We start from the raw sequence: 72,089 nt of genomic DNA, 5'->3' as shown, positions 1-72,089 counted from the left end.
TAATTATTGTTACTGATGTTGGAATGAAATATAAATTTAAAACTAATTCAAAAATAAAAATTATTTTCGTGTTGGTGGGTCAATACTTTAACCTTTTGAGTTAACCAACCCTTGATGTCATAATTAAATAAAAATGTAAATAGATAACAAAATACAAAAACATTTATGTAATAATATAGAAATTTTGTAAAAAAACATTTTCACACTAATCTAATATTTTATATAAATCATATTAAAGAAAAATAAGTGTGATAAATAATAGTTGTTTTCATGGTGACAGGTTAGTAGCAATTCAACCTTTCGGGCCATATGTGCCAAGCCTTGATCCCCTAATTAAATAATAAAATTTAAGAAAAAGATAAAATACAAGATATGAAAAAAATACAGAAAAATTATAGAAACCATTTAGACACATCTCCTTTATTTTACATATTAAAAATTAAGCGCAATAAACAAGAATTGTTTTTTAACATTTTATTAATGATAGAAATAAAATACAAAATCTAAAACTAACCCAAAAGTGAAATTGTTTACGGACTTGATAGTAGATCAACAATTCAAACTTTTGGATCAAATTTGCCAACTTGTGAAGTCATAATTAAATAATAAAAATTTAGAAGATAAAAATATAAAAACATATAAATTATGTAGAAAACATTTGGACATATCTCTAATATTTTATATTAATCAACCATATTGAAGCAAAAATAAGTGTGACAAAAAAATACTTTTTTATTGATAATATTTACTATCGTCATTGTTATCATAAAAAGTTGCCACATGCAAAATTATTAGTGCCTTTAAAAAGAAAAAAAAAACTTTCTCTCAAAATGCTATACAATATATTAATGTTTTTGAACCGTCGTTAACCCAGACGGTCAGACCATTCAAATCGGAAACCGTTCAGGTGATCGGTTCCATTTTACCCCAAACCCGGTCTTTGGTCAAAATCATTGAATTAGTCAATGAACCGTTCAACTCGGAGAATGGTTTGTCGTTTATTACTTCTGACAAGTTTTGTCAGAACAAGAATGAAAAGAGAAGAATACCTCTCAGATCTGAGATCCACTGGAGAGAGATGTGTGAGACAGTAAAAGAGGTCTAAGAGATTTCACATTTAGAGATCTGGGAGAGCACTCTAGAATCTAGACAACAGATCTGCGAGAGAGAGAGAGAGAGAGAAAGAGAGAGAGAGAGAGAGAGAGATTTGAGACTGAGAAATCTCAAATCTACTTTCATCACCAATTTGCCACCACCGCCGCCGTTGTTGCCATTGTAGTTTGCCATCATCATTGCCGTCGCCATCACTATTGCCACTGTAAGTCATCATCGTCATTGTCATTGCAGCCTCCTCCTCCTCCTCCTCTTCTTCTTCTTCTTCTTCTTCTTCTTCTTCTTCTTCTTCTTCTTCTTCTAAACTCTTTCAGCTGACAGTTTTCTCAAATCTCTCTCATTCAAACCTTATTTTCTCTTATATAGTTATATTCATATGCATCTTACCCTAATATTTCAATCTAATGGGTAAGTTTTCAAATTGTTCGAACCGTTTAACCCAGACGGTCGAACCACTGACCCAAAAACCGATGGTCAGAACGGTTCCATTTCCGGGTCGGTTTTTAAAACCTTGCAATATATACAATATAAACTCTTGTGGATTTCAAGCTAAAGCCTCTTATTTATAAAGGATGGAGAGCAAGTGGCCATTGAGGACTTTTACCATTCATGGAAGTGATTCAAATTGTCCTTAGAAAGATAGAAGGCAAACTAAAAATAGAACTAGTGGTTATCCCTTCAAATGACCAAAAATCTAATAAAATAGTTGAGTATACTCAGTTGGTAATCACTTATCAAACATACGGATCAATCTTTTTTCTCCTTCAGTCGATTGATTCTTCCAATCAATTGACTAATATAAATTTTCAAACTCAACCTGTCAGAGGTAGTCAACTATGCATTTTTAAGTAGTCAACTACAACATAGTGTCAAGACATTTCATGCCACAACTATCAAGGGTAGTCAACTACTACTTGGTAGTGGAGTCGAATATCAAGGGTTGCCGAATACTTGCAACACAACATAGAAACCTTGGAAAATTTATCCAAAGGTTTAGGGATCCTTCCCTTGGCTTTCTAAAATATTTTTAAACATTTCAAAGGTAGTCAAATATGCATTTTTAGGTGGTCAACTACAACATAGTGTCAAGGCATTTCATGCCACAACTGTCAAGGGTAGGCAACCATACATGTTTGGATAGTCAACTACTACTTGGTAGTGGAGTCAAATATCAAGGGTTGTCGAATACTTGCAACACAACATAGAAACCTTGGAAAATTTATCCAAAGGTTTAGGGATCCTTCCCTTGGCTTTCTAAAGTGTTTTTAAACATTTCAAATCATGTTTTAAGTTTAAGAAATCCTAGGACGAAGCCTATTGTAGCAATTGGTCTCTAAGATTTATTTCACCAAGTCTAATCTTGTAGAGCATCTTTTATTGTGCATTTCAAGGAAATGACCACATCAAAACTGAAAAGATATGACACTTAGACCACGGACTTAATGCTTCTTTCTTCCTTGATGAATTGTTGTATTAAAGATGAGTGGAAATGGTGTTGATGAAGTTTGATTCATTTAGTTGAATGAAGTAATGCTTCTACTTCATGATGATGTACAAGCACTAAGGATTTTCAACACCCGCCTCAGCTCTTGTCAGATTGAGTATGGGTTCAACCCCTTGGGACCCCTAGCATTCACAATGTTACCCACTTCAATGAAACCCATTGTGAAAGTCAAAGAAATACTTAAGCACTATAAGGACATTTATGAGCAAGTCAAGTTGCAATTCAAGGCCTCCAACAAGGGTTCGGATGTAGTAGGCACGTTAGGTTATATTCACAATGAGTGACCACGTAATAGCTGTGTGACACATGTCCCAGTTAATGTGCCTCTCATTCAAACTTTTTTGCTCCATTAGACAGTAATTATCCATTATTTTATTATCTTTGTCAAAATAATTAAAAATAAAAAACAATGAAAAAAGAAAACGTAAATGAGCCCCAATTCCCAACACGTTTAGGTTTTACTTTTTTATTGTTTTTATTTTTAAGTATTTTGACAAAGATAATAAAATAATAGATAATTTTTGTCTAAGGGAACAAAAACGTTTGGATGAAAGGCACATTAACTGGAACATGTATCACATAGCTAGCTATTTCGTACTCACTCGTTGTTCTTACCTAACGTGCCTACTACATCTAGACCCCTCCAACAAGTACTAAAAGACTCGAGCCGAAAAGAGGGGAAAATTAACTCAAGGCCTCCAACAAGTACAAGGTATGGGTCATGCTAGCCCCAAAACATTTCTCAACCAATGGACTATGCAAGCTACAGAATTGGAAGATCAGCCCTTGTTGCATCCTAGAGAAAATCAACGACAATGCTCATTGTGTTGAACTACCTCATCCTTTCAAGACCTCAAGTGTTTAACGTCAAGCACTTATACCCCTATCACAACAGGAACTACAACTTTGATGTTCCCATCTTGAGGTTGAGTTCTTCCCAACCCGACTACTTGGTCATCAGCAATTCTAGATGGCTTGTTGCTTATGAATGAATGTAATTTAATTTGTTAATTAGAAACTCTTGAACTACTTATTTGTCCAATAGGGGACACAGGCTGAATTCTAATAACTACCCAACTTCACAGTGGGAATAAATTGTTTCCCAACTTCATCTAAATAAGCTAATTTTATGGGGCAGTGAAATTGTTCAACGTGAAGCCAAATATTTACCAAATTGGCAAATTCATGGAGTGTGTGGTTAATCTCATAAAGATTGGTTTTACAATTAAGCATAAAACTAGACCTCACCGTAGCATTTGCCAACTTTCTTTTGCCCCAAATAGCAACTTTAGAATTCAGGATCAACAGTTTTAATATCCAACGTTTAAAAATATTGGTATGCACAATATGCAAAAATTGCACCTCATGCACCTCATGCAATTCAAATGTCCTAACTCCTTGTATATGGTGCATCAATGACCCTGAAAACCAACACTTTTCTATACATTGTGATATTTTGAACCTTACTAAGGTTTAGACTCAAATCCTTGAAAGCATGACTAACAGATGAGAACGGAAAAGAAAATTAAGGTGATGTTTGGCATCGATGATAATTTCTCCTTGTCGATTATCCAGAAATCGATAATTTCTAGAATCAGAGATTTTTGAAAAATAATCAAAAAATCCGTTTGGTATCATTTATGCCATGTAAGCTGATTTTTGAGAAACTAGCTTTGAATCTGTTTGGTATTGATTTTCAAGAGCCAATTATTTTAGTATTAGAAGTAGTATTCAATGCCACGCTGGATTACATGTCATCCTCAAAAAATTGGAATTAGTTAAAAAGTAGAAAATCACTAGAAAAGATTATCCCTGAAAAGGGTTGATTTCAATAATCTATTTTTGGCTAATTTCCCAAAAATCGACATAATCAACCAACCAAACAAGAAAAAAAATCATTGATTCTTCAGATTCTGATGTGGATCCTACGTGGCGCCTATTTTTGAGAAATCATCATCGATGCCAAACATCACCTAAATGGATAAGCTCAACATTAATGTGCTTGGTAGAACGAGAGAAACTGGAAGTTACAAGTTCCTTAGTTAAGCTAGCTAGCTCTTGGTAAATTTGCGTCCTGGTGCTTAGGAAGAATATCTAGGAGTAGAGCACCATTTATAAGCAATTGGATGGTATTTACATGTAAGTTGAAGGAGTCCATATGAAGTTGATGGTAATGGTTTTGTGGGTGACATTGATTGTGAACAACTACATCATCATCCAACAAATGACAATCAAATGTTCAATTTATGAATGATGCTGCCATTATCACCACAGGGCCCGCGACTATTAGGGCACCCACAATACTCTGTCCCACAACTTTGGTGATGTTTGGTATGGCTTCTGTTTATTTGAAAAATGTTTGTATTTGATTTATCTTCCAAACCGAGAAAATGTGGTTGATAAACATTTTTCAGTGTTGTTTGACAAGTAGATGCCATTAGGTGCCACATAAGTATAACTGTAAATAAACACCTTGGTGTTGGGGGAAACATTAAAATGAAGCTTACCCTAATAATTGGCTTACACAAAAACCAAGACAAATGTTTATTTTATAAACAAGCTTACCGAATAGCATTTTGGGTCAAACGCCCACATGGCGATGAGCTAACACCGTTTTTCAAATAAATGAAAGCCATACTAAACACCATCTTTACCTTGGCCACTGGTCAAGAAGATTGTCAATCCTATGACCTAGGAGGGGAAGTAGTGGCAAGTGGCAACAGGCATGATCAACCCTAGCAATGAAATGATATCAATTCTCAAAGCATCCATTGAGCTTCACAAATGGCTCTGAAAGACGTGGGTTGCCTCAGCATGACATTCATTAGAGATCCAGTGGCAGAGATAAAGGATGTAGATGGCAAGTTGCTTCCTCTTGGAAAAGTTTTCTATACTCATGCCAACATCATATCCAGAGCTCACTTCCATGGCATGAGCACAAAGAGAGTTAGCAACATTCTACTGATGATGGTTGGGTGGTTTTGGATCATTCTTTGAACTATCTAGCCAACCATGAGGTTGTTTGATAGACCCTCCCTCTTCTGCAACTACTGCTACTAGGTGTTGGCATTGTCTTTGTCACCTTGGTAGCTCCAGACCTCTAGTAACCTTGTTCAAGGCATGGTAACCACTTATTTTTGTTTAGAATGGGTCAAAGCTAGGAATGGCAACGGGGTGGGTTTGGGGTGGGGCACCCCCTCCCCGTCCCCGGTGGCGGGGCATCCATTCCCCATTGGGAATGGGGAATCCCCGAATTTTCCCCACTCCAAGGTAATTATTTAAAAATTATCTATTTTTTGAACAATTTATACATAGGACATAGGAATTTGGGGGTATTTTAGGAATTGAATTATAATACTTTAGAGGTAATTCAAAAATAAAATTATGGGATCTTGGGATTTTAAGAATTTAGGGAAAACTTAGAGATATTTTAAATATCAATATTAAACATAGAGATATTTTACTAATTTACCTTTGGGTCCAGGGCGGATTCGGGGAATTATATATAAAACCTGTCCCCTCTCCGTCTCCGGTTTGGGGAAAATATTTTTTTCCCCATCCCCGCCCCGTCCTTATTTAGGGTCGGGGAAAACTCGCCCCATTCGGGCCAGGGTGGGGCGGGGCCCCAATTTTACGGGGGAAATTGCCATCCCTAGTCAAAGCAGCCACACTCTTGGATCCAAAAGAAGCCCCTGCTATATCTGTATCGACCATTTATGGATTCCCTGTGTTATAGAACTACCTTAGCTTACAAGCAAAGATGATTGCTGCACCAAAAAAGATGAATTTGGTATGACATGTTTGATGAGTTTTTGTAAGGCATTTGTACCAAACGATGTACGAGGAAAGAACCCAAAACAAATCTCAAATTACAAAGGTTTAGAAGATAGTTAAGCAAAGCCAACCATCCAATTATAAGTTGTTTCAAGTATTCTTCTCATAGCCTAATTTTCAACCAACTTGTCATTCATGATATGATATTCTTCTTAGGAGCTCCTTTGCAACTACTTTCTGCTACTATCGATACCAAGGTCGGTAGTAGTTTCAGTTTCGCATCACTGTAGTTTCGAGCATTTCGCTAAAGGAAGGTGGAGAGTGGCTGGATTCTAAATAGTGAAAATGTCCTCTACCCAAGAAGATGATCTACCTACTCAAAGGAACCGAAAAGCTGAGTTAGAAAAAAGATGCTCAAAAGGATTGTTTGCAAGAGTAGTAGCAGATAAACAAATGAATGCACATGCAATTTAACACAAAGTTAGAAATTTCTAGTCGAACAATAAGTATGAGGTGGAATGGTTAAGTGATGAGGTATTGTGGATTTTTTTTTTTTTTTCAAGAAGGAAAAGGATTTGGAAGCTTTCCTTAACCAAGAACCATGGCTCATTAAGGGTTATCCATTACTTCTACGCCGATGGTATCCTAGAGCTAATACTAAAACAATCCAGTTGGAGCTAGGCACTACAATCAGGATACTAGGGGTGCCGCCAAAGAAAAGGATTTGGGAGTGGGGAGCAAACTTAGTTAGCATTGCAAGGACTCCAATAAGGGATGATAATGAACAGCTAAAGGAGGAGGACTCTAAACCAATCTAGGACAAGATCTTCAGTATTAGGGTTAAAATCAATGTGGATTGGTCTCTAGTCAAAGGAAACTATGAAATAGATGAAGACGGAACTAGGAGACGGTATGTGTTCTAGTACGACTGTACGAGAAACTCCCGGTTTTCTATCTGAGATGTGAGGGAATAGGGCACGAAGAGGATACTTGCATAGTGTGTATAGTTGAACAAGAAATGGACGAGCTAACCGAAAGATTGGGGGCTCAAGAGATGAACAATGAGGGTGGAGAGGGTTTATATGGCCAAAACCTCTGTGCAGTAATGGACAGAGACTCCCTTAAGTTCATTAATAGGAAAGAGAAGAAAAGGGAGACAAAAGACTAGAGGAATTACATAAAGGAAGCTGGTCAAGCTGAATGCTATAGGAGACCACTATCGGAATTGGAGCACCAGTCCCAGAACTTGGACAAAAATGGAGTAGAAGAAATGGTTTCTCCGGAAAGGGTACAATCGTGATGGGAAGTCCAACGAATACACAACTAAGCTAGAAGGAAGCTATTTTCGGAAGAAAGGAACATGGAATCAGAAATTTGTAATCTGGTATCCGAGGAAAGGGAGTTCAAAGTAGTCTTCTCACCAGAGAAAGGTCACCGACGTTGGGATTAGGCTCAAAGATCCAGTGGATCAACAATGCTCTCTACGAGGCAAGAGGGACAGAGTGATTTCAGCCACTTCGTAGTATAGCTAGAACAAGTAAATGATGGTAAGGTTCTTTTCGAACAAGGCCAGGCTATGAACTAAGATTTGGAAGGTGAGATGGACTTTGAGGAATTAATAAGGAAAAATAGAGGAAAAGGACCTGTTAGAAAGGATTTTGGATTGTTTAAAGATGAAGTGTGGTTGGAGAGAAAAAAGAGATATTATGGCGTCATGATTCAGGAACTAATAGAAGATCAGGAGGACCAAATGGTTTTGAGGGGTGGACCAACCAAGCGGCCCAAATATTGGGACTAGGAGATTAATCTGTTAGACTAGGGCTCTAGCTTTTTGAAAGGCTTGGACCAGAAGGACGATGGTTGTTTAGTAGAAACTCAAAACAGTGATTTTAACATCGAAGATTTCCTGAATGATGACAATGATGTTGTAGACCTCACCGGGGACAAGCAAGCAATTGGAGAAGATACCAATGAAGGAATGAACATGGATCTGGACTCAGAGGAAGCAAAAAGGGAGTTTACTTAAAATCCAGATGAGGAGGTATTTTCAAACTTACTTTTAAATTTTAATAGTATCATCAATCTTTAGAATATGGAAGCAATGGCATTAACTGTTGTTTCATTATGCATATACAATCTTTCACTATTACTTTAGAGAGGAAAGAGAACTTTAAGCAAGGAAAGAAGGTAAAAAAGAAAAGTTGTTAAAGTTTAAGAAAAAAGAGCAAAGAGCCTCTCGGAAAAAAGTTTTTAAAAAATGCTTCAATAAAGTATTAATTCAAGATAGCCACAAAATTTTTTAACATTGTCTGAAAGTCCAAAAGAAAATAGGTAAGAAGGGTAGTCAGGTAGAAATGGCTATGGCCTCTAGTTACAGAATCCTGTCAGTGAATAAGCTCAAAAGTTTGAATTCGAATAGTATGGATACTCCTCAGTTTAATCTTCATTTCCAAAAATAAGTGGGTTCAGGGCCCTGTCCCGTATCAGGGCCTGGACCCTAAATGAAGCTAATGGGCTAGAACTATCAAGGTATTGGATCCACATTGACAATTCGTGCCCTTAAAGAGATCCTAACAAAAGAAAAACTTGATTCTTTTTCTAGCATAAACAAAAAGAAATTTGGTCAATTGTAGAAAAAGTTTGAAAGTTCCAAGAGAATGGAATTGTTGGGGTGTGGATTCTAGGGGGCTCAGTGGTGGTTTGGCCTTTTTTGGAAACAAGATCTTAAGGTTAAAGTGCTATTTGCATATTAAAACTTCATTCACACAAAAATAAGAGATGTTTCAGGAGCAGACTGGTGTTGCACCTTTGTTTATGGGGAGCCAAGGAAAGAGAAAAAGGGTGCTTTCTTGCTAAAAGGGAAAGCTTTAACCGAAAGAACAAAAGAACCTTGGCTTTGTGTAGGGGACCTAAATTTGATTTTTTTTTTTTTACCAAAATGAGAAAGAGGGAGGTAGATTGTTTATCCAAGCTCTACTGCAAAGAAACAGAGATTTTCTAGTAGATTGCAATTTACACATGGGGAGTAAAGGGCCTTGGTTTACCTGGCCTAATAAAAGAAAAGGAACTAATATTATCAAAGCCAAATTAGATAGAGCTCTATGTAATAAAAGCTGGAAAGACGGATTTGAGGAGGCTATAAGCAGTGTAATTTATTGCTTAGGTTATATCATTTTCCAATTATAGTTAACACTAGCAAAGTAACAATCTAGAGAAGAAGGCCTTTTAGATTTGAGGAAATGTGGCTAACACAGGAACTTTGTGAGTCAATAGTTAAAGAAAACTAGATGAGGAAAGTGAAGGGATCCCAACTAGGGATGGAAATTTTCCCCATCCCCAGTGGGGACCCGACTTCTCCGACCCGATGGGGTCGGGGATGGGGATTGTTTTCGTGGGGTGAGGACGGGGATGGGGATTAATAGGAATCCCCAATCGGGGTCAGGGTCGGGGATGGGGATTGAGGTCCCCAACCCCGATTATATATTTATATATATTTAAATGTTATTTATATTAAACGTATATTATTTATATATATATATATATATATCAAAACATATTTAAAACATTATTTATAATTTAAATTTTTTATTTATTTTAAGTAAATTTATTTTTCAAAAAATACTATTATCCAAAAAATTTTAGGGATTTGGGTCCCTAGGGGAACCCATCCCTATCGGGGATCGGGGATGGAGGACAAATTTTATCCCTAGCGGGGATCAAGGACGGGGATGGGAGTTAATTTCAAAATTAGGGGCGGGGACAAGGAATATGATCCCTGCCCCGAACCCGCCCCATTGCCATTCCTAATCCCAACAATTCCAATTGAGCCATAAAAACAAAGCAATAAAATTTTCTTTCATCAAACAAAACAAAGAAGTTTTTGGAAATATTAAAAAAAGAATTCAGGAGATAAGGGGCCAATTGGAGGAAGACTTAGCAAAATAACACATTGGGATGGACTACAACACCTGAAGGAGTTTGGAAGAAGAAATGGGAGACCTACTCAAAAAAGAGGAAATCATGTGGGCACAAAAGGCAAGAGTAAACTGCCTAGCTCATGGAGATAAAAACACAAATTTTTTTTATAGTCAATATGAAAAGAAGAATTAGGAACAAAATTGTAAGGTTCAAAGATGAATTTGGAAATTTGCAGGATGATGAAGAGAAAATAAATAAGATTTTTAAATCATCTTACCCTTTAGATATGGATAAATTCCTTGAGGGGATGGAAGCTAGGATTGATGAAAATGAGAAGAGAGGTTTAGAGAAGTTGACCTTGAAGAAGTGAAGGAAGCTTTGTTCCAAATGGCTCCTAATAAAGCCTAGGGACCTAATGGCCTCCCAAATTTTTTTACCAAAAGTTCTAAAATATAGTTGGACAAGATGTCGTTAAAGTTGTATAACATCTCTTTGAAAATGGACACATGTTAAAGGAACTGAACAACACACTCATAGCCTTGATACCAAAAGTTAAGAACCCAGAGACCCCGAGTCATTTCAGACCTATTACCCTTAGTAACTTAGTGTACAAAATAATTTCAAAAATCCTAGTTAATGTGCTGAAACCACTCCTTAACAAATTAGCAGGTGAGCAACATAGTTCCTTCACCCCAGGAAGGCTCATTCAGGATAATATTCTGGTGGCCCATGAGATGATTGATTTTATGAAAAAACAAAAGTAAAAAAGCTTGGATGGCAATGAAACTAAATATGAGCAAAGCCTATGATAGAGTTGAGTGGTCTTTTCTAGATAAAGTACTCCAAATAATGGGATTTGGGGAAAAGTGGGTAAACTGAGTTATGGAGTGTGTCACTTCTGTTTCTTACAAAATTCTTGTGAATGGGAGTCCGTGATTAGCCTTTGAACCACAAAGAGGAATCAGGCAAGGGGATCCCCTTTCCCCCTATTTATTCCTGCTCATGTCTGAAACATTTTCAAAGAAAATTTTAAGGCTTGTTGACCAAAAACAAATTACAGGTATTAAACTGAACAAAGAGTGCCCAAGGGTCTCACATCTCTTTTTTTGCAGATGATAGTTACCTGCTCACAAAAGCTGATCCTATGTAAGGGTAGGTCATTCTAGATACAATACAAGCCTATGAAAGAGCCTCTGGTCAAAAGGTAAACATTACAAATCTAAAGTTTTCTTTATTAACATTTACACTATAGACTTCAGAAATTTCTAACCAGAACGCTCAAAATGGAGAGGGTGGACCACCCCCTCCATTTATCTAGGTCTACCAACTAAAATAGGAAGGTCCAAGAGAGAGCTATTTTCGTAACTTATAGAAAGAACTGAAAGGAAAACCAACAAATGGTTTGACCTATTTTTATCACCAACAGGAAAAGAGGTTCTCTTAAAAGCAATTATAGCTGCAATTCTATCATATACCATGTCTTGCTTCCTTCTTCCAAAGTCTATTTGTATGGACTAGGGGAAAATACAAAGGAAATTTTGGTGGAACAGTTCAAACAATTCAAGGAATGAGTCAATTGGGAAAATTTAAGCAGAAACAAACTTAATGGTGGACTAGGTTTTAGAGACCCACACACTTTCAATTTAGCATTGTTAAGCAAGCAAGCATGGAGATTGTGCAAAGGTGAGGATACTTTATGGGCATGGGTAATCAGAGCTAAGTACTTGAAAAATAAAAGTTTTTTTTTATCTGAATCTCCCTAAAAGAGGTTCATGGGGTTGGCAAAGCCTCCTATCAACAAGAGGGATTCTTTTGCAGGGGTGTTGTTGGCTTCTTAATGCTGGTAATAAGACAAAAATCTGGGAGGACCCCTGGCTCCCTAAGTTACCGGGGTTTAGGATCGAAGGACCAAGACCAAATAACCCAAACCTCTTGCTAATCAAAGACCTAAAATCAGAAGATGGGAGAAGCTGGAATGAAGCTTTTATCAAGCAGACTTTCTTAAAGGTGTATGCTAAAAATATTTTAAGTATTCCTCTAGGAACTAGAAACTGTTCGAATAAACTGATGTGGATTATGACAAAAAAATGGGGTTTTCTCTGTCAAATCTGCCTATTTTGTGGCTAAGACACTGGAAGAAGAAAAAACAAAATGTCAGTCTCATCCAACTCATAGCCAAGGTTAGGAAAGAAGCAATGGAAACAAATTTGGGCGTTCAAGATTAACCCTAAAGTAAAATCCTTCATTTGGAAATGCTGCTGGAATGCTCTGCCTACAAAAGAAAATCTATTGAAGAGGGGAATTACAGACTCGAACATTTGCTCTGTTTGTAACTTGGCAGAGGAATCTAGTATGCATGCATTATTCCTTTGTGGCCATGAAAAATTTACCTGGTTTATTAGTTACTTAAACATTAAAACTGAAAACTTCAGCGTGATGGACAATTTTGCAGCTTAGTTCTGCTATTGGTTAGACTTTTGTGATAGCTTAGATCAAAGGAAAGAGATCTTGGGTTTTACTTGCAATCTATTATGGATGATTTAGAAAAACAAAAACAATTTCTTTTTTGAATGTATAGAACCTGATCCAAGATAGACCGTCTTGTACGTCCACAGGAGGATGAAGGAGAGGAATCTGATTTCCTCTCGAGATTGGCAGCCTTCTTCCCAATCAACTAATTCGAAAGGTCAACAGGTTTTTTTATCAGTCCCTAATACAAACCGCCTCAAAGTGAATTTGGATGGAAGTTTTTTGTGTATCGGAAAAGCTGGTTTTGGCGTGATTATCAGAATCCACAAGGGTTTGGCAGTAGCAGCTTCTTTTGGCCAAGTCCCTGTGTCTTTCCCAATTCAAGCGGAGGCCATGGCTTTTTGCAAGGACTGGAACTACTACAAAAGGTGAACTACCACAGAGCAATTTAGGAAAGCGATTGTGCAAACCATATCAACGCTCTTCAATCGAATTTCCAGTGAGAAAGCCCAGGATGTTGTCTTCATCTGCAAGGATCTTATGAATATGACTAAAGATATGAACTTGTCTCTTAACCTTGTAAATAGATCTGTAAACAATGCAGCCCATAGTTTAGCTAAAAGAGGGCTTAAAGAATCTGGTTTTTTCTGTTGGGAAGTGTCCTCTTTGGATAGAGGAGTTAGCTTCCCGGGACATGGCCGGTTCTTGTACCAGTTTGTAATTGCTGTTCTTGTGGTTTGGCATTAGTCTAATAGACTCGTCTTACTTTCTACCAAAAAAAAAAAAAAACGAAAAGGCATTAAAATATCAAACAAGAACTCGTACATCATGGTGGCCTCACAATTGAAAGTGTTGGACATCAGCTTTGACTGCTTACACATCATCAAGCACAACATTGCAGTAAAAAGTCATGGCAGCCGAAATTTCTTGCAAACCTGTTGCTTTCTACAAGCATTAGATCAACCTCACTATTAGATTAGACAAAGTTGAAAGACTTTTTTAACAAATACAAGTGGCACCAAAAAAAGAACTTGAGAAAACTTTTCGAATAATTAGTACACATGGCGGGGGTGAAAACTATGGTTAGCTAATCTTCATAATATAACTATTACAGAGGACTCTACTGTCCAGACAGAGCCTTCCCTCACTATGAAAAACAAAGGTAAGAAAAATGAAACTAAACCCAAATTAGCAACACGTTCCTAAGTTAAGAAAACATTCCCCGACAAGAGACGTAGAATACAACCTCAAGGCACAGGGCAGTAGCCATTCAAGTGCTATTTTAAGCATGTACAGTTGACCAGAATAGAACACTCGAAAGCACATACTTAATGGAACCGTAACCACAACTTGACTGACTGGCCACTTTCAACTCACAACAAAACCCTGAAAAGCCATTGAGGGCTGATCAGTAGTTGTGTTGCCAGATCTGGTGTGATTGCTTAGCAGATGCACCTTGAGAACCACCAAGGGTCCCATCATTTGGGTTTTGCTGAGGATGTTCCTGTGAGACCCCTGTCTGAGACTGATAGAAATTTGGGTACCCTAGAGCTCCATAATGCTGTGAAGGTTGTTGACCTTGTCGAAATCCGCCATGCTGTTGACTCTGCCCCTGAAAGCTGTAATATGTGCTACCTGGAAGTGCTGACATCGTTCTAGAACCCAGCCCATGAACCCACATTCCGGAATTCTCATTCTATCAACATAGAAAACACAAGCAATATGGGTATATGATATAATACCACCACCACCATTAACAGCAATAATATAATTTAAAAAGGTTAGGAGACTGCCGAATCAATAATACCTGCTGAAGAGGGATGAATTGGTTGCCATCCTTGTACTGAGAGCTTATAACATCATCATAGCCAATTGTTGTGCTTGCAGGGGTGGAGGAAGGATTCAACGGGAAATTTCCAGGAATGTTTGTTGAATTCCCAAAGCCTCCATAACCGGAAGCAACAGCAGCAGACTGAGGCAAGCTGCTCACGGAAACACTATTTTTATATTGTGGGAGTGTGTATTTTACGCCAGCACTGTGTACTGCAGCTGGAGATTGATGATATGCACTGTTACCTGCATATGCTTGCTGGAAAGCAGAGGGCATATATGTGTAGCTCTGGGGAAGAAAAGGGTAACCAATCATGTTGGCAAAGTGTCCCAATGGGAGAGTTGGTTGCGAGTAAGGGTGCACTGCCAAGTGTTGGGGAAGAGCAGGTCCTGTGGCAATGCTGCTACCAGGCAAGGTTTGTGGAGTAGGCTGGGCAGTAGAAAAAATGCCTGGCTTCACTGCCTGCATGTGGAGAAGATAATTAAGGTTACTGGCCAAATGTATATCCCAAATACACTTGTAAGACCTATTAGATATGAACATTAAAAAGTGCCAAACTCCAAGATGAAACTTGCTAGGAATAGGGAGTTAAAAACAACTCAGAGAAGATCAAGTGAACCCTGTGGCTAGCACAAAGAAGTTGATTTTCTTGTGTCTGTAGTTTATCAGTTTATTGTCGGCAGTCAGCAGCCAAAGTCAACTGGGCATGTCCCCAACTGAGTTTATATAATTAAAAGACACTTATGCTGAGAAATGGCATACCTCTGGCATAGAAAGGGTAGGACCACTGATGGAAGATACTGTGTTGCTGTATTTTGTGGGCATTGATTGTGTTGCAAGGAATGGTGAGTAGGGAGTATCAGATTCTCTTGCTGGTTGCACATTTGATGCCAATAAATTACTTGGTAAAGAACTTGTATATGCTTGCTGTAACAACACCCAAAATCAGAAGCCGTGTCAAAATACATACTTGGATCTACAATTAGGTGAAATGTAGAAAGATAAGGACAACATCTAGCTATAACTCAACCAATAAAGTTGCCAAAAGCAAATTTCAAAATTCAAACTATTTAGTAATTTTAAATGTATTTTCTTTGTTTGAAGGCATTACCAAATTGATCACAACTCCAAGTAAGACACAATTCAAGCAACAATGTAATAGGAAGTAACTCTATTGTAAGATGTATTTAGTTAGTATAGTGAGTCATCTGTTAATGTTATCAATCAGAAAATCTCCACTGCAGTGTTGCATCATAATCAACTAAGCCTTATCCCAGCTAATATAGAGTTGGCTACATCAATCCTGCTTCACCTGTTTAGTGCATGTCCATGTTGAATTATGAGTGCACAAATCATTCTTACCACTTGAACCCTTGTCCCTTTTGGGTCTACTCCTATCCCTTCTAGCACCTTCAACTTGAAACACATAAATTCTTTTTTTTATTGATAACAGATAAATTCTTCTTATGGGTGCTGTAGATGGTATTCTATGCATGTGACCAAACCATCTTAGTCTACTTTCTTACATTAAATTACCTATTGGAGCTACCCATAAGCAGTGATTTAAAAGGCGAGCCTAGGCACAGGCAAGGTGCATTTTAGGTGGGCGCCTCACCCAGGTCCTAGGCGCAGCCCTTTCAAAAGATGCACGGCTGGTGCGCCTTGCGCCTCAGCCCAGGCATGCGCCTTTTTAAGATTCTGCACACTTTGCTTTCTTTTACCCTAACGGCTGGGCCGAGGGCTCTACCCCCGGACCCCCATGCCATGCCCCTCGAGGCAAGCCCAAACAAGTCCATGTTAGGGTCTTAAATTCTTAGTTCTCATACAAAAAAAATTAATGATTTTATAATTTTAATTGTTTTTTCAGACGATTTTTTAGTAGGATGAATGAATGAACAACATTACCCCCTATTTGGTAATGTTGTTCATTCATTCATCCTACCAAAATATCTTCTTAAAAAGCAATTAAAATTATAAAACCATTATTTTTTTTGTATGAGAACTAAGAATTTAAGATCCTAACATGGACTTGTTTGGGCTTGCCTCGAGGGGCATGGCACAAAGGCGATTCGTAGAATCAGGAATGTAATATGTTTTACATCACATTAGCTACTTTAAGTAACGCAATTGAGGAAAAAAAGAGATTGTGGGTTTTACATGCTTGAAAATGTTTTATATGTTCGATTTTATTTTTAAATTCACATTTGAATATTCTTTACATGTTATGTTTATGTATTTTAATTTTAGATATTAGGTTTTTTAAAACATCTTATTTTAAAATTTTTTGCATTTTAAAACGTATTTTAAAATTTTTTGCATTTTTTGCATTTGCGCCTCAGGTGCAAATTGACCCCTACGCCTTTTTTGCACCTTGCGCTTTTAAAACACTGCCCATAAGTCCTTTCGAATGACTTCATTTCTAACCATATCCTTTTAGGTTTTTCCACTCATCCTCTCTCAGCATACACATTTCTGTCACACGCCTTTTGGACATAAGACTGCTTTATAAAATTTTCCTTTTAACTATGCAGCATTCACCTACCACATAAGACTCAAGATGTGCCCCACCATTTTTCCCATCCTGCTCCAATCATATTTTTTTTTATCAATAACACTTTCATTAATTCATCAAGAAAATTTACAAGTGGAAGACAAACACACTTATCTTCCAAGAGTCACAAAGAACTTCAAGAAAGGAAAGAAGAAAATACAAAGATACAAGGACACTAACATTATCCTGCTCCAATCATATGGTTGGCATCCTTGTCAATAAATCCCTTGTTTCGTTGACTATCAAAAAAAAAAAAAAATCTCCCTCATTATGAATTATTGGTCTCCAAACCTACATGTGCCCTGATTTCAATCCTTTTACTAATAAATTTTCATAGGCATATATTCTGTTTTGGCCCTACCTTTTTATAAACCTCTTGTTTCTAAGGTATTTGTCTATAAACTTAATTTTGCAGAGTTGCACGAACTCCCCTTAAATAATAAAGTGTGTATTGAAGTCTAACACAGCAACATCCCATAGATTATTGAGGAACGCTTCTATACAACATTTTCCTTTTTCTTCCTAATTACTTATCAAAAATGAACGGTTAATAGATCATGATGAATGATAGGACTTAAGAAAAAAAATTGAGTATTCTTTTTCTGTAGACATGTCCATGAGTCTATGTTTTATCATCTAACCTAGTCAGAATCTTGGATACGTGTAAGATTCCAGTTCTGGTGTCTGTGTCCACACCGCACATTATCTGCCTAAAACTGTAGCCCACCCACAAAAACAAGCAAACAAAGTTTATATAACAAAAGCAATGCCACCATTAAACTTCTCTTCTTTTCTCGGGCTGACCATGTCTGTCAAAGAAATGTGCATTTACTCTGCAACTCTAACCAACATGCACACATAAATAAATATAATCCATTGTCAGGAAAATCATGTTTTTTTTCCAAAAGCATGTCATAAATGTTGACCAAGAAAATATCATAACTAAAAGTAATGCAATATATTTACCATTACGCTTGAAAAAGGAGCAAGATTCTGCATTTGAGAGTTCGTTTGTGCATAAGAAAGTCCAGCATTTGGTTGTGCCGTGTTTTCAAATGTGTAACCAGGTACAGAAGACGGAAAGCTGTACTGATGTCCATGTGTAGATTCAGCATTATCTGGTTTCAAAACCTCTGGTTGTGAAGAAGATGGTGAGTCAAAATTTCCAGTTCCAGCACCAGCTCTAGGAGCTAAATTTCCATCTGAAGTGGATCTAAGATGTTCATCTCCATAGTACTCAGAATTTCTGCCAAGAGAAAATTCACAAAAAATTATACACAGTGCAAAGTTCAAGATAGTTGACTTGTGGATGTGAAGTATGGACATACCTAGTATCTGAGTGGCCAACTGATGAAGCATCAAGTGATAGGGGGGCCTCCTCCATGTTATCCTTCAAGGGTTTAGATGCAAATGACCCAGAAAAAGATGCACTAATACCAGATCCAAAGCTACCAAAGCTCAAATGTGAGCAATCTGCAGTTGGAACTTGCAGATGATCTGGAATTATCACAGCAGGGTTAACCTCAGCTGCAGTTGGAACTTGCAGATGATCTGGAATTATCACAGCAGGGTTAACCTCAGCAGAGGACGGTCTTAGCTCCTCCTTTTGTAAATTCAGTTGCTGTAAGCTTGCTGCAGCTGACGACACAGCTACAGTGACATCCTCAGCTGAACAAGGTAATTAGAAACAGGTAAGTGCAAATAGCATCTAACACTTGAAGAAAGACCGACAAACATGGAGGAAACTATGTGGTAGGGGAAATACTGTCTATTAGAAGAAGAATAACATAGGTTATTCACTAATTCCTAGAACCACAAAAAGAGACAAGTTACAACTTGTAAGGCAAAAAGAGACAAGGTATAACTTGCAAGCAAAGGAATATTTTAAGCAACCAGTAGGCAAATATAACCAAGGAGTATAACAATGTAATAATCACAAAAGAGATGCCACCCTGCCAGAAAGGACAACTAACCAATGCCACTAAAAAGGCCACATCTTCACAGTACCCCTAGCAATTTTAAGGCCCTCCCCTTCTTGTCAGGCTTTTCTGGTTAAGGCTATCTAGAGTGGACCTGTCCCCCAATGATCAGGGTGTTTTGCTGGGAGGCAAAACACTGTTAAATCAATACCTATGACAATCTTCAAAACATAAGACCAAATTGGTGTTTGTCACCCAATAAGTTCTTCCTTTATAAGGCTGCTGCAAGTCTACTTTTCATTTACTAATCTCACATTACTTTGTCTACAGAATTTGGAAAAGGTTTTTGTTATGGATGTAGGCAGACCCCCCAGGAGACATGGCAAGTCTTTCAAGACCTCATTTTTACTTCTTAAAAATGAGGGAAGATGTTGTGGAAACAAAGTAGAGTAGCAGTGGTATGGACAGTTCCTAAGAAAGAATATGAGAATTTTCAAGGATAAGGCCTAGTTCAAGGAAGCACTCGTTGAAAATATGATGGTAAAAGTAGCATATTGGGTAAGAACACCAAGTCTTTTTGTTGATTTAACTGTGGATGACATAATTAGAGAGTGGCAAAATGGTTAACATTCATCAGTTACCAAGATAACCATGAATATAGAATTATGAGTGCCTACTGATACAATAAAGTTAAATTTTGATGGGTGTGCTTGGAGAACCCTGGAAACTCTGGCATTGGTGAGGTTTTCAAGAACAGAAATGGAGATATACTAACAATTTTTTGGGGACCAATAAGTCAAGGAAGTCCAGTGAGGCTGAGTTACTGGCAGATTTTCAGGTACAAAGACCAGGCAGATCACTCAACTTCAGAAACATGGTAGTGGAAGGTGATTCTAACGTGGTTGTAGACTGGGTTAAGGATAACAGTCAAAGCTTTAAAAGTACGAATATATAATAAGAGAGATGAGACAGCTGGCAGTGGCCATGGAGACAACATGAAAATATTTACATGGACTTGGGGATTTTGCTAACGGGTTAGCAGATGTACTAGCAAGAGGAGTTATCATTAATCTGCTTTTTGGGGGAGTTCTCCCAATGGCTGTGCATAGTTTGGAAAAGCATGGTTAGGTAGCCATGCTAGCCTACAATATGGGGTGCTATTAAACGAAAAACCAAGACCACCAAATAACCCTGAGCTTCTCTTATGCCTCTAGGATATATCAGCAGCATCCACTCAACAGCATACTCACAACATATCCCTTGCATATTTAACCCACAAACACTTCAATCAAGGAAACAGCATAGAAGATTCTAATTTGAAGACCTTTGTAAAAGGCCATCTATAAACCTTAGTTTAAACCACCACGTCTTCAAAGTTCTTTGTGTATGGTCCTATAAACCTTGATATGAAATATAATGTATTTTATCAATCCCCTGTGCTTGAAGGTTCCAGACCAACAGTCTGACTTTCAAAGGATCACCTTGACCAACAGGGTGCATCCAGGAGAATGCCACCGTAGCCCCAGTGAACAATAACATTTTCCATAATACCAGAATGAGACTATGTAGCAAGTTTTCAAACCTCAAGTCATAAGCTAAGTCAATGAAAATTTTCTCAAACAAGGACCTTGATTCAATGCTTAGCTCATCTCATCTACATCATTCTCCCCAAAGTCAATAAAAAAGAAAAGAAAAAGAAAAAAGCAGTTGCCATTTATCTCTGATTTTTAATATTTATGATTATGATCAACTTGCAAGTATGAAATACCAAACATTCTCATGCCTCACTGACAACCCATAACATGATTTCTTCAAGCTAGTAGCTTTTTTTGTTCATGAAGCTAGTATATAGCTTTTTTCCCCAACAAAAACTTTGCTAGATAATATGAGAACATTTATAGCAGGCTCATTCTACTATAATTTTAGTAATCTACCCAAGCATTGATTCTTTAAAGTCTTGCTACCACTTACTGTCTTCACTAGTTACTAGTAACAACTTCATTAAAAATATGATTCTCATAAACTTTTCCCATTGACATTGTGTAAACAATGTATTTCCAAACCAGTGATCCTGAAGAACATGGATTAATGAAAATCAAAAACTAGAATGTGGTGCTAATGCAACTAGACTAATGAGAATATCTAAACCTTGCTATGCACCTAGAAACAATAAACAAAAAAAATTAGTAAGGTTTTCGGAAGGTGTTCTGGTGAATTCGGTTCTGGGAAGATTTGTGGGTGGGTGAAATTCCACTTAAAGACCAATATCCTGATCTCTTTGCTTTTTCTCTCCTTAAGGGAGAGATGATCTTCAGGTTGGGAACACCTCCAACTGGGATGGACTGGAACTTGGATTTCAGAAGAGGATTAAGAGAAAATGAATGTTCTTCCTTGATTCACCTTTTAGACACTCTAAGGCAAATTTCTTTAGACACTTCGCTGAGGACTCTAGAATTTGGTTGCCTTCCTCATAGCTCTTCACTTCTCTACCTTTTACAAATCCCTTAACCAATCTACCACTCAAGGGGTGAGCTTCTCAGTGAAAGAAATTTGGTGTAAGCCTATCCCTCCAAAAATTCAAGCTTTCTGATGGATCATTTTCCTTGGTAAGGTAAATACTTGTGATTTGTTACAGAGAATAAGGCCTTATGTTCGCTTTCTCCTCATAATTGCTTCATGTCAGGCAATACTGCAATAGTGAGACCCTATCTGCATAGAATTTGGGTGCTTTTCTGCTCTCTTTTTTGGTTCAAATGCATCTCTCCTCAGGAAGTGGTGAGCATCTTCAATCCCAACTTCTTGAGACAATCTAAGAAAAGAGGGGAAGTGCTCTACAAAGCCACCAAAGCAGCAATCTGGTGGGTTGTATGGGAATAAAAGAATAGTAGGATTTTCACTAAAAAACAGATCTTTGGAGGAGTTGATAGACAGAAGAAAACTAAAGGTAGCTTTATGGGTAAAGACATTGGATTGCTTCCAAAACTTTTCTATCACTGACATTTTAAGGGCCTGGAGGCCCTGGACTAAGGTAGCACACTTTTCAAGAGCTAAAGATAGGGAATGGAAGCCTCCATGAGATTAAAAAAAAAAAAAGTCAGCTGAATAATGGGAGCTCCCTTGGGAATCTAGGAATGCCAGGAGTAGGAGGGGTAATCAGAAATTCAGAAAGGAAGATACTGGCCTTACACCGAGGACCGGTTGGCATGAGAAACTCCTTGAAGGCTGAACTATTGGCCTTACTGCAAGGGCTCAGATTAGCTAAACAGATGGGATTCAGATCAATTGAGGTGGAAGGGGACTCATAAAAGTTGTTAAACACTTGGGCAACAGGCATATCCCTTGAACTCTTAGACCTATAATAAGGGAAGTGGAACAAGTTGCTAAGGACATTGGGGCAGAGTTTAAGTGGTTCAGGACAGCAAATGGGTTTGCTGACTCCCTAGCTAAACAAGGAGTTACAAGACAACATTTGTTCTGGGCTTCTATATAACTTGGGTTTGAGGAAAGGGTTTGTCATTTCTGCTTTCATCTTGTACTAACACCACTTTTATTATTTAATGAAATAAAACTAATTTCTGCTGATGAAAACAAAAAGATGTTGCTTTGATCATTCTTCTTTGCACAACTCTCATGGGTCTTCGGTTTTCGTAGAGATTAAAGACCATGAAACCATTAAGGCCATTCACTTGTTGGAAACCTTAAAGATGCCTTCATGGACCCAATAAAAATAATAGGATAGTGTAGACAGTGAACCATCTTTAAGTATTTTCCAGTGCTGCCTATAAGGCCATAATAGCAACAGATCACCCAACCCCATACTTTCCAGTCAAAGCAAAACGATTGGACTTGACACCTCCCAAAATCATGGCTTTCTGCTGGGAAGTAATTAATCTGAAAACCAATATTTTTGAAACCCAACAAGAAAAGAAGGCTGAACCTAGGTTTGTGACCCCATATATGTTTCCTATAAAAGGCAAACTTTAAAACCACTAATCACCTATTAGTATCCTGTCCTATAATAGTTGTCAAGGTTTTCAAGGTGACAGCACCTAGGCACCTTATCGCACCCATGGAGGGTCACCTCGCCTAAGAAATTAGTTTTGTCTAACGCCCATATAATATTTTTATATTTCAATTCTTATGATATTGCAATTGGCATTATTAAACTAAATTATTCAAATTTATGGATTTATAATATTTTTGTAATTCTTCTACTAGTTTATTTTTATTATTTTCTTACCGGTATCAGTACAATCCACACACAAGTCGGTCAGCATTGTCTTAAGCCCTTGAAGACTTCAAAATTCAAAACCTGAACCGATAAGCAAGGAAGAACTTGAAGATTTTATCCAAACAGCATATAGGAGCAACCACCATATGTCTTCTTCTTTCAGCCCATACTTTCCTTCTTTTTTCTAGAACAAACAATAGGGACTCCACCTCCACTTGTTATTTTCTATGGTTTAACATATCCTTTTTCTAAGACAATATTCTTCTTTTTTCCTTTTTTTCTCTTCTCATGAACAAGTTGATTTTCTATGTTTTGATACAAGGTTAATATTTATTTCATGAGGATTTTATACACACACACACACACACATATAGATCAGCAACAAAGATGAAGTCATCCATTAAATAATTAAAATGCTTACAACTTACAACAAGAGGTGCGAGTACAATATAAGAGCACAGTCACTATTATCTCTCTCCACCACACCCTTTTTACATGTGAACCGAAAACATTTGCTGTCTATTGACCCCTTTTTATCCAAACAGTTTTCTGATTGTTGTACCCATATCTACAATCTACATGTCATTTGAAACTCATCTTAATTTATACCTAAAGCTCCACACTACCTTCTTATCTATCATTAACCAACTAACTACCACCTTCGAATCACCTTCAATTATCAACTTTTCAACTCTCACTTCTTTAGCTTTTTGCAACTCAAATACTACTGCCAAGATTTCTGCCTTTAGTGAGTCCCCTTCTCCTGGACCTAAATAGTTTGCACATATGATTCCATTCTCATCCCTTCCCAGTCCCCCAATTCCAGAAAGCCTAGGATTACCCATGCTACTTCCATCAAAGTTCAGCTTCAGCACCCTCTATCCAGAGGTGTCCAATCCGTTTTAACTTTTGGTTTTTAGAAGAAGATCCTCTACTGCCCCCCCCCCAATTTCTAATAATATCATCCATTGTGAAGTCCAAGAATAGTTCCATCACCTTCACTCATTGTACTACTCTTAGAGTGATGGTTTTGATTAATACCTCCTTACCTCTTTCTTTCTCCTCAAAAAATCTTATCCAAATCACAGCTGCTCTTGTGCATTTCCACATAATTCTTCCCTTCTTTTTAAACATTTCATCACAGATGTATCAAATAATCTGTCCAAGCAAACAGGGGGGTTCCACCTACACCCAAAAAGTGAAAACAAAAGGACAGGACATTAGGAGGTGGTAGGCAGTCTCACCATTCACTCTAGGGGACAAAAGCCAGTTCAGTCTTTTTCTTAGCAACATGTCACAAGTATTGATACCTCCATGGGAAACTTGGCATGCAAAAGGCACACCTCCTTCATAGGAAAGGTAGAGAAGAAGGATTAACCAAAAAGGAATTAAAGAAGAATTTACAAGAGAAGCTATCATTAGCGTTAGAAATCCACCACCAGCCATCCCCAAAAAAATAATCAAGGACCACCCCATCCAACAAATTCAAGAGATTAGACACGAGTAGTTTAAGATTCTCTAATCCTAAGACCCAAGTTCAAGTTCAGCTGTTACAGGAAAGGACTGAAAAGGGATACCTAGGTGCACAGGCAAGGTGGCATTTTTTTTTATCAGCAAAGAAAAAATTTATTTGATATTAGATTTAAAATTTTACAACTTTGTGTATGGGATTCGAACTCCCATACTATTACATATTTCTGTCCCTATTTACATTGCAGCCCAAAACATTTGTTGCCTCAAAGCCCCTTGTTTAGCAAGATAATCAGCTAGCCCATTTGCACTCCTTCTAACCCATTTGAATTCAGCCTCTACCTCCCTGGCTACCTTTTCCACTTCCCTTATCACTTGTTTGAAAGTCCACTGAGTAGTTCTATTGTTTTTAGCCCAAGAGATGATCACCTTGGAGTCCCCTTCAACTTCAATATGCCTCATTCATAGTTGCTTAGCTATCTTCAGTCCTTGTAGCATTTCAAGGCTTGTGACTCGCCTAGGCCCAGGAACAGCCACTTTAGAAAGGCACACACCTATTTGCTAACATTGGCCATTCCATTCTTCCTAATACAAGATATTTTTTAAAAGATAATGAACTAAAACTAAATTAAAAAAACCAATCTTTTAAGTTGGGATTAAGAATTTAGGACCCTAGCATAGACTTATTTGAGATACGATCAAGGGGCTTGGTAAAAAGCAGTTCCTAGAATTAGAATAATGCAATTAAGAAAGAAAATAAAGAGCATGGAAGTTTTACATGCTTAAATTGTTGAGTCTTTGAATCTTTTATATGTATGTGTAATTTCATTTTTATATTTTCACTTTAAGTTTAATGTTTCATGTTTGTGCATTTTAATTGAGTTATAGGCTTTTTAAAAACACTCAGTTTAGAATTCATGCAATTTTTTAATTAATATTATTTTTATTTTTCATGTATTTGATTTTTTGCATTTTTTCATTTTTTTTTAATTTTGCACCTAGCTTCAAAAGGTGTGTATCTCACCTTGCACTTTGCACCTTGGGCACAAAAAGCACCTTACGCTTTTTAAAAACACTTAGTTTAGAATTCATGCAATTTTTTAATTAATATTTTTTTTATTTATCATGTATTTGGTTTTTTGCATTTTTTTACTTATTTTTTTTTAATTTTGCATCTAGCTTCAAAAGGTGTGTATCTCACCTTGCACTTTGCACCTTGGGCACAAAAAGCACCTTACGCTTTTAAAATACTGAGTACAGCCCTAATCTAAAGGGCTGTACTCAAAAGCAATTCCCTAATGCAAACAAATCTTATGAAAAGAGACAAATCTTTCAAAAGAGATTCCCTAATCTAAAGGTATTCTCACAATTTAATCTTAATACAAGAGGACAACCCATACCTGATATGATAGAGAAACAAAAGAAGAATATCATGTAGGCACTTTCCAAGGTGCATGCCTTGGTGCGCCTTGCGCATCAGCCCAGGCAAGCACCTTTTGAAATTTGGACGCTTTTATGTTTTTTTTTTTTTTTGAACCTAGCGGATGGGTCGGGGCTCTGCCCCCATACCCCGTGCCATGCCCCTCAAGAGTCGAGACAAGCCCAAACAAGTCCATGTTATTAGGGTCTTAAATTCTTAGTTCTCATACAAAAATAATGATTTTATAATTTTAATTGCTTTTTAAGAAGAAATTCTATTAGGATGAATGAATGAACAACATTACCAAATATGTACATCACATTAGCTACTTGAAGTAATGCAATTGAGGAAAAAAAGAAATTATGGGTTTTACATGTTTGAAAATGTTTTATATGTTTGACTTTATTTTTAAATTCTCATTTGAATACGCTTTACATGTTATGTTTATGTATTTTAATTTTAGATAATAGGTTTTTAAAGCATTTATTTTAAAATTTAAGTTTATATTTTTATTAATACTATGTTTAATATTTTTATTTTTTTATATTTTTTGAATTTTTTGGCACTTCTTTATTTTTTTTTACTTTTTTTTATTTTTTAGCATTTTTTATTTTTGTGCCTTGCTTCAAAAAGGCGTGCAACTCGCCTTGCACCTCGGGCACAAATTGCCCCTGCGCCTTGCGCTTTTAAAACACTGAAGCAAGTGTAGCTTTATGCAACAATCCAGCACCCCAACCATTCTCTAAGAGCCCATGGATACTAGCCACAACCTTACGGCATAGCTTTTCATTCTCCATTGGCAACCTCCACACCCACTTCCCCAAAAGAGATGATTCTTCTTACTCACATTACCTACACCCAGGCCACTCTCCTCCTTCCTTCTACTCATTTTTTCCATCCAAATGGTCCTTCTTCCCCTCTCCTGATTCCCAAAGGAAATCGTTCATCATTTTCTCAAATCTTCTCACTACCCCTTGAGGCATCTTAAACACAGACATAGAATACACCAAGAGATTTGCTACAATAGACTTAATCAAAGTTAACCTACCCCCAAGAGATATGTATTTCCTCTTCTAAACAACCAATCTCCTCTCTATCTTTTCTACCAATGGGCATCCTGGGTGTCTAGGCAACATGGCACCCCCTATCACATAGCTTCACCTTGGTACCTCAAAAACTATGTCTTGTCCCTTGTGAACAGCATTTGGGAGAATTTCTTTACTTTATTTGACCATAGATAGCTTCCCCCTACAAACATTGATGCTTTGTTTCCAACTAGCATCTTCTCCCCTAGAGGGAAAAGGGGAAAAGACTAGCCTTCCTGAAGGAAAATCAAGGGGGCAAATTATACTTTGCAACTTCAACATTGGTGGACATTTCATAATTCAAAGATGATGAGGTTTTGGGAATATATCACTAGTTTTTTTAAGATATTTGAAAATCTAAAGAAACCAGGGGAAATTACTAAAGGCATGGAATTTGTTGATAACATCATGAATTGTAGGACAAAGTATAATTGAACATTTAAACTCAAAAAACCATAGCAAACAACTGTAACATCAAATAAGAAAGATCCCTTTTAGTCTATTAGCCATCTTTCTTCTGTATGCATGTCATTGACTTGCATTTTCACTTTTTTCTTTTTTATTTTATATGTTTTGAATAGTTTGAGAATCTTTTATAGTTGTTTGCAATGTGTCTTTTCTTTTTCTCTTTTTTTTTGAACTATTATGACTTAGTTTGTGAATCATATTTACAATAGTACGCCAATCATCTGATCACAATAATCCCCATTGTTCTTTCTGGCAATGACTTTCAAAAAAAATCAAAGATTTTAATAAAATATAGGAATTTTTTATTATATTCTAAAGTTTAAATCTTAGATATAATTTATCAATGCAATTCAAAACATCTTCAATATATCAATAATGTGCTGAAGATATCTGAGGGGGGAAAAAGGATTCTTGAAATATTTCATAGTGATTTCAGGGAGATATCAACAATCTTGTCAATATAGCAAACCATCGACAACACAACAAAGAAAAACCAAAAGAAAGCAAGGCTTAAATGAGAAAGTTATCTAAGAAACCAAAACATCTTATGGAATCTCATCAACTAAGAAGAAAAGTCTTTAATCAAAATTCTTTACTGTTTTCTCACCTAAATTCAAGACTCTATAAAACAGACTTCTTATATCATAGGAGTCCTAAAGGATCATGAGATCATAGCAATATACACATGGACTTCAAAATATACAAGAATTCAAAAGTATTTCCAAGTTCTAGAATAAAATTTAACAATTCAGAATTGCTATGTGGATAAAACAAGACAAAATGACTTCCATAAACAATTTATACCAAAACGAATCCTATATCTAACAAGAATCTAATTTAAAATAAATACTTCTACCATGGTCCTGTAACTTTTTTCTATAAATCCAACATAGCATGCTCAGATTACATCCAGATCATCTTGAGCTCCTTAAAGAGGTAAATCAATAAGCTTTGTAGAGACAAATATGCTACATCAGTAAAGCATCAAACCCTAGTAACATTACAAATGAAACATCAGGCACTATTAGGGCAGTCGTTTAAACATAATGGCCAGAAAACAACAAAAAAATATAAACTTAAATATTTAGTAATAAATAATAAGAATGGTCTTAACATCTTTGACAATAATAACATTAATGGTCCAGACAAGTTATTTGAGAGGACAACTAGGTTCATGGCTGCATATCTTTTTCTTTTTTCTTTTTTTTTTTTTTGAACTGATGACTAGAATAGTGTATTAAAGATATTTAATATGGAAAAACACAAAACTGCTAACTCCCTCAGAGAAAATGGATAAGACCTGAAAACCATAGTTGTCAACACGACACCTAGCCAAGTGACTAGGTAGTTTTCATGGTTGTCTCACCCAAACACCAGATGATTTTCCTATTAGGTGCGCTTGCCTAGATAACTAGGCGCACACCTAGGCAACTTGGCAGGTGCTTAGATTGCTATTCAGATTGTTGACTCATGCATATTATATCATTTTTATTGGTTACTTTTATCTTATTAGAATACACCCTGTTACATGTTATAATTTTTTATTATGAGAATGATAATATAAAACAAAACTACTTTTATCTTATTAGAATTTAGAATACCCTCTTCTTTATTATGAGAATTATAAATAGTCCAAGTCGTCCTGTTATCCCTGTATTTTATTTTCTTATTTTTTATGAAATATCTTTGTGAATGAAACAGGGGCTCAGCCCCCTTATTTCTTCTTCTTAAACAGGGGCTTCACCCATGGTTTAAAGTATCGATACACACGAACAGGCGTATCGGGTGTTTCGATGCTTTATAACTTCTTTTTTTAGCTTTTTTTCAAAAATGTTTCAGCGGGTTTGGTTTTAGGCTTGCCTACCCCCCAGAAAGTGCCGAAATTCTGAAACACCCCTTATTTGGGGTTTCGGAAAGCTAACAATACGCCCAATACAGGGGCTCTGCCCCCTTATTTTTCTCTCTTTTTTATCACTGCATTTCTCCATTTCTCATTTTGCTGTGGCTAGTAATAAGTTGCTTCTTATTTGCTTTATTGAACTGTTAGTTAAATATTGAAATTAAAATATTTAAATGATGAATATATGATGGCAGTTTATTTTTTTTACATGAAATGTATACTTGGAAGATTTTATTGCTGATAGTTAATGTACAGGTCTGTTGATTGGTATACAAAACTAACAAACCAGTTTAGGAGGGGTAGGGATCATGGTTTTATATTTTCAAATTCCATCGCCTAGGCGTCAAGGTGCCCACCTGGCGTCCTGTGGTCGCCTAGGCTTGCCTAGGCACCTTTACAACTATGCTGAAAACCTTACCAGAGGATAGAGTAAACAAATTAATAAGAATGAATAACAGACAAGAAACAAGCTACCCGGAAGGAGAAAGTCCAAGGCATCATAACTCAAAAAAGATTACAATGACATGATAAGGAATAGATCTAATGGACAACACCAGTCAAAAGATAGAACCCATGGACCAGAATATTACGCTAAGGTATTTGAATCTGTTATCCCAGGAACAGATAAGGAATTGCACCCATTCGAGAGTAACAGAAAACAAACCAGTAATCCCCAAAAATAGAATATATTACATTCCAACATAAAAGATTATCCAATCTCCTTCAACAATCTATTACTCTCACCCCAAAAAATTTAAACAGAAAAACGCCACCATAGCACCACAAACCACAACAACAGCAACAAAATGCATAAATACACGGTTAATTTAGATTAATGCAGTTTTTCCATAGTCCAGTTACCATAGCTTACCTTCCTCATGCTCAAAAGCATGCCTGTGAGGCTGATAGGAACCCATATTCTGGAAAGAGGTGTTGTCAAAATGGGATGTACCACCAGAATTATCTTCCTGAATGTTCCTACTAGAAATAGACTCAATTTGTTCAGTGCTAATATTTTCAACAGTAGTGTCTTCACCTGGCACTTGGACATCATCTGATCTGGAATTCAGATGCAGACTAGTTCTATCAACACATGCATCAGATTGATCACCATATGCCTCAGAGTCAACAGTTGGTTCTAAGACAGAGGATCCACTAGTAGCCACCGACTTATCACCCAACGACCATTCGTCATGAGAAACATGATGGCTTCCAGCAGCATCTGGTTTTTGGACTACCTCTGAAAACGTGGAAGCAGCACCTTGTGATGAATGCAAGTCATGGTGTGGTTCCTCTGAAAGATTTCCAGAAAACGGGGGATGCTTCACAGTATGTTGGGACACATTTGGTAAAACCGCATTATATTGTGCATAAGAAGTCTCTTTTGTCACAACCGGTGTACTAGTGGAAACTTTGTTCTGCGGCCGACCCATTTTCACAATATCAGCCATTGAAACTTGGCCTGGGACCCCCAACCAGGCAGGCTGGTATCCCGGAGAAGGTTGTGATGCCAATGAGATACCATCACCTGTGCTTGTTGTCTGTGTTTTACTTTCAGCAGCAACCAAATCGCTACAAAAGATATTAATAAAGAACATTTAGTACCAGTTAATTCAACATTTCAACCAACTGCAAAATCAAAGAATATACCAAGTCACATGGTAATAAATCATATGAGCAAGAATGACAAAGTAATCAGAATGATGTTCTAGCACTTTCAAAAATATACCTTGAACAAAATAATTAAGTACATAATCACATATATAAAGAGGTATTTGTGGTTTAAGTTTGATATCAATTGGGTCAGTAGTTCTTTTGATTAGGGGTAATTAAGGCTAGTTTTGTCTTTTAATCTTTTCTTCTTTTTTCCTTCAATATAATTAGGGAGTACAATTGGTAGATTCAATATAGGGGCTCAGCTACATGAATCCTGCCCCCGCCAATCTATTCCATTCAATGCTGTCAAACTGCAATCATTTCTCACTACTTGAAAACCCATGTCCATTTTCGTCTTCTCCTAGCTCTTCTAGCCCCTTCAATTACAGGATACAAAAACAAGCTAGCCTCGGCTAGTCAATAATATTGCAATACATTGCATAACCAATCCCCAAAACATTTCTGATCTATTTAACCCAAGCTAGCTAGATCATCAGCCATAGCGTTTGCAGCCCTTGGAGTCCAAAGAAATTAGCATTTACTTCAGCTGCTAGATTATGCATCTCTCTTACAGCATTTACCTCAGACCCTAAAAATGGCATTCACTTCTGTTGTAGACTTGTAATTGAGTCTCCCATGCATAAAGGGCCAGACTATATAGACAAATGCTGCCTCAGCAAACAAAATGTGCCAATGGAACCTCCTCCTGTATATGGTTAGTCGATCCATCCATGGCCAGTGCAAATAAGGGCTAAGTGTTGCGCCTTGGCAAAGTCTCATTGTAATTGGAAACATTGACATCTCTGCCATGGGTGTTATAACATGGGTTGTCGCCCCTTCAGACATGTCCTTAATTGAGTCCACATACCTATTTGACACTCCTTTTATAACACTCGCCATATTATCTCTTTAGGGCCATCAAGGGGTAAGGGGAAGGCAATGTCATGCTACCTTGACTTGCACTATAGAACTTCCCATCAACCAAACCTGCAGACTATCAAAGGGCAGCCCTAGAAACAGGAACCCCATGACCTCATCCAAACTTGAAAGATCAATTAACAGAAGATCAAAACCAAAAGGCAAAGACATTACCAAAATAATTCTCTCCTTTCACCATGACACAGAGGATATGTACCACCCAAGGTTTAAAATATTGACCATCCAAACTACTTAGATCTTTGACACAAATAACAGCTTCTATTCAAGTTTGGTTTACTTTTTCTAATAGTCAATGAACCCATGGCAGAATGGGTAACCGAAAGAATTTATTAATATATATAGAAGGAATGAGATAGAAGTAAATACCAATATATGCCCTTTATATATCTTTACCCTTATATTATACCAGGGCTGTACACAGGTCAGTTCAATTCGGTTTGACCTATTTGTGCCAACTGAACCAACATTGCCAGGCCGGTTATTGGGTCAATGAACCATTTTGCATTTCAGTCAGTTTCAACACAGTTCACTGAGCAAAATACCGAAGTGACAATGGAATCACTCCATAAATAAAATTAAATAATTGATTGAGACTTCGGTCAGACCGATTGGTCAGTTGTACTATCGGTCAGTGTGGGAGAGAAGGGGACATAAGTTGTTAGGACTGACATTTGGACAGGACTGAGAGAGATTGACAGTTTTTAATGATAAAAGAAAAGGTTAAGGTAATGAATGATAAAAGTAAATGGTTTCTGGGTTACCGCGTATCCCATATCATATTTTAACTGAAATATAGGTTCTCAGTTTGGGTCAGTTTCAACTCGGTTTACAGGGATATGACCCACAACCGAACTGGTTCATTGGTTTTTATTATGTATCAAATTGAAATCAACTGATGTGTTAGCCAAGCAAGGGATAAATAGGGAAGAATTGTTTTGGGCTCAGCTGTGATTCCTGTATTTCTTTCCTAGTTTACTTGTAAGATACAAGGAGGGGCTGCAGCTCGCGCCTCTCCCGGGATATTGTATGAATTCACAACCCTAAATCAGCTTTTGAATTAACAAATTTTACTATTATTCATCAAAAAAATTGAAATCAACCGATTTGTCTTAAAGCCAACCACTTAGGGTCGAGTCGGTCCTGTTTGGTCACTTTGGTCAATTTGTTCCATTTTATGAACATCCCTATATTATACAATATGTTACCAATAGCAGTCGTCATCATCACCTAAGCCTTCTCCCAACTATATGGGGTTGGCTACATGAATTCTGTTTCACCATTATGTTCTGTTCAGTGCCATATCCATCATCGAACTATGGGTGCTTAAATCATTCCTTACTACTTCCACCCAAAGTCCTTTTTAGTCTGCCCCCAACTCTTCTAGCCCCTTCAACTTGTAACAGATAACATGTCACCAATAAAAGTTAATACCTTGAAAATTTGCTAAAAAAATCCAAAGGCATTGAAGCACATAAAGAAACTTGATTAAATAGTTCTGACATATTGCTCAAAAATGTGATGAGCAAACCTGCTAGATGTAGGCCGTCTATTGATAGTAGTTTCCACCATACCGGATGCAGAAGATGAAGAACTTGGAAAAGCATTTGCTCCATTTTCTTTCTTGTATGCAGGTTTACCACGCAAACCTCCAGTCTCTAAAAGAAGGAACAAACCAAGGACTGGTAATATGAGTATCTACTACTATTCATCCAAAAATGAATATTTACTGCAAAGACTGTTCACTAGTTTTATCTAAGCATATAATGGATATTTGTCCAAGGATTTTATGATAAAAACGTACCGCTAGTGAGGCCACCACGTCCCACATTACGGTCAGTACCTCCCCTTCCTCGATTTGAAGTACTACTGACCCCTCGAGATCTAGGTTCAGCTGTCACCTTGATCTGAAAATAAAAGGAAAATGAAAAATAAGCATTTACAGAAAGCAATTTAAGAAACTTGGGTTTAGATGTACTCAAAGTCTACTCCTATCCCGATAATAAAAATAGTCTAACACCATGCAAATTCCTTACTACTCACTAGTGATATAAAAGAGAACATGTTTGATTGTATCTTCAACTTCACAAACCATTGACTAGTAAGCATAAAGTAGCAAAAGTAATAACAATAATAATAAGATTTATAATGTAGGAAGAAGAATCTTAACAAAAAGGAGTTACATCCTGAACACAAATAGCAAACAGAAAGGTGGAATTTGGAAGTCCGAAATATTGCCACTTATTCCCAAAACTGAGAATATAAGCATTATCCCCCTTTCAATGCATCCAGTTAGGCCTCTAATGGGTCCACTTATATCTGAAATTTGGAAGTCAGAAGTGCATCCACAGTGTCTCTGTATAGCTTTTGGGTTGTTTGCCATTATAATTAAAGAATCTCCCTACTACCTCTATCAAAAAAACTTTAATTAATAAGTGATCAAATCATCACTTATTTTAATTGTTTTTAATAAATAAAAAGGAAATTCATTAAAATATAAAAGGAAATACAGAAGGAGAAATGCAAACAGCAAGGTGATGAGAAACCATCCAAGAGAAAGAGAAAAAAACCACATTCACATTTACAACCATCACCCCAATTTTCCAACTCTAAAGTAGACCGAAAGTCCGACCCCAAAGACCTTTTACAAATTTTGGAAGGAGAAAAATCCATTCCAGCATTTTATTTCCAATTTCCAAACATAGCTTTTACTTGCTTCTTCATTTTGCTTCAAATATTCTTCTGTTTCTTTCTTTCCAGATTATTTTTGCCTTTTTATTCCCATGCAGCATAGGCCAAAGAGCATAAATATCATTAGGTGGCAGAGGAGACCATAGATCCATTTTAAATAGTTGTAAGAAAGCAGTACATTCACCAATCAGCTTCACACAATAATTACCTGTCAGTGAACAGCAATCATTTACTTCTTAGATGATCTTCAGTGAAAATACTACTCATAGCCACAAGCCAAGCAAAAGTTTCACTCTTGGGAGTCATTGATTACCCCAAACACCCTTAATTCCTCTCAACCTGATTTTTTTTTTTTTTTTTTGCCCAAGCTTTGTAAAAAGGCTTCACCAAAATCCTACCATTCTTACATTCCTTTCACCATTTTCAATCTTACCTGTTTGGCTGTCTACATGAATCTCCAGTGTTTAAAAGCTTAGCCAGCAACGAAACACATTCCTCCAACTCCCTTTCTAGCAGAGGTCTTCTAAAGATGGGACAGCACACCACTGACCCTTGCCTCACTTCATAACATTTTGAAATTGAAATATTTTCTCACCCAATCCATACAGTGGGCAGATCTAACAAAGTCTACCAACACCTGCCCGGTCATCCTCCCAAAATCTAATACTTGTACCATCCCCAACCTGAAATGAAGTGAAAGTTAAGAATACTAAATGAAACATCACGATTCCTTTCCACACACTCAAACCATATGAGGTTGTCACCTCTCTTGAATATGAACCGAAATTAATCACCTCATACTTGCAAGCAACTACCCTCTTCCACAAAGACTCTTTCTCCCCAAATTTCCACAACCACTTACCTATTAAAGCTTTATTGACCAAACTTACCCTATAAATCCCCAAACCCCCATCCTCCTTTGCCCTACACACCCAACTCCACATAACCAAATGATATTTTCTTTCTTCCACCTTAATGTTCCATAGAAATTTCTTTGCATCTTCTTTATTGATTCAGCCACCAATGCCAGAATTTTGAGCAAAAATAAATAATATATAGGTAATTTGGATGAAACACTTTTCATAAGAGTAAAGTGATAAATATTTCCCTTTCAACTTGCCATCCTTTGATCAACCATGTCCAATACTGGTTGTCATGAGGAAGGTGACGAAGCTTTTGCATCAATTGGTAACCTCAAATACCTGATTGGAAACTCACCCATAAGACATCCCAATGCCACAACGCAATCTTCAAGCAATGTGTTAGAAATATTTTGGGGTAATAAAAAAATGTGTGAGAAATATTTCTTTGGGGTAATAAACTTAAAATTTATTAAAACGAAAAAGAAAGCACAAGAAAAGTAATAAGGAATCACCCAAAAGAAATTTTCAACCAACAAAACCTGATCTCCACTCTCTCAAAAAAAAAAACCAAAACACCCACTCCAATCATCACACTCTTTCTTAAATTAATTTCAGACCTGTGATCATTTCAAAACATTTAAGTATTGCTCTCAAATTCAACACTTTCCACACTAAAAATCTACATGGGTAATAACTAAATCCTTCCTACCAATCTTGAAACCTTCTATTACTGAAAATCTACATGGGTAATAGCTAAATCCTTCCTACTAATCTTGAAACCTTCAATTACTCCCGCGTCCGCTGTGTTTAATAATCTGCTTAAAACTTTTACAACCAACACAAATAACATGGGGATATAAGAGGTAACCTTGCCTCAATCCCTTTGATGCCTGAAAAAACGGTTGAAACTACATTTTCAATAAAAAAAGAAAATGAAACTGAACAGGTGCAAGCAAACATCCAGTTTATTGACCAAAAAAAAATCAGTTTCTCCACTTGCCCCATAACCCATCCTTGAAAGAACCTCCTCCAAAAACCTCCATTCCACATGATAAGCGCATTTTCAATATCAGTTTTGCAAATTACACCCACCACACTACCTCTAATTCTTGCATCCAAACATTTACTTACAATCAATACCCCATCTAAAACTTGCCTTCATATTTAAGTAGGGCCCACAATTAAATGCAATACCATCTTTAACCTTGCCGATAAAACCTTTGCAATAATGTTATATGGACTAGAGGTTAAACTAATTGATCTAAAATATTTCACCCTACGTGCCCCTTCCACCCTGGGAATTAGAGAAATAAAGGTAGCATTTGCACTCTATTCAATCATTTTGGCTTCCCATAACCCCTTAAACAGCTCCATAAAGTCCCCTTTGATAATGCTCCAACAAGATTTAAAAAATGACAAATTGAACCCATTCAGACCTGATGCCTTCTTCCCACTCATTGTTTTGACAACCCCCTACACCTCCTCTTCCTCAAGTTCTCTCTCCAACCATAACTTCAACTCATCATCAATCCTATTAAACTCCACAAAACTGGGCTCCATCAAATCATTTCTTATAAACTCCCAAAATCCCTCATTTTTTTCTGATAAGTAAAATCAAGTTTTATTTAATCAATGACTGAAAGCATTAGAGGCAGTACAAGCATCACTTGGAGAGGCACAAGATGCTACCTCTCCCAAGAAAATTACGTATTACACTTGAGCCCAATACAAACCATTTTTATTCACCCCTTGCTTAGCTAAAGCATCAGTCATTCCATTAGCCGATCTTCTCACCCACTATATCCTCACATTCATATTCCTAGTAAGTCATTTAAATCTCTTGATCTCATCTCTAAAGAACCAAATTACAGAATCAAGCTCCATCAACCATCCCACCACCCAAAACCTGTCATTTCTTCTTATAACTTTTTAATTATGCACAAAACTATTCCCTTTTACTATATAAAGCAGATACTTGCCTTGGATTTAGTGCAGGTCATATCATAGAGGTTAACTTATATTTTTACCCTTTTATCTTTACTTTTCTCGTTCTTGCTCACATGCATAGTGTGTGCCGTTACACTAGTACTTTTAAAATTTTTTTAATGATAAAATTACCCTTAATATGCATGTTCAAAGAGAATAGACTACAATATCCACCCCAATCAACAAAACTAAAAAGATAGTCTAATCTGACTTTAGGATAGTGACCATCCAGAATTTCAGGAAAAAAAATTAAGCTCTTATCCCAATAAGGTCTAATTAGACTCCAGACGTATCAGACTTCCAAATTCCACCTAATAGTTATCACCTGACAATGTAACAATCACAATTGAAAAAAAAGAAGATAGTCATGTATAAAATTATATGAATGACCCAAACACAGACGCACCTCTTTTTTCTTTTCTCGTTTGCTCTTCACCTCATGAAAAGGATCTAAACAGTGGAAAAAAGAAAAGCAAATTAGAACAAGTTTCAGAAGCATTGACAATGTTGAAATTTCATGCATCTCTCTCCACAACTGTGAACCCAGAAAATCTCATGTATTAGTGTGAAATTCCAGTTCAAAGTGGCAAAAATATATAGAGAAAAGGTAGATGAAATTGAAATTAGAGTTGAAGTCTTCTAGAACATAAAATTTGTTGTTCGCTAATAAATTGCTGGCATTTAGTTATCACAGTAGCTAAAATTAGATGAAACTATAAAGTGCTCTAAAGTAGGGCAACTAAAGCATAGAGAGTTTCTAGAAATTGAGGTACAAGGCAAGGCATATACGATAAGTGAGGCACCACTTTTGAAGGGCAACAAAACAAAAACTTAAGATACAAGAATATTCAAATTTAGATTCTGAAAAAACATAAATACTTCAAAAAACATGTTATTAACATGAAGTCTGAGTCCTTGTACATTCAAGTCCTAATAAGCTAAATTGTTTTAACTACAAACATCATAGGTATGATGATGCATTGTGAAAGAAGAAATCAATGTTTATTTGCATTGTTGAACCAAAAACAATTTCATAATTTTTGGATGATTTAGATTTTGGTCTTCTTTTAGTTTTTTTTTTTTTTAATTTATCTTCTAGTTTGTCAGTGGCTTAGGAATGGGATGAAATGTTTTAGAGGGTCAAATTAGCAATAATAGCATGAAAAGTTCTATTAGAGAGTTTTTAGAATTTTGAAAGTTAAAGATGCAATTACGCAACTTTTCTTTCACCCTATTTTTCAAGGGCTAAAATTTTATCTGTTTTACATGATTTTGGTGTCATTAGATAGGTCATTAAGTTATCCATCCAACAAAACCAACATCTTGTAGCTCAGATATGCTTTGAAAAAGCTACGGTAGTTTTTTCTTTTTTTTTTAAATAAATAAAAAGAAAATTCTATTGAAAAGAAAGGAGATACAAAGAAAGTGACAAGATATTACCCACAACAAAAGGCAAAAATAATAACCCAAGAAAATCAAACCCCTCCAAAACCCTTTGCAATACAAAAAACATTTCCTCTTCCTTAACCCCAACAAATCAAAAGGTTTTTGCCTGCTCACCTAAAAGAACTCAATGTTTGCTCCCAACGTAAACCAAACACAACCCTGCATCAGCCCTTGCTCATCGAGGTTCCACAAAAGATATTTCCTCATTCATCAGAAGACTTCCCCTCTGATTCCCAAAACGCTTTTTTTGCAAAACCCTTCCATCCTAAAAACAAAATCCCCAACAACTTGCTTACTTGAACTTCAGTTTCCACCATCTTTTCTAAATCTACCTTTCTCTCTATCTTTCTAACTCGATCTACAACCACCTCCTCACCTTCCTCTTTCCTTCCTTAGACTTTTTCTTCTAGATCAACCTCCTCCCCCACCGAGGTCCCCTCTCCTACCTCACCAACTTCTTTATCAATTTCAGGAATATAGCTCAACTTCGAACAATCTTGGGTCTGACTTGTGGTTGCCTTTCCAATCTCCACTCTATCCCCACAAATCTTGTCTTTCAATTTTTTTCTTCTATACTCAGACCTGCTCCAGTGAGGCCTTCTTTCAACCTGGAAAAAACCATAGTAATATGAACCAACTGTATTGTTAGACTCCTTCAATTTTTTTGAAACAATTGGATCTTTAATTTTGGAAATATCTACTCTCACCCAGCACTCATTTTCTACCTCCGATCTCAACCTACCCAAATCTTTCCCCAGTTTTCCAATTATTACTTATGAAAACATTAACTCCCCAGGCCCCACCTCCTCCAAGTTTTCACTCTCCTTCCTCCTTTCTTCAGCTACTGCAACTGAGATGTCCCCCTACCTTCTGATCGTGTGATATATCTTTCTTATGAAACTCATTCCTCTCTTGGATTTAATTCAGTCAATACAAAATCTTCTCCCAGGCTTAGAGATTTATCCCCAACCTCTTTTCTACCTCGCAAACATCTGGGAACCTCAAAGAGCTTATCCAACCTCAGCTCTGAAGAGCCAGGTTACTTTCTTGAACAAACTTCATCACCACCCACTCCCAATTACCAATCTCTTTAGTCTTTTCTGTTTTTCCTCAGAAATACTGCTACTGTAGTGCTTCTTGACTAACATCCCTTCCCATCCACTCGAATACTTGATCCCTAACCAATTCTTCAAAAAACAAATTTCTCAAACCTTGCCATCTGTGTTTTCCCCCTTGCAACTGATTCAGGGAAGAAGATGACACACTCAAGGCTATGTTAATTGAAGCATCCAGACCATCCCCCCACCCCCCACATGATTCTTTAAAGAGTCACCTGACTTTATTTCAACAGTCTTAACCTTATTCAGCCCATCTTTCCAAACAGAAGGCCCACCCAATCCAACCAAGGGCAACCTAACAACCTTCAAAATACCCAAATTTCCTTTCATGTGACCATTTAAGAGGTCACGAGATTCTTCATCAGAAGTCAGCCAATTCTCTCATAAATTCGCCTCAAGCCTTGAACATCCTCTGAGACATCCCCTCTCTCTTGGTTTTTCATCCTCCTACCTCTCGACCCTAACAAGGCCTCGATTGAAGACACACCAACACTATTGGTCACCACCTCGTCAAGGGGCCAATTCTCTCATAAATTCGCTTCAAGCCTTCAACATCCTCTGAGACATCCCTTCTCTCTTGGTTTTTCATCCTCCTGCCTCTCGACCCTAACAAGGCCTTGATTGAAGACACACCAACACTATTGGTCACCACCTCGTCAAGGGGCCAATTCTCTCATAAATTCGCTTCAAGCCTTCAACATCCTTTCTCTCTTGGTTTTTCATCCTCCTGCCTCTCGACCCTAACAAGGCCTCGATTGAAGACACGTCAATGCTATTGCTCACCACCTCGTCAAGGGGCCTGCCTCACGCCGCCCCAACTCCTCTTTCAAATAACACTTTCTTCTCCCTGCCTCTGCCCTTTTGCTTGTCCCAGGTTCTCATTGGTTAATTTTGGGCCAAGTGGCCAACAGCATTTGAACTGATCACTTTTAACCTGCCACGTAGCATCTCATCCTCCAACCTTTCATCTTCCTCCCTGCGCAGTGCGCACTTCCCTCCACAGACCAGCTTCAATAGACGTTGCTAGCCAAGCACGACAAGAGATGTCATCTACTAGAATCTCAACTTTTCTTGGAATATCAGCTGGCTTTACCACATTCAACAATAGAGTGGCAGAGTGAAGATCCACCCTAAAAACACCAACTAAACAACCATTACAAACTGAGGCAATTGACTGAAAGTAATCTTGCTTCCAGAGGTGAATGATAGACCTATAACTCTAACCACTATGCCATCTTCTAAATCTAAATGTTTTGAGTCAGATAAAGGACACCACCTGGAAATCATAAAAGCCCCCATCTTAAAATGAAGATTCATCACTCAACTTCCACGTTGTCTTCCACTAAATCCAGCAAAGACTTCCATTTCTCAAATGGAGTGATTATCACAGTACCCTTCAAATTCAAGCCCTTTTAACATAACGTCAGGCTACCTTCCTCCAATCACTTACATCCTCCCCCGCTTCAACCACCAGCTTGCTAATGCAATCCTCCTTCCCAGCATTAAAAGCCAGTTTGTAGGTACTATTCATGTTCGCTGCAATCAAGAAATTTGGTGCAAGACCATCTCCTCTAGACGTAATTTCAATCCCCTTTTCACCTTCTTTTGGCTTTTTTGTTTCTTCAGCCAAGTGTGTTAAGAAACCCTGCAAGACATGAGAAACTGCCCCCCCCCCGACCTTGGCCCAGCAGTCCAGCTGTTTCCTTTCAACATGAAAGAACTGAAAGAGAGCTATGAATCTTCCTTTTAGATTTTTCCTTGTTTCAGCAACATACATTTTTCCTTCTTCCATCATCACGCTTTTTAAACCATTTTCCCACTGGAAAACCTTACCTCTTCCAGAAAGTTCTCATGCCATTTCAGTATTTCAGCACCTACTAACAACAACATCATCATTGTTAGCTCCCTAATCTTCAAGGTCATCTTCCCATTGCATCTTAACTCTTCAAACAATAGGTTCTTTGCTTCAATCTTCAAAAATCTCCTCATGGAAGAGAGGAGATTTTAAACCATGGAATTCTAAATTTCACTGGAATAGGAAGTAATGATAGGGTGTTGGTCTTTGATAGGATTTCACTCTTTCTATTTTCTTGTTGTCTCTTAGAATTGGATTTTGTTTGTTTATTTTTAGTAGGATTACTAATGGGTAATTATAGTTGATGTATAAGTTATAATCTATATTTAAGTGCCCTTATGGGTTATATGTGGGTTTAATTCTAAAGAAATTAGACAACTTCTGACCAATTTTGTAAAAAAAATATATAAAGGCCCATATGTTGATTCCATAAATAGTCATTGTAATTGAAATTTAGAAAAACTTGATTTGATGAATGAAAGTTTTTTTCCGGTGAATTCTGGTTGTGGCAAGTTCTCTCTCTCACTTCTGTTTTCTTCCAAGTGATCTCTTTGCTGTCTATTCCAACAACAAGAATTCTTCTCTTCACCTTAGAAAACCCACCACAAGATCTGAAAGTTGTAAGAAACCTACCATCATACAACCTTCAAAATGGTTAAATTACATGTTCAACAACAAGCGCAAGGTTGATTGTGAGCCTATGTACACCTTTAAAACACTGTAAGGCATTTTAATGGTAGAGAACTGGGAGAAAAATAAGCAAGAGACAGTGAATTGGGGATGATAGAGCTTCAAAGTGAGACTGTGAGAGTGGTGGATGTTTCTCTGTTGGTCTTTCTTCACTTTTTGGCCCTTCAGGAGTTCTTGTTTCTCCACCAGGGTTCCATGGGCTGTGGAATGAGCCCATTCCTTCCTTCAAAGTGCAATCTTGAAGAACTTTGCAGTGGACCACTTAACAAATCATGGAAAGCTAATGATGATGTGTGTAGACCATGTAAAATGTTAGAAAAGAATGTAAATCAATCTTCTTAACCAATACAAATGTTCATGGAGATTGTAGGGCTCACCCCTTCAGATGCTTGATGGGCCACCAACTTCCTGAGTGGAGTCAATAATGATTATAGTTGCAAGTCGGATAATATGTGTTATTCAGAATATTGATGGGGCATTTTGCATGGATGGAGCCTTTTGGAAGGTTGTTACTACACGATAAATTTAGCTCTTTAGAATAGGTGGAGGCTCGGGAAAGAAGGGTTTTTGTCTTGGAAAATCCTATCTTAATAAACCATAAGCAGGCATTTGGTTTGCTATAGGTAAGTAACTTATCTACTATATCAACTGACCATCAGTAGAAAAGTGAAAAGGCATGTTTAGTTTCCCATATATAAAATGTCTTTATAAGTAAAGAAACTTACTTTTGCATTATGACTGACATGTGATAGGTTACTTTTTGATAAGCAACCATAAACCTACTAACGAACCAAACAACATATAAGAATGTAATATCATGATATTCCCCTCCTAGTCATATGATTCTATCACAGTAGTTACTAAGACGATCATTGCATTCATGCTGATGTCAGCTTCTCTATTATAACTAAAATATGAAGACCCATTTTCAACAATGTCCTCAAATGAATTAATTGATAGATAAAATAAGTTAATGAAGTTTACTCAATAATTCCTTATTTTTCTTATAGCCAATGAATGTTAATTAAAATTTGTTAGGTAAAAGACTAAAAGTCAAACATTAAAAGTAAGCCAAGTGTGTAAAGATCTTCAGTTAATTACAAACAGCATGGTACACCATCAAACAAGGCAAATTCCATGCCTGAACAAGCTTAGTGCAAGGGGTACCTAGAGCTGATGGGCAAGGCAAATTCCATGCCTGAACAAGCTTAGGTGCCACTTTTGAAAAGAAAAGAAAAGAATCAAACTAGAAAACATTGTATACTGTGTTCCGAAAGCAAGAAGTGCAAGCAAAGTGCAAGGGGTACCTAGAGCTGATACAGTAATACACAAGGCACAAGGCAAAGCTATGCCTGAACAAGCTGAGGTACCACTTTTGGAAAAGAAAACAAAAGAAAAACTTAATATATGCAAATCCAAATTCTACAACAAATAAAATACTTTAAAAAGCCTTGTTAGTTCAATAGAGTAGAATGTCACATCATCAACACATAGGTTGTAGCCTTGTAAACTTCATATTCAACATCAATTTCAGGGTTAAATTCATAAAAAACAAAGCAACAAGTTACGAGAGGTGAACCTAGGTTCAGGCAACACACTAAAGTCTCACCACTGAGGCTAAGGGTGCCTGTCAAAACACTGGTTATATTACCAAAAAGTAAAATAAAACCAGCAGAGAATCCTTAAAATCCTCATAATATTTAGCTGATTTATCGCCCTTCTTGTGGATAATCAAGACTATGGCAGGGAGAAGAAAAAGAGAAAAGGCTAACAGAACACATACCAAGAAATTTTCAAAAACATGCAGTTCTATAGATTGCCACATAAATTAAAGGTTACATACAAAATGTCAAAGCCTGGTTTGCTCACCATATTAAAAAAAAAAATAAAAAAAGTTTTTGACAAATGTTGACATGAAAAAAGAATATATAGAATGATATTAACAAGATGGGCATACAAAAGCAGAATTGATATCTTCCCCAAGAGTGTTAGATATTGTGGCAATGGCAAAAACATTTTTCTCACTTCCCGTAAACAAAACAGGGAAGAGAACCATGATATAATAGCATATCAACATGAGCAATTAGAATTAATCCTTCAGTTAAAGTCACAACAACCAAAGACGTTTAACAAGAAACCACGTACATATGAATAAATACACAAAAAGATCTCCGTGTAGGTCAAAGCTCAATCCCAAGGCGAAGATATAGTCTTCCACTTTGAAAAAGGGCATCACTAATAAAAACGAATAAAATCAATAAATTTGCCATCAAGCTGATCTTGGTCGAGCTAAACTCGAGTATGGTTCACTAATGGAGATCAAAAGAAAAAATCCCACCTTGCAACCACGGTCGAGAGAGGTTCTTTCGCTTCCGCACAAAAAAAAAAAGGAAAGGAAATCAAAACTACGGCCAAGCACTACCCAATAGAACACGAAACAAGATAAATAACAAAAAAAAAAACGATCCCAACCTTGCTTGTCACTTAACCATAAACGATAGTTATGAAGAAACAAAAGAGACTAACTAAAGAACAATTTTTCACGAAAATCGCAGAAATAAAAACAAGAAACAAGGAATGAAAAAGTAAAAGGCGCAACAGAAAGGTTTTGCGATAAACCTTGGGAGAGCAGCCTGTGAACGGTATCGTTAGGGTCCATGTTACATTCTTTGAGCATAGCGTAGATCTCATGTTCAGGGTAGTTTACAATCTCCTTTAAGCTCTGAACCATCTTCCTCGACGCTGCCGGGATCGATGGAACCCCATTATTGCCCTTCCCATTAGTGTTAGTACTCGCTCCGCTGCTCATACTCTCTCCCTCGCTGTCTCCCCTGAAACTTCGCGACTCTCGCAATTCAGATCGAGAGGAACACACTGGGTGTCTCGCCTCGCCGCTCGTTCAGTTCTGCAGAATACTTCGCTGTTACGAGAAGATATCTCATCTAAGCTCCCCTTCCACACGAAAACCCTCTCTTCCCCCTCTCTCTTCCCCCTCTCTCTCTCTCTCCCCCTCTAAATCTCTCTATATATGTATTCTCTTTGTTTTTCTCTCTTCCCTTTGTGCAGTTCTTTACTATCGGTTTTCGCCTTTCGGGAGAGCCGAATAGTGGATGAGGGACCGTTTAATATAGGCTGAAGTAGCTTAATTGCTTAAATGATTTAGGGGTGATCATTTCCAGCCCTGCCCCGTCCATTAGGGCTGTTCGTAGCAAGACTCAAACCGACTTAGATATATATTATATATATAATATATTTCAGTATTATATATATATCTGATATATTTCAGTTTTACTATATATATATATTTCAGTTTTAATATATATTTTAGATATATATTTGTGGAAATATATATATTTCAGCTTTATTTCAGAAATATACATATTATATATAAAATTTCTTATATATAAAATATCAGTTTTAATCCATCAAATTATTTATAATTTTCAGGCATCCAGCCTTTGCTTTCTTAGACTTGAATCATTTACCATTCACACCGAGATAATCATTCACAAAACCGACCAGGTCGGTTTTACTTAGTACTGGATCAGTTTCGGTTTCATTTCTAGGTAAACCAACCAGGTCAGGTCAGTTGGAAAAATGCCAGTAAACCGACCCAACCTGATCCATGAACAATCCTACCGTCCATCGGTTCATGCTCCCAGCCCAGAATATATTGATAAATAATGTATTATACAATTATACGATATAATTCATTGTATTATATAAATTATAACATATATTTATATTTTATATAACATATTGTAAAATTATAATATAAAAGTCCATATAAATTTAATATATATATATATATTAAATATATTACATTAGCCCAAAACCTGGACCCAACCATAGCTTATATTTCAGGCCCGGGATTGGTAACGGGCTAGGCAAGCTTAAGATAAAATCCTTATCAAAGCCTTATAATAGGTATAAAGCCCAACAGGCCTATGCCCAACCATTGTGTGTGTATTTAGTACCATTGTTGCTTCATTGTGTGTGTGTGTTTGGTATCATTGTTGCTTTTACTTAAAATGTTTGGGGTTGGCCAAGACAATTTTATGAGACAAGTTGTAGAACTAGATTACATGATCCCAATGATCAAGCTTTAAAGATACAAGGCAGTGGTGATTGGAGATTAGATGAGATGAGAGAAGAGAGAGAGAGAGAAATGGTTATAATGTTACCGAAAATGGCATTGAGGATATAGTTGGGGAGCCTTGGTGAAGGTTGGGCTCAATCTAGCTAGCCTTGGTAGATCCACGAAGAACAAAGTGACAAAAGGGAAAGGCAATTGGAGTTGAGGCTGGGAAGAAGGCCACCAAGGCCAAAGTTGAGTCACAGGAGAAGAAGGTCATCCCATGTAAGAGGGCCGGCCCTAGGCCCTAGGAGAGGATCAAGGAACTAAGATTTGCTTACCGAAGGAAGGGATTGTTTGTGACCACACCACAACACACCCCCTGAGTCCCTGACACAGCATACTCGTTACTCCTTCCTCAATATCGATTGAGGGCCTGGCCTCTCCAACCCAAGTCACGATAAAGTAGCCTACCTCTCTCCAAACGGTTGTAGTACCACCTCTAAGGGTCGGTGAGAGAAGTGGACAACATCAAGAACAAGAGCATCACTTGGGAGTTGGCCAAATGGTTATGTCCTTCATGTGATAGAAAGTCCCTCACTATCAAGGCAACCAATTTCTTGATAAACATGGTTTTGGAGAATGATGTTGAGGAGGTAAGAATGATTATGCCTTATATTTTTACTTTTATTCCGTGATGATCGAATGACTAACACATCTTCAATGTAGGTCCTCCTAGCGATCGTCAGGCTTTAGTATGGTTATGTTGGTCGCCACAGTTAGTCATCAGGGTCGATTAGTCGATCTTTGTTAGTATGACAACCTCGGTGCCAAATGTGAGGTCAAAGGGTGTTTCTCCAATAGATAAGCCTTTGGTTCGATTCAATATAGTCTTCAAGATATGTAGTATGGTTATGTTGGTCACCACAATTTAATTGTTCATTTGTGGGTAGCCATCTAATGTGAATCGTTTCTCAATTCCAAAGCTATAATAGAAGTCCATGAATTTTGAGTCATTGAATTGGTAGTTATTATTTGTGATCAATATATGAGGTAGGACAAAGTGACAAATAATGCTCTTTTATAAGAAATTCTAATATTTTTGGTAATGACATGCATTAAAGGCTCAACTTTGACCCACTTCATGAAATAATTAATGGCCACTATCAAGATTTTCTTTAACCCATTGTTAGGGGAACAATCATAGTATGTCCATTCCCAACTGTGTAAAAGGCCATGAATTATTGATAGAAGTGAAAAAGGTTGTAGGCTAATGTGGTACATTGGCATGTCTTTAGCATCGGTTGCATTTTTGAATGAATTGAACTACATCCTCTTTCATTGTATGCTATAAACAATCATGCCTTAGAGCCTTATGGGCAAGGGCCTTGCCCCCCTCCCCCCTAAACGATTGCCATAGAGACCTTCATATATCCACTTGATGATGCAATCTCCTTCTAACTTAGGTACTTCAAGTATGACAATGTGAATGACCTTTTCCATATCTTATATTTATCAATGCATATTGAGCCAACTGTTGTATAGTCTTTTAAGCTTTAACATTGTTTTTAGATAGGTTGCCATGGGTAGGTACTCAAAGACATGATCCATCCATCTCAGTTCAAACTAATTTGGGTAAATAACTTTTCCTGGTACTTTGATGTTGGAATGAGGCAGTTCTTCTACAAACACTAACATGCCAAGATCTGATCATATTACTATTATCATTTTTAGTAGCTATTTTCTTCACTAGCAGGGAAGAATAATTTACTAACGGGATAAAAAAAAAAGGGTTAAGACGTACATACCTTCATAGTTTACACCATACAAAGAAAGAGTAGCAACGTACCCCTTGATCCACCCTTCAGAAACTAAAATAATAAAAAAAGTAAAGGGTTTGAGCATTACCTAAGACTTCAAGATGCTTTGTCACATTCATTTTTGGTCATCATATTACCCTTTTTTTTTTACTTTTGTTAGTTTTAGTTCAAATATGTTATCATGTTAAACCCGCTGCCTTAGGTGTATCTAAGTCGATGCTTGGTCGCTAGCTCTAAATTTCTTGCAATGATGTATTAAAAACTCTATCAATAACAATGGATTGAGTTCTTATTAAGAGTTTATGAACAAAGAAAATTTTAGTTCCAAGTCCATAAGTAATAAAGCTAAGTATAAAATTTATTTGAATTATCATTCAAGTGAATTTGCATTGATTGATGGAGACTAGGTTATAAATGTTTAGAGAGAGAGGGGGGAGGGGAGGCTGTCAACTAGTCTTTGGTTGGAATGTATGCTTAGATTTTGGAATGCAGAGTTTCCTAGCAATGAAACCTTAGCACAATCGATGACTTTAACTAGTAGATTGGTGGAATTGTGGAACTATTCAAAATAAAACACAAGTTTAGGAAACCTTGTCGAAGAGGTTTCGAAAGGGGAAAAGAAAAATAAGATGGGCGTGAAAGAAGGGTTTTAGGAGGAAAGTAGAAAATTATGGCAATCTCTCTTTTTTCTATGAGCTAGGCCTAAACCAAAAAATCTGTGCATAGGCCTAGGATTTATGGACTTGGCCGAGCTGAGTTTTTAGGTCAAGCAGCCCTAGTAGGGATGATCATGAGTGGGGTTTAGTAAGGTCTCAATGATGTTTATGGCTTCCTTAGCCTAACATGGGTGCAGGTTTGGCATTCGCGCTTAGTCGTATTAGAAAGCCCTTAATTAATTATTTATTTATTTAATGAAAAATTAATAAATAAAGATTTAATTATTAGTTAATAATTAATATAAAATAGAAAACATCATTACTTAATTAATTATTAATAAAAATCAGTTAAAATAATATTTAATTAATTAATAGTATTTAGTGGGGCTAATCTACCCCTACTAGGGGTTTTTGGATTGGGCAACCCTAGTAGGGATGATCATGAGTCGAGTTTTAACAAGGTATCTATGATGTTTATGGCTGCCCAGGCCCAACCTGGGTGCAAGCCGAGCATTCATGCTTAGTTGTGTATTAAAAAGCCCTTAATTAATTAATTAATTAATAATAAGTATTTAAAAGTTTATGCTAGGGCCCAACCCTGTATGGGTTCCAAGCCTAAAACATAGGCTGGGGCCTGGCCCTACACATGCTTGGGCCTAATTAAGTCTTTTAAAATATTACATATATAACATTTTATATTAAATATGGTATATAATATGCATGTAATTAATTAAATAAATTTTACACATTATGTAATATAAAATATTATAACTATCATATTATAATATATATGTATAATAGTATCACATAAGATAACATATATACTTATGTATACTTTGTGTACAAACTATACATATATTTAAATATATGCAGGGTTGGGTTAGGCTTGAAATATTAGGCACCTGGCTGACCTTGAAATTTGTGGGCTTGATGTGGACTTAGGCCCAAGTGGGCCTAAACATAAACCCCATTCTCAAGTTTGGAATTTCTTAGGTGGGATAAGCTGAAATGATCACCCTTGTGCAATTTCATTCTTCTATAATTTATAGCCACATTATAGTTAAAATACGTAGCTATAGTTATAAATAGCATTTAGCCACGAACAATAAGCTTGTAGTTAATTGTTAATTTTATTCATATACAACAATCCGTGGCTATACATAGATTTAAGCCATAAACAATATGACCGTAGCTAAAGGTCAATTTTTAACTTTAAATGTTTTATGTATGTGGCACTATCCCTTGTTTTAACTACAACTTTTGTGTACATAGCTACATTGTAGTAGATACAGACCCATTTTCTTGTAGTGGTGTATTGTGAAAGCCTATAAATAATAAATAAATAAATAAATAAAACTACTGCAAAAAATTCAAAATTGTTGATGTTGTGTGCATGGTGCATATACCTCTAAATTATTGCACAAATTAAATCTAAAATGATTTATTATTTTAAGCTTCTAAGCTTTTCTAGTTTTTTATTTCAACATACTCCATTGATTCAATTTCCAACATTTATAGCTCATTTTATAGTGACAAAGTTCATGAATTTATCCTTTAAATATAGACTCCCTACGACCAGTTATAAAATAAAATTGAATTTTACCCCAAATTATTACAAAATGACTGTTTTCTAGCCACCCAAATTTGACTATCAAATAACTATTTCAATAATACTTAGATTTGTAATGATCGAGTACCCAATTTCTCAAACTCATAACTTTCAATTCAGTTATTTGAGAGTATAACTTACCGTTACGAAGGTATCGTGATACACCATCAATTAGACACAAATTTCAAGCCTTTATATCACTGTATGTCTCCTTTCTAGTGGTCTAAAATTGGCTAATCATTGTTATTTCCGATTTTTCTAAGTTAAGTATATTCAGAATGCCAACTTCCAAAGATCACAACTTTTCACCCCAAAACCCAAATGAGAGTTCTACATATTGTTTTAAAGAGCTCTCCAATAACTATGGTTTGGAATCAAAATTTGGCCAAAGATGTCACTAAAGAGCTGGTTTTTGGTGGCCTAAGGTTAAGTTAACATAATTCACAATTTATAAATCCAAATGCTATAAGATGTGATTCTAATGGTATGGGGTTCTGATTATAATCATTTTCCTTCTGAAAAGTATCCGGAAAAATGATGTTTAACAAAAAATCCTAATTCTTGATTTAAAACTAGTCCTAACATACAATAGAAAGCAAAATCTGATGATTTAAAGAAGAAATAAATTACTTAGATTGATTGCATTATATATTTCAATCAAAATCAATCTCAATTTGAGTTGTCGAGAGATGACTCCCTGCTTTGTTTTATAGAAAAAGAGAAAAAGACTCTTATGTTGAAAGAAGAAAGAAAAAAAGGACTCTATATGTTGAAGGCTAAAGGTTTAGTTTTTATGTTTTTTTTTCGTGTGTTTTTGCTAAGAGTTCCCTCCAAGTTGGAAAATTATAGGGTAGACCCCCAAACCCAAACCCAATTTAATAAATGATATATATAAGCCTTGTAGTTCATTAAATGGATGAGGCTAAACCATTTCCTAGTTATCAAAACTTTATTTTTAAAAATAATTTAAATATAATAATTAAAAAATAATAGTTAAAAATAATTTTATTATTTTGGGACCAAAAGCAAATGGCATACAACTTTATTATTTATAGGAAGCTGAAATAGATGGAGAGAAAAGTTAAAGTCCACATATACACTTCCTTTAAAACCCCAAGAAAATTTGAATTTGAAAAACAAAAAAAAAAGAAATCAATTGGGTTATTGGGTATGATGGAGCACACACTATCCAAAAAATAATGCTTATATATATATATATGCAAGTACTTGTTTTGTACGTGGCAATTCTAGATGATGATAATTATAGTAATAATATATCAAAATTTTATACAAGCTTTATTTATTATTTATTTATTTTTGTTTTTTATTATTATTAATTAGAAGTAGATTGCTCCAAATTTGATTACATAAGCACATTATCCAAATATGTTATAATCATATTGAATTATGAAGTTTCAAGTATCAGGCTATTTTCCTTGGCTAGACTCTTCTTTTTGTAGTGTTTTATCTTTTTGTTGTATCTTTTCTCTTTTATTCATTTATAAAAAAAAATGTAAGATTCAAATAAAGGGAATTGAATGAGGTGAAAAGTAGTAGTTTAATTTACAATTTAAACCCTACAATTAAATAGGGACTAAATTAAAAAATGAGTAATGTAATCAATGTTTTAAAAAACGGACCAGACTGAACGGTTGAACTGTTTGGCTTAAAAACCGATTAGGCCACTGGTTCTGATGAAGGGTGATTTGGCATGACCTAGCAAAAAGGGGACACGTGGGCGCGATTTGATCAAGGGATGAAAACTCAGCCCGGCAAACCTAGTTCGCGACATTTGGAGTTCGGGTATTCAGTCACCTCGGCCTAAAACCCACCTCGATGTAGAGGCACCTCGACACCCAATCCAATTCAAGACTAAAGAATCGAAGTTCCAACTCAGAGCTAATGACCCGAATCGCTACGTAACCGACTCCAAAGGCCTCTCCAACAGACCCCAAATTTCTCGAGATCATGATGATCCAACAAATCCCGAATTTCCCGGGATCACGATGAGAACTCATCCCAGCACTGCTAGAGTCGGAGGTAGAACGATAAGCCTTGTCAACATACTGCTCTCCTTAAAAAATGGAACAAACCTTATCTACACAACCCGGAGATCTTTCGTAGGGCCTACGACTGCTTTAGTATATAAAGACATGAAACCTCAAGGAAAATGTACGAGTGATTACTCAACTCACTGGCACTCAATCTTTCAAGTATTCAGATCGCATTCATAGCATAAGTATTGACTTAAGCATCGGAGTGACCTCGTCGGGTTAGCTACCCCAGGTTCTCAGATCCACTGTTTTGCAGATTGATCCAGTTTGTCGCCCAATTGGAGTTCGGATCGCCATCCAGCTAGGAATAGCCAGATCGTGCACCACCAAGTTCCATTTGGCCCTGAACCACAATTTTACAAAAAACCATTGAAATGGTCAAAGAATTGCTGACTTTGATAGTTTAACCATTAAAATGTTTGAACCAGCTAATGGTTCTCAAGTTGCTTTCAAACTAATTCCAAATTTTTATTTATTTTAAAATAGAAACTATAAAATAAATAAATTGAAAAAAATAAAACTTTCATATGTTATAATCTTGTTCGATTATTCCCAATGACCAAAATTAGTTAGGGTTTTTTGTTTTTTTTTTTTAATTTTTTTTTTGAGTTTTTTCATTTCTACAACTCTTTTTAAGTTATAATAGCAAAAAACATTGCAACTCAAATAAAGAAATCGAAAAATCGATGCAAAAAATGAAAAAAATAAACATTGATCTTATATTAAAAGTTGAGATGCATCAATTAAACAAGCCATTTGAGACTTGAGAGAGATTTAGAAATAAAAGAGATATAAAAATATGGCAAATGATGATGTAGTGGCAGTGATGATTTTTTTTTTGAAAGGTTCTAATTATATTAAAAAGAACAAACATTAACATAGTCTTCTACCCTTGGTATCCCGTCTTGATAATCATTACAAGCAAAAGAGGATAAACGGTGTGCTTTATCTAGCTGGGATACCTTATGGGAAGGGCTATTAAACTTTCGATACACAAAAGAGTAGTTCACATTTCTAAATTTTAAAGATAAAGACCTAGTCCTAGACAAAAGCCAAAGGCAGGACCAGGGAAGATCTGTGATGAAGAGCCTGCACAACCTGTTCAGCATTAGTGTATATACAAACTTCTTGACGATTCCAGCTTGAAAGTTCTAGTAACACTTGCATGATAGCATAAAGCTCAGCTTGAACAACTGAGGATACTTGATTAGTTCTGCCACCCATAATTTTTAAACATGAAAGACTAGATAGAATAATGAAACCATAACTGTATAAAGTGTCTGAGATTTTTCCTGCATCAGAGAATACAATGAGGTATGTTGTATAACTGATGGTGATAGGGAATTTGCCCATAAAGTCCCTTATTGTTGAGGAAACAAAGTTATCTAGATGAGAATTAGGGGGTATGATTGAGTGATTAATTTGATGAAGAAGATTAATAGGTTGAATCACCCTATTCCTAAAGCATATTTCATTCCTGGCATACCAAGTATAATAAAAAGGTAGTAGCAATCCAACTTCGCATGTTTATAAACAAAGAAATCTCTGCTACTTGGGTATAGAGGTTTTGAATACTAGAAGCCCATGAACCTTGAAGTATATTTTGAAAGTTTATGTTCCAAGGATTACCAAATAAAACAACTTGAGTATAAGGACAGTTTAAGAACAAATGAACTGTAGTTTCTACTTCCAACTCACAAAGAACACAAATTTTTTTATTATTTTCCAAACAGATAATCTCTTTCACAAGAACAAAATAATTCAGAATTCTCCATAAAAAAATGTTGGAATTGAGGGGAAATATTAACTTCCAAAGATTTCTGACATAGAAACTAAGATTTGGAGAGATATGTGAATTTGAAGTATTCGGTTTGGTTATATATTCTCTTTTTGTAGTAAACTTACCAGAAATATGAGGAAGGCAAATCCATGAAGTAAAATTGATGCTCAGAAAGATGGGGGTTTTCAAAATTTGAGTAGTTTCATTCGGGGAAAATAGAGCATTTATAAGTTCAAAATTCCAATGGCCATTTTGGATTAGCTGGGAAATATTCACATGTCTAAGATGAGGAGATATGGGAAACGGTACCCAAGAGAATTGGTTTCTTTTGAATTCGAGGTCTTTGTTTTATTGGGAATGAGGAATTCTCATTTACTAAAGCTCCACATTCAGAAGCTAGATCAGTAAGCATAGGTCCTATGGCCTTCCAAAAGATAGACCTTGTAGAGGTAACATAATAAGGAAAAAGATTATGAGCTTTGAGGTATTTTGATTCCCAAATTTGTGCCCATAGCTTATTTTGTTCATTAATGAATTTCCATGCCACTTTTTTAAGGAGACCTTGATTGAACAGGTTTAGATTCTTGAATCCCAAGCCTCCTAAAGCTTTAGGTAGGATTAGAGTGCTCCAAGTACACCATCGGTAAGGATGGGTCCTTGAATTAGAAACTCCCCACCAAAATTTTATAATTAAATTCTCCATTAGGCCAATAGTTTTTCCGAGAAACTTGATTAGGGACATATCATGAATAGGAATTGCTTGGAGAATAGATTGAATTAACACTTTTTTCCCCACTTGACTGATGGCTGTAGTTCTCCAGTTATTCAGTTTTTCTTTTAGATTATCTAAGATAAAATTTAACCGAGCATGTTTATTCCTAGACCAAAAGAGGGGCAAATCGAGATGTTTAGAATTCTTTGACAAGGGTCCCATTTTTAATTGTCTCCTAATTAACCTTTGGAGTCTCGGATGGATATTTTTACTACAAAAGACCCCCAATTTATCCATGTTAATCATTTGACCAGAAATATTCTGAAAAGAATTTAAAATCTGGAGGAGATTATCTAATTCTTCCCTATGTGCTCTTATGAAAATCATAACATCATCTGCAAAGAACAGGTGGGAGATTTTGGGAGAGGATGAGGAGATAGGTATGCCTTGAAATTTTCTCTCATACTCAACCTAATAGAGGAGTCTAAAAAGGCCCTCCATGGCTAGGATAAAGAGGTAAGGAGATAGAGGATCTCCTTGTCTTAAACCCCTAGAAGGGTAGAAATGTCCATCGGAAGTACCATTGATAAGGAGAGAGAAGGAGACAGTGGAAATGCATTCATTGATTAGATAACATAAGTCATCTGAGAACCCAAGAAGGGAACAGATTTGTAGAAGGAATTTCCACTCTAGCCTATCATATGCTTTAGACAGGTTGAGTTTCAGTCCAATGTATCCTGTACCTCACTTTTTATGTTTTTCCATTTCTTGAGTAATTATTGAGTTCTCAAACATTTGTCTTCCTAGGACAAAAGCCATATGATTGGGTGAAATGCATTTGTCTAAAATAGTACGAAGGCAACTAGCTATTACTTTTGCTATAATTTTATAAATGACATTACAAAGGCTGATTGGTCGAGTCCTGAACCTTTGTACAATCAACTTTTTTGGGTATAAGACAAATAAAAGTGTAGTTCACCCGTTTTAGGAGTTTTTTGTTTTGGAAAAACTCTTGGACCACTAAAACTAAGTCAGGGCCCATCAAATCCAAAAAATCTTTGTATACTATTGTTGGCAATGCCATCTAGACCTGGGGACTTCAGACTTCCAATACTGAAAAGGGTTGATTTGACTTCTTCACTTGTGGAAAAAGATATAAGCATGGTATTTTCATCCTCTATTATGATTGGACTGATTACATGGGATAAATTTCCTAAATCTGGAGGATCTTGAGTTGAATAAGATTCGAGAAATAATCTAAAAAAATCTGGGAAATTTCTTCATGCTCATTCTTCTAGTTATTTTGTTCATCCTTCACTCATTCAATAAAGTTTCTTTTTCTTCTAAATAAGGTACTCTTATGGAAGAAGCTTGTGTTTCTATCTCCTAGTTTGCTTGGTCATATTCTTTATACAGGTTGTTTAGATCAGTAGGAACTCTTTGTTGTTCAGCCTGTAAGATCTGAGCATCCACATCCTTTATTTTAACTCTGGGCTCTATAAAAGATGATTTCCTCCAACTAATAAGGATGCACTTTAGAGAGTCCAGTTTTTTTGTTACTTTATAAGCTGTATAACCTGTGACAGAAAGATTCCACCCATCTTCTATTATTTGCTTACAGGTACTATCAGCTAACCACATTTCAAAAAAGCGAAAAGGTTTTGGGAGGCAAATTAAAGAGGGAGATATATTTAAAATGAGGGGATGATGGTCCGACCCCCATTTGGTTCTTAGAGAAAGAGTTGCATTAGGAAAATAAGATAGCTAATTAGGAGAGACTACTGCCCTATCAAGAGTTCTTTGTATATGTCCAGCCCTTCTTTTATTATTCCAAGTAATTCCACCTCTCTGAATGTTCATTTCTAATAAGTTCTGATCTAGAATAAAATTCCTATATTGTCTAGAGGAGAAACTGAAAGCATTAGTAGAGATTGAAGGCTTAATGGAATCCACTGAGGCTGTTTCATTAAAATCACCAATTAATAAGGTAAAGAAACCCCCTATAACTATAAATTAAGATCTAGCCAAAATTTATTTCTCTAATGTGTACCTTGTGGACGACAACAAAACAATAACCTCAAAACCCTTTTTCCAAAGGACAGTTACGCCGCCTGCTCTTCCTTCAGGATTAACACTGACACAGTTAGGATATCGAAGAGTATTGGCTAAAAAATTAATTTTGTCATCTAGGATTTTTGTCTTGCATAGGATTATGATATCAGGATTGATGGGGTAAACAAAATCCCTGAGTCCTGAACTGCCTTATGAAGCCCAACCCCACGATAGTTCCAACTGAAGATAATCATTGTTGGGGGTGGGGCTGATAAGGGCCAATCACCTCCATCCACAGAATGTAATAATAATAGTAAAAAAAATATAGTAGACACTTACAGAATTCTGATCCTTCGAGTCTTGATTAGGATCACTACTTTCCACTAGATCAATAGTGAGAGTACGCTTAGGTTGAGTAGTATTACTGGGAGAATCAGGCCTATCATAAGTAGGAAGGTCTAGGGATGTCTGATCAATTTGCAGATTTGACATTAAATCCAACTGAGGTCGAAGATGGGCCTGGAGTATCTTCGAAGAGGCGGTTCACCAACTCTTGAGAACAAAACAACGGACGTTCCACTGAGAGAGTAACTTTTGCTCTAATATAATTCTGAACATCTGAAACGGATTGACTTGGGCCTAAACGCTCAAACAGACGACGACCTACATGAATGGAAAGGGTCTCAAAAGGGAGATCATGAAATGACCTCGATGGAACGGAGCCATAAGAAGACTGCTTGAATCCAGATTCCATAAGTCGTAGAGGCCTTGGACTACCTCGTCAAACTGATCCATAAGACGAAGGAACAGTCGACAGATGAGAGAGAGCTGCCAGTTTTCTACTACATCAGGGGGGAGGGGGGATCAGAGGATGGATATTTACTATGTCAATACCATTGCTACCTTGACCTTGAAGCATCTGCTGGAATGCTTCATTCAGGGCATCAACGTTATCCATGGATTGAAAGAAGAAGGGAGTGCTAAAGGTACTGAGAGAAGATTGAAGAAGGGTTAAAAGTAGAGCAGGCACTAAGTCTGGAAGATAGGAAGGGCGGAGATCAGAAGAGAAGGAGAAACAAGGTCAGTAAAAAGGGATTTAAAGGATGTCGTCAGAAGAAGAGAAGTTGAGGTGACAACCAAAGCCTCCCATCCAGAGCTAAAATCAATGACTAGATAACCAAAATATAACAATTTGGTTGAGATCTAACAAGAAATCAGAAGAAAAGATTGTACCAAGGAAATTTACAAACCAAGTTTGTTGCTTAAAAACATAAAGCTCAACAACCGAACAAGTGTCATAAATTCGCAGTAAATGTTCGACAAATCATCAAAGAAAGTAGAAGGTAGGAATACTTCTTGTATTTCAGGCATCAGGCATGCAAGCGAAAGACGTGAAACGCGTTCATCACCGGTGGAGTCATCAACAGATTGAGTTGTATCTGCAACTAGGTTTTCAAAACCTTATTTAATAGAACCTGACGATTACATCACGACTTCTCGTACCAATAATCCTTGCTTGAACAGCTTGAGTTCACCATGATCTTTGCTCTCTCTCTGCTTTGGTGCTGTCTGGAAAGGTCACCCTATATCACCATTGAAGCTCACAGTGCTTTTGCTGCATATTTCATAGATTACTTGCTCCATCCACATGACCAAAGAGAGGAAGTTACAGTCTACGGCAGCGGCAAAGCCAAGGGTATAGACTTCCTACAGACCATGTAACGTAGAGAGGTAAGTTAATGGCACTGATGAGAAAACGGTCGATGCATTATGTTTCTTCAATCCTCAAATGGACTATGACACCCATGTCAATATCTTCTTCGGAGGTGATGATGGCATAAGAAGTCAGGTGATCATTTCCACCGGTTATGAATTATAGGGTAGTTTAATGATAAAAGGCAAACTAAAAGATAGGTTTTAATAAATATGTTAAATTATAAGGACTGTATAAGCAAATAACTGTTTTTCTTTTTGATAGAACAAAACTTGATCACTGAATATTTCTTCATTCGCTGCAGTAATGGCACTTCCCTCTTCACTCGCGTTGTCCCTTTCTTCAACCTCAACACCACCACCAAGTTCCGTTCAGTCAAGCCTTCCAGTACTCTCCCATTCCACACGCGTCGCTAATTCTTCTCAGCTTCAACTCCGTCGACTCAGGCTAACCCAAAGCAGAAAACCCCGTCATCTAATCAAGGCAATTGAAGAAGGGCAACAACAAGATAATGAATCTGCAACAGAGTCCACACAACAAGATTCCACATCCGAAACAGAAACCACGGCGAATTCTGACACAGTTAGTCTGTCTGAATTGGGTTCTGAGATCAAAGAAGCAATGAAAACAAGGAAAGAGAGAGAAGAAAGCAGCGGAGGAGGAGACCTGTGGAGCGGAGTAGCAGAGGAGGTCAGGGAGATCGAATGGCCGGTGTTTGGAAAGGTCTTGGGTACTACCGGCGTCGTTTTGGGCGTCATCGCTGGGTCTAGTGTTGTGTTGCTCACCGTGAATGCTGTCTTGGCTGAACTCTCCGATCGTATCTTCTCCGGAAAGGGTGTTCAGGATTTCTTCAGTTAGTTGCTTAATTGTAGAAATTTGAATAATATTCCAAAAAATCAAAAAGGTTGATAATGTTTTCCGCTACGTCCATCTCGTTTCTATATTTCTTGCTTGCAATTTCCTTCGCATCTGATAAAAGATGGCTTTCCTTGCAACCTTTTTGAATTGCTAATTCTACAATTAATGAAAACCTTATTCAGTGGAATTAGTTGATTAGTTCAGTTTTCAGTGCAACTTTAAAACCATACTTCTGTTAGAACCTTGGCTGTATTGGAAACTGCTGATGATATTCTTCAGGGTCACTTTTTGGAACAATGGTTGTTATCCCAATGTGTTCTCTATATTTATAAACAGTTTAGTTACTTTTTTTGGTAAACAAATAATTTTGTTACTTAAGACATTGATGTTAGGTTCTTTTAATACAGAAAATAAGAAGATAGGAAAACGTTTAGTCAAACAAACGTTGCTTGATGTTTCCTAAACAATTATCCATCAAAAAAGAAAAAAAAACTAAACAACTTGACTATATATTCGCCGTGCTTCTTCCTAGTAAAATGATCTATCACCCTATTATTAGAAAACAATTTTTATCAGTTTGTTTTTTTTGGAATATTTGAAAAGTTGTATTTTTTTTTGGGATAAAAATTAACATAATTTTATTAAGGAACAAAACAAAAACCTGAACTACCCAATTAGGCGCTGAGCAAAAAAAAAAAAAAAACTGCCCAATTAGGCTGTAGGTACTGTGCATTTGATAAGTTGTATTTTTTTTTGATTGGTGATAACTTTTATGTGCATTTTAAAATTTATTTTGTTCATGGGCACGTTTGCAGTTATTTGCACTGGTACCTGCACCAGCATGTTGTGTACTAGCTATTTTTCTCTTCAGGTGAAGTTACACAAATGTCATATCAGCCAAAGATATGCCATAGATTGAGAAATTATTTCAGATCTGATGGAGATCCAGAGAATATTTTAGATTTATTTCTTGGTTTAGTTACATTTGATTAAGAAGATATGTTGTAAATCTCAAAAAGATTGAGTGTTCATCTATATATATCATTGTAAAGACTGTTTTGAGATGATGAATGAACAGATTTTGAATTTCCCTTGCAAGTATTATGGTTTGGTGCTGACTCCTAGAGGAACCTAATGGTGTGATTCCATTGGGACCTCTCTATAGTTTACTGCAATTAGCTTAGTTCTTGTTTGAATGTTGATCTGTTAAATCTTGTATGTTTTTTATTGTTCTTATGTTCTTGCATTCTTGGTTATCTCCTTAACTTCTATATGCCCCTTACCCTCCCCTAAATATTTCCTTTCTTTCCTTAGCATTTTCTTTGCTACTGAATCTCTGCAGTTATTTCTAACTAATACAGCAGACATCCTTATCAATTCTGTTTTTTTCCCCAAGCCTTAGGTACCATTTGATCTCAATTTCACCCCATTTTCAATTCGGCTTCTTTATGGCCTGGAAATTGACTAGAGTTTTCTTCCATGAAGGATCTAGAAGGAACCTTCTAAACATGTGTACATGAGGGAATATGTAGCAAGGATCTAGAATTCTTTATGACCATTAGGATGAGGGAAATCACCATCCTGATCTGTTTCCTAGATTTTTCTGTCTTCCTCCCCTAGGAATAGATGTATTCAATGAAGCTAGGCTAAGAGGTCCACAAGAATATCCTCTTCCAAATCATTATATGGAATCTAATGAGATTAGGTAGCTTGCTCATTGCCTGAATGAGATGGGGAAAATCCTCTTTCTTTCTCACATTTCAGAGAATCAGATTACCTGAATCCCTGGGAGCTTAATGCAATTGTTGATTGCCTTGCTAACGTGGTCTGGATGGGATTTTTTGAATGGCAACTGCTCTATGCCTACATAATCTTTTAATCTTTTGCTGTTGATAGCTGGAGATTCGAATTATATTTTGTATACTCCCATGCATCCTCACACATAAACCTGCATTTATTCAAATCTCTCTTTATTTATTGCCAAGAGAAGTAGAGAACAAACCAACTTTCTGAGACTTATGTTTTTTTTTTCATATCTGTGTTCTCAATCTAATTCTTAATAGCACTTATGATTCATTTCTCCTCAAGGGAAAGGGGGACCTATTCTGTGTAGTTCAGCACTCACTTAAACTAGACAGCTTCTAGGGTAATCCTAGTCAATGTGATTGAAATATTAATAGATTGGATCAGCATTACCAAATTACCAGTTAATTCATTTATTTACCAACTGATTGTAGCGGAGACTTGGGATCAAATCCAGCTGTCATGGGGGAGGGGGTTATGGGGGCTACCCCCCAACCCCCATTGTGTAGCCCATGAAGCAAAACAAAAAAGTTAATTCATATATTTTGGACGAGTTTTACCTATATATTCTGGACAAGTTTTACTTTGCTTTGGTAGACTAACTTTGATGTGGAAAAGTTTCAATAAAGGACCTTCATATTGCCAAAGAAGATCTGAACTCTTGCATCCTATTGTGACTACACAATTGCTGTATATGGAAAAGACATTGGCAATTTTAAACGTTCTCATCAGGTTTGTTGCTTATATGCTTTGTTTCTAGAGGTTTCTTTCTTTATAGGAGATGACATGCTAAAATATTTTTTCCTTTCATAATTATGGAAAATTATATAAAGGGAAAGGGGTGATGCCCCAAAGAAATGAAATATGATGCACATGGGCTGTCCCCCCCAAGTTCCTAAATAGGGAATCACAAGAACTTGTAACCCATAATTGCACTTGGTCCAAGTTTGTTCAAAGGTTCTAGTATCTTATTTTCTTAAAGACTACATAGTCAACTTTGGTTAAAAGTCCTCTTTCAAGACTGTTGTTAGAAACCATTGGGAGAGTGGAGTACTGGACCAGAGGTATTATTGTAATTTTCTCATTAGTTCTATTATGAATAAAATTAAGAAGGATAGGCATGTGACCTATTCTCTTCCTTGCTCTGTTCTACATCTCTTCTCCTTGCAGACATTGCCAAGATTCACAACTTGGTATTAGAGCCATTAATAGAAATAAGTGATTGATTGCATAGTATTATTGCTGATGTCGTCATGATGTCTAGGTGACATCAACTTCTGTATGGATGTGAACCCTTGAGCAGGATGGATTCAATAGTTTCTTATGAGACCATTTATGAAATCTAGGAATGATTTTTCCAGGATTTTGATTCCAATTCCGATTCCGGATGTGAACCAAACGGACCTTAGAATACCATCATGAAAAAATCTTAGAAGTCAATTGCATAACATATTCAAGAATTTTGTGAAATTAAAATTGGGTGCACCAATTTTTAAGTATGCTTTTATATTCTTCATGGCCTTAAATTGGTAGGCAAAGCAGGTTCTTGATTTATCATGTGTTGGAATCCTCCCTTTTCTTCTCTGTGTTGCCTATGGTTGCAGAGTTTATCAGTTGAGTACCTTGCTTGGTTATTCTGTAGAGTGGAGAAGGCTAAGGGAGGTATTTGCCATTGGGTTATAAGCTTCTAGGTAATGGCTATTCTTGTTCTTTAGGGAGGCTTCTTTTTGTCCTGCAGGGAGTATTTTCTGGATTTTTGGGATATCTTTGTGCATCCTTTTTAAGGGGGTGGTCATAGATATAATTGTGCTTCTTTCCTCTTTGACTTAGCACCTCTTTGCTACTCTTGATATTTAACGAAGCTACAATGTCTATTAGAAATATATTGAAAAGTTTAATTATTGACCTTTCTTAGAAAAGTAAGAATACTATAAGTTAGGTTTGGTAATAAAAATAAAGAGGTCTACATAGTTTGCCTATATTTAAGAACAAAGGCGATATGCAAAATTGTAATAACTACTGTGGGACTACACTTGTCAAAAAAAAAAATTGTGGGATTAAATTCACGAGCTACACTAAGAAACTTTGGGAGAGAATAATTGAGCAAGGGTTACGACATGAAACGGGTATGGTAGAGAATCAATTTGGGTATATGTTAGGGAGATCAACCATGGAAACCATTTCTTTTGAGACGATTGAATAGAAAAATTTAGAGAGAACAAGAGATTTTCATCTAGTGTTCATTTATCTACAGAAAGCATATGATAGAGTCCCAAGAGAGATAATATGGTGGGTCTTGGTAAAGAGAGGGGTTCCAAATAGTACACAGACCTAATTAAGGATATGTATGAGGGTGCAACAACCAATGTTAGAACACCTGTAGGAGAGACATCAGATTTTACACTTATGATGGATATTCACCAAGGTTCTAATCTTGTTTATGGCCTCTTTCTTTTTTTTTTTGATAAATTAAATCATTTCCATTAAAATAATGATTAGATACAAGAAAATCCCCTTAGAGGCGCGAGGTGCAGCCTCTCCGAACAGCAAATACACAGACTACAACAAAGAATACATGAATGTTGATGTTAAAACAAGAGTTACAGTTGTGCTCAGAACAATGTTTCCCTATTTATCCCTTGTTTTGCCAAGACATCGGCAAAAGCATTAGCTGATCTCCCAACCCACTATACTGTTATAGACATATTTCTTGTCAGCCATTTGAATTTCTTTAGCTCATTTTTGTAGCCCCAAGTGACATCCTCCGGATTATTTAACCAGTCCACCACTGTCTTAGAGTCTCCTTCAATTAGAAGCTGCTCCACGCCCACTTCTTTTGCAAGAAGTATTCCTTGTATTGCATCTAACAGTTCTGCTTGAATAGAGTTCTGAACACCTAAAGGGCCAGAGTAGAGTAAGACAACCTCTCTAGCCTCATTCCTCAGTACACCTCCCATCCCAGAGGGACCCGGGTTACCCTGGCTACTCCCATCAAAATTCAGCTTCAAAGAACCAAGAGGAGGGGGGACCCATCTAGTCAATACCCTTACCTTGTAGGAGGAACAGCTTGCTACCAAGTTTCAATCCTTCCAACAATTAGTAAAAGAGAAATGGTTAAATAATTCTAGAGTCTTTAACCAATGTATTGACTTGGACATAATGCAGTCCTTTAAAGCTTGACTGCTTCTTCCTTTTTCTTGGAAGATTCTGGCATTCCTTTCTTCCCATACTGTCCATAACAATGCTGCTCGCGAGCATCTCCACATTTTCCTTCCTCTTTTATGGGGCCAAGAGAAAAAAGAAGGGTTAAAGATTGTGCTTACTTCTGCTGGCATATCCCAACTATACCCAAACAAAGATAGAAGCCAAACCCAGAGCTCTGCAGTTACACTACAAGATAAAAATAGATGATTACAATCCTCACCATGAGATCTGCAAAGAATGCACCAGTTTGGTGAAATACAATGGACAGGTCTTCTCTTTTGTAGGTTATCCATCGTGTTTACTTTACCATGCCACACTTTCCAACACAAGGCCATAACCTTTGGGGGGGGGGGGGCTACACCAGACTTCTTTGGAAGGGAAATTCTGTTGAGAGGAAGTTTGGTAGAGGAACTTGAAAAAGGAGCCACAAGAAAAAGAGTCATTAGGGTGAATGACCCAAATCCTTTTATCAAGTTTCGAGGGATCCAGCCAAACCTTATCAAGGAGTCATAGAAAAGTAGACAAACACTCAATTTCCTCATCCCTTAACCCTCTACGGAAACCAAAATCCCAAGACAATACTGGCAAATTTAAATTCGACGGAAGGAATTTTGAGTTCACCTCTTTTTTTGTACAAGGAAACAAAGTACAAAGAAGAAAAAAGGTCTTTTAGAGGGAGATCTCCAACCCAAATGTCCTCCCAAAACCGAATAGAATTACCAGAACAAGCATCATACCTGACACAGCTAAGGAACTGCGAAAGAATTTTGTGAATTGCTTTTCAAGGTGTGGCTAGGTTAGCCCTCCTTGATGCACCATAATCCCAACCACTCTCTGAACATCCATGAATACTCATCACTACTTCATGCCAGAGTCTATCCCGCTCCAAAGGCCACCTCCACAGCCACTTCCCTAACAAAGCTGAGTTCATTTTAAGCACATTCTTGAGCCTTAATCCTCCTTCCTCTTTGCTTCTACCCACAACCCCCCAATTAATTAAATGATCTTTTTTACCTTCTCCCAGTTCCCAAAGAAAATCTCTCATCAATTTTTCTAATTTCTTTGCTTCCCTAGACGGTATCCTAAAGACAGAGAGATAATAGGTAAGTAGATTCATGAGGGTAGCTTTTATCAAAGTGATCCTCCCACCCAAAGAGATATAATTTTTCTTCCACACAACTAATCTCTTTTCTAACTTCTCCAAGACTGGGGTCTAGAACCTACTATCTCTAGGATTTGCTCCCAACGGAAGCCCTAAGTAAGACAAAGGCCAGGAAGAAATGGAACTCAAGACAACCTGCAAGCACCTCAACCTTCTCAAAGACTAAATTTACTCCGACTATGCAACTTTTTCCTAGATTGATTTTCAAATTGGAAACTCCTTCAAAAACTATAATCAATTCTTTCAGGTTTTCCACCTTCTCACCAAAGCCTCCCTCACAAAAGATCATCAAGTCATCTGCAAATTGATGGTGAGTGATTGGAATTCGGTTTGTGCCTACTCTCCAACCCCTTATCACATCTTCCCTATCAGCCCTAGTGATAATTCGACTGAACACATCAGCTACCAAGGTAAAGAGGAAAGGTGAAAGTGGGTCCCCTTGTCTAATACCCCTACTAGATGGAAAAAAAATCCCTCACCACCCCATTTACTAGGATGGAATAGTGATAAGAGCTGACACAACCAGTCATCCAACTACACCATCTTTCCCCAAACCCACACTTCCTCAAGACCTCTAGTAGGAACTGCCAGTCCACCAAGTCATAGGCTTTCTCCAGATCAAGCTTACAAACAAAGCCTCTCTGCTTGGACCTCTTCATCTGTTCCACACATTCATTTGCAATCAAAATCTAAGCAAGTATCTGATGCCCTTGGATGAAAGCCCCTTGAGCCTAACTAATAATGGAGGGAAGGATTTCTTTAATCCTCAAAGACAGGACCTTGGCCAGGATTTTATAAATACTAGTCACCAAACTAATTGGCCTAAAATCCTTAGGATGGAGAGCATCAGCTTTCTTTGGAACAAAGGCCAAGAAAGTAGCATTAATGCTTCGGCTAACTATATGCTTCTCTGCAAATTCATTAAAGACCTCACAAAGATCAACTTTTATCACCTCCCAACAATCTTGGTAAAAAGCCATTGTAAAACCATCTAGTCCTGGAGCTTTGGATCTATCCATCAAAAACACCGCCTTCCTAATCTCTTCTTCCTCAAAATTTCTTTCCAATCATCTAACATGATCTTCTTCCAACCTTGGCCAATCAACCCCTTCTATTTCCATCCTCTATTCCAAGGGTCTTCTGTAAATCGATTTGAAATGATCCACAAACTTCCTGACAATATCATCCTGGTTAGTGAATTCCTCCCCTCCTACCTCTAACTAAAACACAAAATTTTTTCTCCTCCCATTTGCTACATCATGGAAAAACTTAGTATTCCCATCACCTTCCTTAATCCACCTATGCCTCGATTTCTACCTCCAGCTTATTTATTCCCTCAGTAGGACCTCTTCTAGGTCCTTCTTCAACTGTCCCCTCAGAACTCTCTCTCCCTCTTCCATTCTAGATCATAAGCATGAAAAGAATTAAATAAGTAGTAAAGTGGTTTTAAAAGAGATGATTGTGTTTCATTTGACTTGGTTAAAGTGGGCAGTGAAGGAACCAAGAGGAGATATGAGATTGTGAGTGTTTACATAAAGTGGCACTTTCACATTCTTATGGGTGTTCATGGACCTATTGGTGATGGCATACTTTTGACTTAATAAAGGTTGGGGTCCTCTCATTCATTTTGTATAGGAGGGGGTTTGGCCAATGCAACCACTGGAGCAAGGCATGTAGTCTAGGTCCTTGCAAGCCTATACATTTTCCGCACAAGATAGGGGACATGCTACCCTTGTTTCCTATTCAGATGAGAATGAGACGAGTCCTTGGGAGTTAAAATTCAATTTCTGATGACCTAGCTAAGCAGGTTGTGGGAAGGGCGGTTTTTTTTTTTTTTTTTTTTTTTTTTTTTTTTGTAAAGCAATAGTTCTATGCCCTCCAAATTTTTGGTAGAGGGATAGGGCCTCAAGTACATTTTGCATTACTATTTTACATCCTTTTATGCACACTTCTTTTTATCTCATTGAAGTAATGGTTACTTTCCTCTCAAAGGAATAATATTCAAATAGAGGGGTTTAGTTTTGTTTTTGTTTTTGTTTTTTCCAGTTAAACTCTCCTATTTGAGACATTCTGTTTAGTTTGATACATGTATATGCTTATTTTTCTCTTGTTTCTTAGCTTGTCCCTAATAATGATATTGTAATTTATGTACATTTCTGTTGATGTTTAATACGAAATTTACTTATCAGATAAAATGCAGAAATGGTAAGGGGCATAACTTAGCCTCAAAGGTATACTTATTTCCTTTTGCCCACATTTCTCGTATGCTGGATAACAGGTCTGAACAACTTCCTCTTGGCCTGCCTAGTATAGTGTGCCTTCGTAAGAAATGACACTGCTTGTCTGACAAAGATAAATGCAGGGTTTGCAGTGCCTTATCCATTTCATCCTAAAGAGAAAATTTATATTCTCATTTAACTTACAAGCGCTGTTTATGGTTTCTCTGGTATAGCCTTACTCAAATGGATACTACTGGATCAAAATTTACACCGCTCAGTTTTCTGTTCTAACTCCTCATGACTATATGAGAAGCTAATGAAAGGTTTAAATTGATTTTGAGAATTTAAACATTTCGACTGCATTGCTCTTGCACAAATCCTGTCAAGTATCGTCTATAGGAGAAGACCAAATTGATCGATTCAATGGATAAGAAATACACACAACAAAGCTCCTTAAAAATGGGGATCCATCTGAATTGCACCTTCGCGAGAACCCGTTTTCTAGATGGGTTAACTGAACATTTCATGATGACAGGTTCTTACGTCAAACAATTGTCAAACTTTGCTTAAATGACGAGGAAGAAAAGGAATATTTTGGATTACTGGTTGAGCAGTTTGTAAGACAGTAAAAAAATTGAAAGTATTTTATCTAAATGCATTTACAAGGTTTCCCGTACAAAGCTATATGTGCTGTAACCATACCAATCTTCCCAAGAACCTTGCTAGAAATGACAGTTGGATTTTCTGTTATATCCTGTTTTATTCTATTTCATTCTGATTTTTTAACAAATTAATATATAATGCTAGGCATTTCCTATGTTCCTATCTCCTTTAAATTATCTGCATTGCTGCTCATTTGCCCATTTCAATGTTTCCGTGTTTCCTACAAGCTGAAAGCAAGAAGCATCTGAATTTTTACTGGTATGATATTTCTGCCTCTTCAAGAAGTCCAGCTTGTTCTTGGATGTCGATCATGCAACTGAAATTTTTGTTCATGGGTTCAATATTTATGTTTCTATCATTACAGAAATAGTTTCTAACCTCATTGACCATGCCTGAATGACTGCAGACGGTTAGTGCACCAACAAAGCTTGACATTATCAGCTCCCAAAGCAAGCGCTTAACAACCTCACAGCTGTAAATCCACTTAGCTTGATTCTTTTTCTGCAATTCGTCAAACAGGTACCAGAATTCCCTTAAAACTTCCCATTCCCCACATACCCACTAATATAGAATTCCATGATATTGTCCTTTTTCCATTTAGGGGCCATTGCTTGGTGTGATGGTACTTGGGCTGATAATGGTCACATCATGGCCCTGTTGTAAGAGGGGAAAGTTGGTCAATGAATATCCTTTTTTCATTCACCAACTTTATAATATTCTTCTTTTGTATTTAGTAATGGGTCCAATGGTAAAATCAACTCCAGTAAATTTTATAAAATATAATGGAACAAATTTGTTCATTTTAATATTAACTTTTTATAGGTAAAAATATTCTGTTAGTTACTGGGGAATCTTGGGAGTCAAAACAATATGGGTAAATGAATTTATTTAGGTAAATGTTACCCGGGTAAGTTACAAAGTTGTAAACAAACGAAGTCCATGTGCAAAAATGACAGTTTAGGTCTGGTATCAAGTCCAACCCTATCCAGACTATGTACTTGGGACCAACATTGGGTTGTGTTCTTCTCAGCATTTTGTCAAGTAACCTTTTTATTTATCAAATTTCCCAAATTTATCAAAATCCATGATGGAATTCCTGAATTCCATGCTACATCAGAAATATTACACTCTTCATCAAACAAGCGACAAGATTTGGTCAGGCAATGACTTTGTAAAATGCTAAAAAAGTGAGATCAAATTAGAGAAAGGGTGTAAAATAGTTCTCTAATGGTGCTGTGTTTCATCATGTGTCAACCAAGTTGGGCATAGGCTTTCCAAGGATACGTGGTAAGCCCAATACAACCACGTAAGCCAACTAAAAGTGGGGCTAGGCTGGACCAGGTATGTCCCCTCCCATCCTCTATCAAGGGGACAACACAGACGAACACCAACATAAGTTATAGCAGCTTGATGGGCAGATCTCACTACACACGACAACTTAATTTCCACCTGGCTGCAAGCTTAAGCTTGGATCAGATCATAGGTAATAAAATTCGAGTCGTCCGGCCAAAAAGATGCTTTACAATAAGCTGAGAACAATCTACCTCCGATACTATCCTTCCGAAACCATGAGACTTGGCAAAAATAATTCCTTCTAAAGCTGCAATGGCTTCTTCTTCAAAGGATGATCCAGCTGAACACCGTCTACAGCCAAAAATTATAACATGGGACTTCAAAGAATAATCTGCTTATTCTCTTTTAGAACAAATGACCAGTTCCCAACATACCAGCAACAAAATTCTAAATTATTTAATTTATTTATTCTTTTATTATGGTTAATGCTTGTGTCAAAGAAAATTTCCAGGACAAAAATAAGAATTTGGTAAATAAAAGTTTTTAGAGAATAAAAACCTGTACAGGGAGGAGGGTTAATCACATCCCCGAGTATTCAGCCTCTGAACCTGCAGGTTGGCCGTGATCACTGGGAACGCTGTGGTTAATAAAGAGACAGAAACTGAATCAACGTTCTATCTCCTCCAACGGTGAACATTGTGAACTGCATGGATGGTGGAACAACGTTCAATCTTAGAGGTTCGGGCTTCCATTGAATAGGTCGATAATACAAAAAGGGTATTTTCGTCATTCAAAAATTTTAATCAGACATAATAGTAGTAGAAATTTTTTTACAACACGGATATGAATAAAAGGAAAAAGGATCTCAGAGCTTCTTGTAACTATTTTTTTTTTCGATCCAAGAATTTGGTTGTGACCTCGGATCACCAAACACTCAAAATGGAACTCATCTCCTTTTTTAACCACTAAAAAGGAAGCAAATCCTTATCAACCAGACTACCAAACGCAGCCTTAAGAGAGTAGAAAATCAAATCTTGCGTCTTTTGCTTAAATATAGCAAGTTCTTACTCCGTTTATCAAAACTTCCCATGGATGATGGATCCGATCCGATCAACAAATTTATTAGGGTTGTGATATTCACGATAAACAGGGCAAAAATTGCTTCTGATCTCTGGATTTTAGATTGGATTTGACTCGAGGATGGAATTTAATGCAGAACTGAGGAATCTTGAAACAGATAGACCACTAACCAATTCACTTGATGAACAGCTTCTTTTGACTATTTCAAATTCTCGGATAGGACGAATCAAATATCAATTGCATGCACCCTCGTAACATGACTAACAGTCGGTTCTGTTTCAATTGCATGCACCTTCCTAATCTGCTTCTCTCTCTTTTCCTCTTCGTTCTCCTTCAACAGCATAGGAGGGAATAAAAGTGGGGTTAAAAATTTAAAATTTCTTGGAGCTCTAGACTCCCGTTAACAGTCTGGACTCCATTAACTTGTAATTAATAAAGGGA

General features: G+C 36.8%; 4 protein-coding genes across 7 annotated transcripts in view; 1 reads left to right on the top strand and 3 right to left on the bottom strand.

The window, feature by feature from the left end:
- Window positions 1-13,754: 13,754 nt before the first annotated feature.
- On the bottom strand, window positions 13,755-45,986 carry LOC104610735 (uncharacterized). The gene is made up of 10 exons (XM_010277499.3): window positions 45,514-45,986; window positions 38,192-38,235; window positions 34,050-34,152; window positions 33,777-33,903; window positions 30,525-31,225; window positions 18,489-18,828; window positions 18,127-18,406; window positions 15,372-15,536; window positions 14,586-15,071; window positions 13,755-14,474 (listed from the first exon to the last, which is right to left on the bottom strand). Exons 1-10 carry the CDS (start codon window positions 45,701-45,703, stop codon window positions 14,187-14,189), a joined length of 2,724 nt encoding a protein of 907 aa, XP_010275801.1. The 5' UTR covers window positions 45,704-45,986; the 3' UTR covers window positions 13,755-14,186.
- A 13,658-nt stretch (window positions 45,987-59,644) lies between these two features.
- Window positions 59,645-60,427, top strand: SECE1 (secE/sec61-gamma protein transport protein). The gene has a single exon (XM_010277530.3). It carries the CDS (start codon window positions 59,673-59,675, stop codon window positions 60,222-60,224), a length of 552 nt encoding a protein of 183 aa, XP_010275832.1. The 5' UTR covers window positions 59,645-59,672; the 3' UTR covers window positions 60,225-60,427.
- A 9,100-nt stretch (window positions 60,428-69,527) lies between these two features.
- Window positions 69,528-72,089, bottom strand: part of LOC148800863 (uncharacterized) — a 9,147-nt gene continuing 6,585 nt past the window's right edge. Inside the window, exons 6-7 of the mRNA XM_088903854.1 lie at window positions 70,820-70,919; window positions 69,528-69,776 (exon numbers count right to left, since the gene is read on the bottom strand). Of these exons, the coding sequence (XP_088759980.1) occupies window positions 69,528-69,776; window positions 70,820-70,919 (349 nt within the window). The remainder of the gene's footprint in view (window positions 69,777-70,819; window positions 70,920-72,089) is intronic.
- LOC104610761 (STOREKEEPER protein-like) overlaps window positions 70,308-72,089 on the bottom strand; it is a 14,969-nt gene continuing 13,187 nt past the window's right edge. For 2 of the 4 annotated variants that reach the window (XM_010277540.3, XM_088886340.1), the window contains exon 2: window positions 71,404-72,089. This exon is cut by the window's right edge. The gene's annotated coding sequence lies outside the window, so the exon portion shown is untranslated. Of the gene's footprint in view, window positions 70,920-71,126; window positions 71,272-71,403 lie in introns of those variants that run through there. The other 2 variants (XR_016068526.1, XM_088886339.1) reach the window with 2 other exon arrangements.

Source organism: Nelumbo nucifera, chromosome 4 (genome assembly GCF_055504915.1).
Source record: "Nelumbo nucifera cultivar China Antique chromosome 4, China Antique-T2T, whole genome shotgun sequence".
NCBI lineage: Eukaryota > Viridiplantae > Streptophyta > Magnoliopsida > Proteales > Nelumbonaceae > Nelumbo > Nelumbo nucifera.
The sequence above is the reverse complement of the archived record's forward strand: the minus strand, read 5'-3'. Positions and strand labels throughout refer to the sequence as shown.

Coding starts and splice junctions, on each gene's coding strand:
- LOC104610735 (XM_010277499.3), bottom strand. CDS start 45,703: ATGAGCAGCGGAGCGAGTACTAACACTAATGGGAAGGGCAATAATGGG. Junction 15,537..18,126: donor CTCCTTTTTCAAGCGTAATG/GTAAATATATTG, acceptor GTGTTGTTACAG/CAAGCATATACAAGTTCTTT. Junction 15,072..15,371: donor CTACCCTTTCTATGCCAGAG/GTATGCCATTTC, acceptor CTCCACATGCAG/GCAGTGAAGCCAGGCATTTT.
- SECE1 (XM_010277530.3), top strand. CDS start 59,673: ATGGCACTTCCCTCTTCACTCGCGTTGTCCCTTTCTTCAACCTCAACA.